Here is a 72,089-nt window from a genome sequence, read left to right as displayed (position 1 = left end):
CCACTGTGTCGATCTCACATTTTTTATGTCAAAGAATTTAAATAACTCCTTCAACACACTAATCATCATACTCTCCTGACCAACAATCAGCATATCATTCACATAAAACAAGAGGATTATGAAACTAGCATCTAAAAATCTCCAAAAATATATACAAGAACCTGCAATTGTCCTCTAGTAGCCATTACATAATATGACAAAGTCAAATTTCTTTTACCACTGCTTGGGTGCTTGCTTTAAACTATAGAGGCTCATTCACCAACCGCCTCATAATGAACACATTGTTCCCTGCGAACTTCTACTTATATAGATCCTCAAGATTCTTCCATAAAGACTTCACGTTAATCTCGCACAACATATGTTGAAACACACTAACATTGATTCACATTCGAATATAATCGATTGTCATTCTGTGTTGTTTCTCCCATTCTTTGCCAGACATCATTTTGGGCTTGGCTTCATCTCCCTCAATAAAATTATGTAAATCATTGCAAGAAAGAATATACTCCATCTTAGACTTTCATGCTTTCCAATTGGAACCAGCTAATTTTATCATTGTGCTGAAACTCTCTATCTTATCCACCTGAAGAAACACCCTCAAATCAGGACTCTGATACCACTTGTTAGGAATTTAATGAAGTTTAATATGTTGAATTAAACACATAAAATAAATAACGGCACCAACGAAAATATCACGGGCAAACAAATACCAAGATTTAATGTGGTTCAGCAAATCGTGTCTATATCCACATAGCAATCCAGAGAAAAATACTCCACTAAGAATCAAGAGTGCAAGTGCTCAAAGCTGTTGGGACAAACTCGGGACCCAATAGAGCAGGGTCGCAGCAATAGTAGAACAAAAGTAGAGATAAAAAGTTGGACACACAGATTTACGTGGTTCGGCACTTGATTGTCTACGTCCACGGGCAAGGATAGAAGAATCCACTATGAGGAGAAAAACTCTGGAGTTATAAACTTTCTCTCTTTACAAGGAGAAACTCTCTTTATTTTTTCTCTCTCACTCTTCTATATAAGAAGTTATTTTTGGGATGAATTTTTTCCTTAAGGATTTGGAGCCTATTTATAGGATTTGGAAAAATACTATGCATAATAAAATAATAATAAATTACTATACTATAGGGCCCACTCTTTTGTTTTCTTTTTCAATTGTCAAAAGGTGGGTACTCTTGTCAAAAATGTGTGGCTGTGCTTTCGGTGATGGTAGGCGCCTGACAATCTCCCACTTGAAGATTTGATTGAGCATCAATCATATCTTCACATCATTGTTTCTATCTTACCATCTTCATATTGCTTACGTCTCCGACAGACTACAGGAGGGTCGACACCAAATAAATTTGTCAGTATTAACTGTTTTTGTCAAAAAAATCAGCTAGGTTGTCTTTGGTGTGAATTTTCTGCATATCCACTGTTCCTTCTTCCACTTTCTCACGAACGAAGTGATACTAAACTCGAATGTGTTTGGTCTTTGAATGAAAGGCTGGATTTCTTGCCAAATGCAAAGCACTCTGACTATCACAAAATAGAGAAAAGGCTGGATTTCTTGCCAAATGCAAAGCACTCTGACTATCACAAAATAGAGAAATCTTCTTTTGTTCATGGTCGAGTTCTTCCAGCACCATCTTCAACCACATCGCCTCTTTAATAGCTTGTGTAGCTTCTACATACTCTGCTTCTGTTGTTGAAGTAGCCACAGTTGACTGCAATTTTGAAACCCAGCTTACAGCTCCGCCAGCAAGTGCAAACACATAGCCTGTGGTGGATTTGCTATTATCACGATCACCTGCATAATCAGAATCAACATATCCACTGACAATAAAATCAGATCCCTCATAACATAATGCAATATTTGAGGTTCCCTTAATGTATCTTAGGACCCTCTTTACAGCATTCTAATGCTCTTTACCAGGATTCGTCATGTATTGACTAACAACTCCCACTGCTTGTGTAATGTCTGATCTTGTACAAATCATCGTGAACATTAAGCTTCCCACTGCTGATTCATACGGTACTCGAGACATCTCCATTCTCTCTTCTTCACTGCTAGGACTCATACTGGAGGATAACTTAAAATTAATAGGAAGTGGGGTAGAAATTAACTTACAATCTTGCATGTTAAAGCGTCGCACGATTTTGTTCAAGTAATTCTTTTGAGAAAGCCAAATCTTCTTATTAATTCTGTCTCGGTAAATTTGCATCCCTAGAATCTTGTTTGCAGATCCTAAATCCTTCATTTCAAATTCCCCAGCTAACTGAGCCTTTAATTCTTGGATACGATATTTGTTGGGGCCTGCAACCAACATGTCGTCAACATACAATAATAAGATAACAAAATTATTTTTATCAAATCTCTTGAAATATGCACAAGGGTCTGAATTAAGTCTGTTGTATCTAAGGCTCAAGATGAATGAATCAATTCTCTTATACCTATACCTCGGCGCCTGCTTTAGACCGTACAGAGATTTGTTCAATCTGCAAACCAAGTTCTCTTTTCCTTTTTCTTCAAAACCTTCTGGTTGGAGCATGTAAATTTTTTCTTCAAGATCTCCATGAAGAAATGCTGTTTTCACATCTAGTTGCTCTAGATGTAAGTCAAATATAGCGCTCATAGCCAGGACTATTCGGACTGTTGTAAGTCGAACTACAGAAAAAAAATATTTTATTAAAATATTTCATTAAAATCAATACCTTCCAATCTAGCACGATATCGCTCCACCTGATCATCGCCATTTCGCTTGATCTTGTAGACCCATTTGTTTCCAATGGTCTTTCTTCCTTGTGGTAGTGACACAAGTTTCCAAGTCTTGTTCTTATGGAGAGCTTCAATTTCTTCTTGCATTGCTACCATCCACAAAGGTGCATCTGTACCATTTATAGCTTCATGAAAAATTGATGGCTCTCCATCTTCTGTTAGAAGACAGTATGCAACATTACTATCCGTAATATACTCCAAGTGCCAAGTCGGTGGTCTTCTCTCACGAGTTGACCTTCGAGCTTCTGGAGCCTTGGACTCGACTGATTCTTGTACATCATGCTCCGGTGTTGCTTCAGAAGCTCGACTGGTTCTTGTACATCATTCTTACCAACTGTATACCCCAACGTTGTGAGTTGGGAGAACAGTGTGTTTAGGGTGTTGATGTGGTCGGTCATCGATGTAGATTCCGCCATCCTAAGAGTGTAAAGTTTCCTTTTTAAGAAGATTTTATTGTGCATGGATTTCGCCTCATATAGCTTTGTTAGAGTATCCCAGATCTCCTTTGCTGTCTTCTTCTCCTCTATGCTTGACAGCACACCGTCTTCTAAATGCTAGATGGAGATTTGCAATAGCATTTTCGTCCATCTCGTTCCACTTCTTATCATCTATGATGTCGTCCGGCCTTGCACTAATGGCCGCCAGGCAATTATTTTTTCTCAAGATAGCCTTTATCTTCAACTTCCACAGTGAGAAATTACTCCCGTCGAATTTCTCGATCTTAAACTTTGCCGCCATTGCTTCTACCATGAACAGTAACTTCTTACTATCTCACGTAAACAGTAACTGTATTTATGAATAGTAACCGTATTCGTGAATAGTACCGTACTTGTGAATAATACCGTATTTATGAACAGTACCATACTCGTGAATAGTACCCGTCTCCTTCAAAGGGTAAATGATAACCTAACTTATTTTCTGATATGGAGGATCCACCCTTGATGGCAGCCACAGAGCATATGATAAGTAGATATATACAAGCACCCTAAGTTGGCTCTGATACCATTTGTTGGGATAAACCCGGGGCCCAATAGAGCAGGGTCGCAGCAATAGTAGAGCAAAAGTAGAGATAAAAAGTTGGACACACAAATTTACGTGGTTCGGCATTTGATTGCCTACGTTCACGGGCAAGGATAGAAGAATCCACTATGAGGAGAAAAACTCTGGAGTTACAAACTTTCTCTCTTTACAAGGAGAAACCCTCTCTATTTTCTCTCTCTCACTCTTCTATATAAGAAGTTATTTCTGGGATGAATTTTTTCCTTAGGGGGGGTTAGTCACCTAGAACTTTTTAAGTAGAACTGGGATAATTGGTAAAGTGAGATAATTTTTTGACACTGGGATAATTTAGTGGAACAATGATGGGTAATTCTTAAAGTGAGATAATTTGGTAGGATAATTTGATGGGATAATGATAGATAATATTATGAAGTTGCATAATTTGGTAGGATAATTTGGTGGGGGTAATGGTGGGTATAAATTACTATTGTTAATAATTGTATATTAAAAATAATATAATATTGATAAGCAAATTCTAGTGATAACTATAAAATATAATATAATAAAGCATTACTATTCATCTCAAATAATAAAATAATTTACAAATAAATAAAAATCTAAATCCCTAGAGTGACTCGACTTCCATCATCCCACATGGCATCTGTCATAGAATTTCTCCAAACTCCTACAGCTGCTCGTTGAGTCCGTAACTCATCTTCTTTATCGGAGTCATCGTCTGCATCAGCAACATTTTGTGGAGCTTCTAGTGGGGGATCATAAATGTCGAAGTTCAAATCTCATAACATCATAAAGAAAGAAACTTAAGCATTTTCAGCCATTAACCCTTTGGACCAATCTCATCATGATCGCTGAAACAAAATCAGCAAATAAATGAAATGTACACAGGAATCATCTGTGGCCGCTAAATAGATGATCGACAGATGAACTATAAATATCCCAATCAATTTACTAAGCCGATTTAATAATAATAGATATCACCATTAACCATTCAACATCTAATTATCAATGTGATCGCAAAGTTGCTTTCTAACTTATAAAAAAAACATAAATAGCCCGCATATCTTTAGCACTAACCCACCAACACTATATTCTTAACCTAAACCACGGTTGTGGAGAGAAAACTTAGATCAAACAAATAATAATAAAGTAATTTAACGTCAAAAAACTATCAATAAAGTAATACATCTTGAAGATAATAATAAAAGATCTAATCATCACAAAAACAAAGTAAATACAGAAAAATGAACGGATGATTGACTTCATGGCAGAGAAATTTTAACCAAGAGGGAGGGAGGCGACGTTTCACTTTTTTTTCCCAATTGTATTCTTTCCAATGTGTAGGATAATTTGAGAGAGGAGAACTTATGGTTATATATATAGGTAGTATAATTTGTGGGATAATTATGACCAATTATCCCAATTCTAATTCTAGTAGAATTCTACTTGACTAACGCACAAAAAAAATAATACAGTTCTAGTTCTACAAAAGTTCTACTTGACTAACACTATAAAAAAATATCTCATTTCCTAGTTTTATGTGACTAACACCTTAAAAATTTATCCCACAAATTATCTCAGTTCCAGTTTTAAGTTCTAGATGACTAACCCCCCTTAAGGATTTGGAGCATATTTATAGGATTTGAAAAAATACTATGCATAATAAAATAATAATAAATTACTATACTGTGGGGCCCACTCTTTTGTTTTCTTTTTCAATTGTCAAAAGGTGGGTGCGCGCTCTTGTCAAAAATGTGCGGCTGTGCTTTCGGTGATGGTAGACGCCTGACAAAAGCTGCATTAAAACTTGAGGATTAAATCACAAGAGGAAATACAATATTACTTCTAGGTCATCAAAACTCTAAATCCCATATCAACACAAATCCTCAATACTTGCGAAGAAATTAACATCGTACCATTGACAACGTCATCGTTCTGAAGAAGTTGATATTTGAGTCACTGCAATTGGACAATGCAATTGGACAATCAAGCAATCCAAAAATTAACTTTTATTTACTCTTCATCTCTTTTCCTTCCCCTCTCCTCAATATGCGTGCAAGAACAATTCTTGCTCTCGGCTTTTTAGCTATACCAGGTTTCTTCCCGAACCAAGTCCCTTTTAATAAGGAACAATTTTTCAAAACAGTCCCTTTTAAATTTTTATTTTTCAAAATCGACCCTGTTTTATTTTATTTACCAAAACCGACCCGTTTTTTTGATTAGCAGCCTAATCACATTCCTAAATAGTCGGGGTTGCCAACCCCGACTATTTAGGACTTAAATTTGTATGGTTTAAGGCTTCTAATTAGGGTTTAATACCCTCCTAAATAGTCGGGGTTGGCAACCCCCACTATTTAGGAATGTGATTAGGGTGCTAATAAAAAAAACGGGTCGGTTTTGGTAAATAAAAAAAAACAGGGTCGATTTTGAAAAATAAAAATTTAAAAGGGACTGTTTTAAAAAATTGTTCTTTAATAAGGGATAATTTTCCTTAGGTTCCTCAAGTCTATTTCTATTACAAATAGATCCCTCAAATCTCTCTTTCAGTAGGATTTGATCAATCTGACCTAATGCATATAGGCCCAACTTGAGCTCCCGTAACAATTGAAAATAAAGTATTCACTAGAACAAGAGTTAAAATGATAAACAAGTCGAGAACTCCGACATGCAACATTTCACGTGATTAGTCCAAAAGTTTATTTATAAATTTTGGTTAGTATATCATATTTTCCAACATAGAATATCTGCTTAAGCTTATCCCGGATAATCTGAATAGTGGGGAGGATTCAATATGGCTCCGATGATTTTGGGTTTGATTCCGGGCCTTATTATATTTTTCTTTTTTTTTTCAGAAAAAACCTGATTAGTTTTGTTACTTATTCAATCAGCCTGCTATTAAAGTTGGCCCTTGTGCTATTATGGGCTTAATCGATCTGCTAAAAAATGTCCTCGAACTCTCTTGTTGTCTCTAGATACAACCATCTGGAACTTTTACAGGTCTCCCTCGAACTTTACTTCACTTTTTTTTTAAGTGGGTGGAAGCAGATAGATAGATATCTCCAGATCCTTCCAACTTGATAAATAAATAAGTTTGTCTGCCGCGCTCTCTCTTCATTATATTGCAGAGAAGCAGCGCTCTGATTCCACCAAATTGAGAGGAAAGAAAATTTTCGTCATCCGGTAAGGCTTTGGGACTTTTCTGCAGAGAGATGGCTCTCATCCCGCAAATCTTCGGTCAGAGGAGCAATGTCTTCGACCCCTTCTCCCTCGACATCTGGGATCCGTTTCAAGGCTGGCCTTTCGACTCTTCTCGCTCTCTGTTTGATTCTTCTCGTCTCGGTGGTGCGCTCAGCGAGACCTCTGCCTTCACCAACACTCGCATTGACTGGAAAGAGACGCCCGAGGCCCACGTTTTCAAGGCCGATCTCCCCGGGATGAAGAAGGAAGAGGTCAAGGTGGAGGTCGAGGAAGGAAGGGTTCTGCAGATCAGCGGAGAGCGGAGCAAGGAGCACGAGGAGAAGAATGACAGGTGGCACAGGGTCGAGAGGAGCAGCGGCAGGTTCTTGAGGAGGTTCAGGCTGCCTGAGAATGCCAAGGTGGATCAGGTGAGGGCCGCGATGGAGGACGGCGTGCTGACTGTGACCGTGCCCAAGGAGGAAGTTAAGAAGCCTGAGGTGAAGGCTATTGAAATCTCTGGCTGAAAGCCCAGTGCGTTTTCTGTTCGCGTGTTGAAATATTGTGAGTCCGGGTGTGAGGTTTGTGCGGGTGTGGACTGTTCGTTTTTGTGTTGATCATGGTCTATATGGCTGTTGTGTGATGAATGTGTGTGATTGTTGGGAGTATGAACAAACCTAAGTTCTGGTGCTGGATGAGCTAATAAGAGATGATTTCGTAAGATATTTGCAGAAGTTTTTGTTGTGCGTTCATATGTTCCTCGGCTTGAGCCCTGTTTTGGAGTGATTAGATTATCGCACTGGCGTAAATTTTCTCTTTGTTTCTTTAAACAAGAAGATGTATCTCCATTGTTTCATTTGAATTGTGAAGCCCGGACCATACAGAACTAATTCCACATGCCGACGCCCAAACGCAGATCACCTGCCAGGAGTCTGTACTGCTAGCGGACGAAGTGGGCGTTGTGTGAAATGTGGATGTGTTAAAAATGGAGGGGGAATGGTGGTTGACAAATTATGTTGATTTTTTCTTTTGGGTGGTTCTTTTGATCCTGGCAAGACTCCTCCTGTTGCTTAAAATACAGTTTGTGAGAACCAGAGGAATGGTAAGAGGTATCGATTATAAGACAGAGATGCGTGTTATATTTGAAATGATAAATGACTTAACATATCTCTTTAAAAAAAAGAAGATCGATTAAACGCTAGGCAAAATTTGCAATTTGGTTTAGGAATGCGGATACGTAATATTATTCTGTTTCATTGAGAATCTTAACTCTTGCGTTTACTATTGTGTGCATTCTTATAGGAGTGTGGATGAGTGTGGATGGTTGAATTCTGAAGGATAAGTTGTCGTTGTTAGAGCATAAAAATATAATTCTTAATCTTTATTGTAACTCAGAGTTTTGGTGTAATGCTTAGAGAAATTAACATTAAGATAGTATCACAGTAGTCTAAGTATAAATATCACCATAAAATTGACACTGCTACTTGTTCAGATTTCTACCCATCAAAAGGATTTCTAATTTGTGGGGCCCACATTGTGAGAATAGAAAAATATAATCATCTATCCAATTCAAAATTTTGGTGTAATGATTAGAATGATTAAGTTTAAAGAGTTGTTGCCTTACTACGTCAAGAAATAAAAATAATATGTGATCTATTCTTGGACAATAAACTTGCACGCACTGAGGGCCTTGAGAGAAGTTCTTTTTAATCTTGAAAGTTTGATTTTATTTTCTTTAGTAATAAACCGTTATATTTTCACAAATTGAGAAACCCCATTCCCTCTTAAACATAAAAGGCAAAATATTATTTAGAATATTTTTTCCAAATAGAAAATATATCTTATCATTTGAAAGGCATGCAAAAAGAAAAAAAAAGTCCTATCTAACAACCAATATTCATTAATCTTTACACATTTGTTAGCTATTGTTTATTTGTCAACCATTTTAACGCAATATTGTGCAAGTTTATGGGACTGTTTGGTTGGATGAAAATAAAGTTGTAAATGTAAATAGAACAATCGAATTTGTAAATATATTACTTCATTCACAACTTTACAATTAGGAACAGTAAATGGACTTATATTTTGTAGAAAAATTGTAGCAAATGCTATAGTCAATTTGACCGGAGGAGACTTTATAGAATTCAAAAAAAAAAAAAAAAATTCTACCTAATCAAAGAAATCTTTTTAAATGCAAACAGTAAAACCATCTACATCTAAGTTTTCTTATACCACAAAAATTTATAGCCTTTGACTAATTGTTTATAATCAAACACTAAACTTGTATATAAAAATACATTTTTTATAATATAATTGTAGATATCTAAACATTAAAATTTAGATTTGATTTCTGTAAAAAATGATGCATGCAACATTTGCTGTAATTTATTTTCACATCAACCAGTGGCCCAACATGTGAAACTACGGTAATTCTCCTAACTTACTGCTTATGTTTTTTAATAATGCTGCTCCCTTATATTAAACTTCTAATTATTACTTTTTAGTGAAAACATAATTACCATATTTTACTAATAATCCTTTTCATGTGAATCTAAGGTAACCAAGCATATCCCAGTATGTAAAACTACGGTAGTTCTCCTACATTATTGCTTATGTGTTTAATAATGTCGCTCCCTTATATTGAACTTCTAAATATTTTCTTTTCAGTGAAAACATAATTGCGATATTTTAATAATAATTTTTCCATGTAAATCTAAGGTATATTCTTCTACATTATTGCTTATGTGTTTAAATCATGAACTTCCCTTTTCTTAGGATAACATGAAGTTCCCTTTTATTAGGATAAAATGATCATTTTCTTTTAAAGTATTGATGAACTCTCAAGTTGCCTCATAAAGTATCAATTTATCTATTTTGCCTCTCAAACTATGTTTATGATTTCGATGTGATCATTTTACGAGTCTACAGCTAAATATTTAATAGATTAATGATGTAGTACTGTTGTTTTATTTCTTCATGGGTTTTTATCCGTTTATCTCCTTTTTCTCCAAACTAAAAAAAATATTTTTTTTAACTGCTTCCCCAGTCTTTTTATCCTTGAAACGCTTTTCATGAATGAAAAACTCATTTTTTAGATAGTAAAAAAATAAAAAAATTGTTAAAATTTTTATCACGTCATTAATTTGTCAACTATCTGACTATATGTTCAAAACATGATCAGATTGGGTACATATACATAGTTTAAGGAGGAAATAGGTAAATTGACACTTTAGGGGGAAATTTAAAAATTCACCAATACTTTAAAGGGAAATAATCATTTTATTAAATATTAAACTTATAGTTAAAATACTTTTTTAGTGTACCGAAGTCGTTGGCTTTCCGTAATATTCTGCGATTAAATTGTTTTTTTTTCCCGAAATTTGATGTCGTCTTGGTACATTAATTTCAATAATATTCTGCGATTCACTTGTTTTTTAGAATTTCGAATTGTCCCGTTAAAACGTTAATTTAAGTCCATATTGTAATTTTTTTTTTAAATCAGGGCAAGGACATTCTTGTAATTTGATTTAAAATGCTCCTACCGCTTCGAGAAATCGCCAGAGCCTGCTATCAATTCTCGACCTTTCTGGAAGTATCGAACTCCACACCTCTCTCGAACTTCGCAAGGAGCCCAAAACCAGCGCCTCCTCCACCTATAAATTCCTCACAATTCCCCGCATCTCCATCTCAATCCGGACCCCAACATTTTCAATCTCATCAAAAATCTGCAACGGATGTTCGAATGTTTGACTTAGAGAACCCCCTCCTCTCAACCCTCCACCACCTAATCGCCGACGTCCCCGACGAAACCGAGAGGTCCGTCCCCACCCCGACTGGCACCTACGTGCGCGACGCCCGTGCAATGGCATCAACCCCTCTCGACGTCAAGGAGCTCCCGGCCGCCTACTCCTTCGTGGTCGACATGCCCGGCGTCAAATCGGGGGAGATCAAGGTGCAGATTGAGGACGACAATGTGCTGGTCATAAGCGGAGAGAGGAAGAGAGAAGGGGAGGAGAAGGAGGGAGAGGGGAAGTATTTGAGGATGGAGAGGAGGATGGGGAAGTTTATGAGGAAGTTCAGGTTGCCGGAGGACGCGGACCTGGAGAGGGTCACGGCGGAGTCTAAGGATGGGGTGTTGACCGTGACGGTGATGAAGAAGCCGCCGCCGGAGCCTAAGAAGTCAAGGACTGTGCAAGTCAGGGTCGCTTGAAGCCGAAGTTTGGTTTGATTTTGGATAAGGATTTTGTTATGCTTCTGGGTTTCTTGAATAATGCTTGTTTTGAGCAGTTAATTAGTGTGACCTGTTATTGCTGTTGGTACCTATGTTTTGTATTTGGTAACTAGCATTTTAATGTAAGTGATCTGATAGTTTTCTTTGCATTATCTTTTCTAAATGTTCTCGTTTTTATAATACAATGATCAAATTGTGGAAGATGTTGGAAGTAATTCCTAATTTTAGAAATTTCTAGAAGTAACTAGAAGGGGTTCATAACTCAGACATATTTTAAGGAGGAAAAAAAAATTGTGCAGATTCTTGCTAAAGTTTGTCACGTTAAAGCAATTGAATAAGAAGTTTCTTTCAGTTCTATAAGATGTTTGCGACTATGTTTTGCACATTTTACTATAGCACATTTTTACCATAGTTTCTAAACTTCAAGCAAATCTCAACACGTCAATTATTTTTGGTATTGATAATGGAGTTTCTTTTAGTATTATAAGATGTTTGCGACAATGTAATTTCTGAACTACAAACAAATCTCAGTCTCTGAATTTTTTTTTTAGGTGTAATGATAATGGAGGACAAGAAGAGATTCAAATTCTTTTATGGATATGAGGAGGGGTCTCTTCCCATTAGGTGTCTTTGTCTCTTAGGGCTTGTTTGGTTCGCTTAAAAGGACCGAAGAAATACGTTTCTACACCTGACACCACCTTCACGTCGTCATTTTTGTTTCTGTCCCTTTCATTTCCTTGTTTTGGTTCGCTCGGAAAGAAGGGAGAAAACCCTGCTGAAAACGCCGCCACTTAGGAAAATTTTCCCTCCCTGATTTTCCTCCCCAATCGAGAAAAATCGAGGAAAACCTTAGCCGTTCTGACAACTGCCTTCTTGATTCTCCCTGATTTCCTTTCCCAACCGATTAGCTGCGCTGGGGTTAACTCCTCGCCTCTCGCCTCCTGTAAAAAATCTCCCGCGATTTCTTCGTCGCTGTCTTCGCCATCTTCGTCTTTTTCCTGGATTTCTGTCGTGGGTTTCTTCGTCGCTGAAATTAAGATATAAATATTAAACCCTAGATCTGAAATATCATTCAAAGTTACTATTTTTGTTCTAAAATTGCTTCGTCTTCGAGCTCTCGTGGCTGTTTGTTGTTAATAGGCTGATTCGGGAGCTTGTTTAGCTCTATGTTGTTGTGTTTTTGGCTTCTATTTGTGCTCGTCATCGAGCTCTCGTGGCTGATTTTTTATTAATAGGTTGATTTGAGCTTGTTTAGCTCTATGTTGTTGGGCTTTTGGCTGCTATTTGTGCTCGTCGTCGAGCTCTCGTGGTTGTTTTTTGTTAATAGGCTGATTCGAGCTCATTTAACTCTATGTTGTTGGGTTTTTTAGTTGCTATATGTGCTCGTCGTCGAGCTACCGTACGTGGCTGTTTTTTTAATAGGCTGACTCGATCTTGTTTAGCTCTATGTTGTTGGGTCTTTTGGTTGCTATTTGTGCTCATCGTCGAGCTCCCTTAGATGTTGAGATCTAAAATTCGTCAAATTTATGCTCAATTACTATGTGTCGTACGTACATGCTTAAAATTTCTAGTGTTCAGGAATAAATACCTCTCATTGGGTCTTTAATTTGCAATTTTAGATAATCAATAATGGTATAAGGCTAGTTAATTTACTATTTTTCTTCAATAATCATTAATCAACACTCAATTTCATGCTCATTTTGTATCTTGTGATTTTTAAATACGTGTTATTGCAATATAACCTTATTTATTGCCTAAAAGTTAATTATTATGTTTTAGTTAATAATCAAGATTTTTGATATTTATTTTGTTTTAGTCTGCAAGAGTGTAGGTAGTGTTTTTGTTTATTGTAATTGTTGACCTCTTTGTTTTGATGATATTTAATAAATAATTTATCACTAATGTTGTTCGTCTAATATTCGTGTTTTCTTATTTATTATAGACAAAAAATATGTTGGAGGTTGGATAGATTGCATCATAACGATCATATCAAATGGAGGTTGGCGGAATAGTAGGTGAAGCTATGTACAATTCAAGTTGAAGATTCAAGTTCAAGCTTCATCCGTAAGATTACCAAGTCAAGCTATTGAAGATCAAGATCAAGCTTGGGTAATTTAGTTTAGGAGTTTATATTATGTGTGTTAATACCTTAAGCTCAATATAATATACACACACATATTTATTGGTTTCTATGTATATATATAATTATATATATACATATATGTTTTAGTTTGATAGTTTTCAAGTTTTACTATGAAACAATTAAATATAATTAGAAAACATATTTTTGTTTCATACTTACATGCATATATATGATTTCATCAATATCAATTTTATTTAGTTCAATGAAATCATGTTTTAGTGCATTATATGTGTATTTTGATAAAATACTATATTCATTATTTATAAACTTCAGAACAATAGTTTATATCTTTTATCAAGTCTATACAATCAGTTCATAAGGTTTTAAAATATTGTTTAAGTCAAAATATCAAAATATCAATTTTCAGGTTTTCATGTTTTTTAACATATTTTGCAAAATGATGATATTTTACAAATAGGAAATACAATTTGGAAAATTCCTCTTGTAACATGTTCATTTACATGTTTATATACATTTCCCAAAGTTTCATTACTCTTGGACATCATTTGTTATTTTTAACAATTTTTCAAAAGTCAGAAAAACACTTTCAAAACCTATATTTTCATATACCAGTTTGTGGTCGACCGCCATGATCAACCGCGTCTATGTTTTTCCCTGAGGAGCCAGCAAAGACTTTCGCGATCGACCGTAACGGTCGACCGTCAGCCTGTAAGTTCCCACGGTCGACCGTCACGGTCGACCGTAGCTTTCTCTGGAAGTTTTCTCAGGTTTGGATATGCCTCGCGGTCGACCGCGAGAATTTCACGGTCGACCGCCTCACCGTCTTTTCATTCACCAACGGCTATTTCCTACAGCTGTTGTTTGGGTCTTTTTGGTCTTTTGTTTGGAGTTTTTGGCTGAGGTTTTGGAAGGCTATAAATACCCCATTGATCTCAGTTCTCATATAACCAAGAGAATGTTTTTAAAACATGTTTAAAGAGTTTTAAACAAGGGTTTAAGTTTGGTTTAAGTTTGTTTAAGAAGATTTTAAGCATTTGGAAGTTTGAGTTTGTGAAATTAATTTCACAAGAGCTTGAGGAGATCATCTATTGGTGTTTGGGCATCCAACTATTCTCCCTCTACCTCTTGATCTATTGAGAAGTTTTCTAAACTCTATTTCTAGCTTTACATCTATTTGTTTGATTATCATTTTATTAAAGCTAGTTTTATATTGAGTTTAGTTGATTTGATTTCACTCATTGTTTACACCCACCCACTTGAGCTTATTGTATTTGTATACATCGTATATTTGGGTTGGTGAGAGTTGTAACAATTGAGTGTAAGCTTTTATTGTGTTCTCATCCATATTAGAGAACAATCATTTATTGTAATTATGTTTATTGTGAGATTTAATTTGTAATACACTTGTACATCGAGAGAAGTGGAGAAGTGTGTGGCGAGAGTCGGGGATCGTCCCAAGAGGAGTGACGTCGATTGACGAACCTAGGGAGAGGTTGTATCCGAGCACTTGAGGGAGACACGTCTAGAGTCCAATACTTGAGAGGGTGTAGAGTGGGATTGCAAGAGTGTTAATTGTAAAGTTTTCGGTTAGCTAGAAAATCGAGTGTGAGGTGTAAACGTTGTTAGGGTAAGCGTAGAAAACCTGGTTGTGATAGTAGATTTTTCCCTGGGAGTGGGGAGCGGAGACGTAGGAAGAAAGATCCGAACTCCGTAATCATATTGTGTGTTTGCATTGCTTATATTGCCCTATCACAATTGAATCATTAGTTTAGATTGTTTACCCTTGTGTTAATTTATATATCCTTGCATATATTTCATCATATACCTCTTTTCTAGGATATATCTCTTTTTTATATTGTATATTCTTGCTCATATCATATTGTATATTTATCTTGCAAGAATAATTTATTAATTAATTTTAATTAGCATAAAATCGGATTAGATTAGCATAAGACCCTAATCACCCCTCCCCTCTAAGGTCTAATAATTGGTATCAGAGCTTGGTGCTCTTTGATTTAAGGTCTAATCACCTTGAGTTAAAGATCCAAGTTATCTTATTTGTGCTAATCTAGTTATGATTGCATTTGTCTTGCTTGCTGTGCTAATCTAGTTATGATTGCATTTGTCTTGCTTGCATATATTCACATATATATCATGAATATGAATATATTTCATTTAGCCTATGATCCAAATATTGCTCTAAAATATAAAAATATAAAAATTTTCCTTATGCTCAATGGTGTTCTAAATTTAAAATATTTGTTGAATCTAGAAATATCAACTTATGGGAAGTTATTGATGTGCTTATATTGTGCCCACTTCGAAAAAATCCAAGTGGAGCAAACATGATCATAAAATATTTACAATGAACAAGCTTTTGTTAGAATTTTTGCTTAATGCTTCTGACTCTTCCTTTTCTAACAAATTTATTTATTTTGATAGTGCTTACAAACTTTGGAAATTTATTGAAGCACATCAAGGGGACTTGGAAGCAATCCGACAAGCTTTGGAGGATTCTTCTTTAAGTTCATGTGGAACATCGTGCACATGGCCACAAGAGGATAACTATTGTGTAGTAAGCGATTCCGATTCCGATAATGATTTATCCATTGATGAACTTGCTTGTGCATATGAAAGATTAATGCATGCCTACACCAAGTTGCAAAATAATTTTATAGATCCAAAAGCAAGCATGTAGATTTAAAATCCGATAATTAGATACTAGTATCCAAATTTGATGTCATTGCAAAAGAAAATACTGTGCTTAAAGAAAACAATGACGTGTTAAATTTGGAAAATAAAAAATTAACCTTATCCATGTCTAGTTTATATCATGCCAAAGATAATGCCATGTTAGAAGTAGAATGCATTAGAAATAAATTTGTTTCTTTTAAGAATAACCACCCATGCTCTACTTCTATTTCCAATACATGTATGTAAAATGATGAGTTGAGTCAAGTTAAACATCGCATATCTTGTTTAGATTCAATCTTAAAAACATGTATGGTAAATAACAAAAAGCTTATGGACTTGTGTGCAAAGTCCCGTGTTAACACTTCTAAATCAAACACACACTATACACACTTGTATAGCAAAGTTTACAAATGCTCAATTTGTGATCGTAAAGGCCACATTGCTAAATTTTACTATGATGCACACAAACCTAAGATTGCTAATACTCCTAGTGCATCCCATCTAGCTTCATCATCTTATACACATACACTTTCACATGCTCATTCTCACAAAGTTCATCATAAGCATGCTAATGTGTATCATTGTGATTTTTGTGGTAGAGTTGGTCACTTAGCTAAGTTTTGTTTTGATTTGCGAAAAGTTTCTAAATCATAAAATATTTCAAGTAGACCAACATTATTTTAAAATATTTCACATTTGCAAAATAATCTTAAAAGACCATCTATGTTTGCAAATATTACTCGTGCACAAGCTAATGATCCACAAAAACAAATGGATCTCTTTCATTGCACAAATTGCAATCAGAATGGTCATTTGAGTGATTATTGCTTTGACCGTGTAAATGCACCACATGTGCCCAAACATGTTCATAACCCTAGGGCTTTGAGCTTAAATGATAGGGGTTATGTCCCTAAACCTTTTGGTACCAAGAATACTTGGGTACCAAAACAAATTTGATTTTAAACCAAGAATTTTAGTGTTTTTATTTTTCTTTTTTCTTGGTTTTGAAAAATTATACTTTAAACTTTTTTTATTTTTCTTTTTTCTTGGTTTTGAAAAATTATACTTTAAACTTTTGAACATGAAAACAATTTTTTTTTCATTGATCAAATTCTTTTGTTTTCATGATTATCGGTTTTGTTTTGATGAGAGGTTTGTGTTTATATAACCCTCCGTGTTTATTGGGTATTTATTCCCAAATCTTGTTTACCAGGTGCTAAAAATATTTATATGGGTTGATACTAGCTCAAGAGCTAGATATAGTTGCCTCTCTTGATTTTTGAAAATCAATGATGATTTGGTTTTATACTTTTAAAGATGATTTCCTCCATAGTTCATGATTCTTGTATGTTTTGTAATATCGTTTTTGAACTTTGAAAATTTTGTTTTGATTTGTTCTTTTGAATTCATTATATAGCACAAAAAAAAATTCAAATATGTTTTATAATGTATTCTATGAGTGGTTTGATCAAGTCCTACAAAGAAAGTTTTCTTTATTGATCAAACATTGTTTTTGGATTTACACTTTGATTTATGATTTTATTTGGTTGATTTGAAAACTTATTGCGTGATTCTCATGTTCTATCTTTTGATTTCATAAATCTATTTTATACACTATGTTTTTAAAATTGTGTAATGAGACAGTTCTTTCATATTAACATATTTATATGTGTTTTCATTATCTTTTTGTATGTGAGTTATGTTTAGCATGTCTTTAATCTATGCTTTCTCACATATGTATGCTTTAGCATTCATTTCATATATTCATGAGGCATTTTGATAGGGGGAGCAATCCCTATATCTTTCTATGTGTTATACTCACCCATGCTTATAGGTAGGGGGAGCTTTCGCTCTCTTTCATCTATATGGTTTTCCCCTTTTTTATGTTATCAAAGGAGGAGAAATATTGTGAGTATATTCTTTCCTTGTTATGCATGATAATTGTAATATTGTATATTCATTTTTCTTCATGCATATATCCTTTTTGTAAATTGTTTGTCATCATAGAAAAGGGGGAGATTGTTGGCCTCTTTGTTTTGATGATGTTTAACAAATAATTTACCACTAATGTTGTTTGTCTAGTATTCGTGTTTTCTTATTTATTATAGACAAACAATATGTTGGAGGTTGGATGGATTGCGCCATAACGATCATATCAAATAGAGGTTGGCGGAATAGTAGGTGAAGCTATGTACAATTCACGTTAAAGATCCAAGTTCAAGTTTCATCCGCAAGATTACCAAGTCAAGCTATTGAATATCAAGATCAAGCTTGGGTAATTTAGTTTAGGAGTTTATATTATGTATGTTAGTACCTTAAGCTCAATATAATATACACACACATATTTATTGGTTTCCATGTATATATATAATTATATATATACATATATGTTTTGGTTTGATAGTTTTTAAGTTTTACGCTATGAAACAATTAAATATAATTAGAAAACATATTTTTGTTGCATACTTACATGCATATATATGATTTCATCAATATCAGTTTTATTTAGTTCAATGAAATCATGTTTTAGTGCATTATATGTGTATTTTGATAAAATACTATATTCATTGTTTATAGACTTCATAACAATAGTTTATATCTTTTATCAAGTCTATACAATTAGTTCATAAGGTTTCAAAATGTTGTTTAAGTCAAAATATCAAAATATCAATTTTCAGGTTTTCATGTTTTATAACATATTTTGCAAAATGATGATATTTTACAAATAGGAAATGCAATTTGGAAAATTCCTCTTGTAACATGTTCATTTACATGTTTATATACATTTCCTAAAGTTTTATTACTTTTGGACATCATTTGTTATTTGTAACAATTTTCCAAAAGTCAGAAAAATACTTTCAAAACCAATATTTTCATATATCAGTTTGCGGTCGACCGCCACGGTTGACCGCGCCTATGTTTTTCCCTGAGGAGCCACCAGAGACTTTCGCAGTCGATCGTGACGGTCGACCATCAGCCTGTAAGTTCCTACGGTCGACCGCCACGGTCGACCGTAGCTTTCTCTGGAAGTTTTCTCAGGTTTGGATATGCCTCGTGGTCGACCGCAAGAATTTCACGATCGACCGCCGCACTGTCTTTTTATTCACCAACGGCTATTTCCTGCAGCTATTGGTTGAGGCTTTTTGATCTTTTGTTTGGGGTTTTTGACTGAGGTTTTGGAAGGCTATAAATACCCCATTGATCTCAGTTCTCATATAACTAAGAGAATGTTTTAAAACAAATTTAAAGAGTTTTAAACAAGGGTTTAAGTTTGGTTTAAGTTTGTTTAAGAAGCTTTTAAGCATTTGGAAGTTTGAGTTTGTGAAATCAATTTCACAAGAACTTGGGGAGATCATCTATTGGTGTTTGGGCATCCAACTATTCTTCCTCTACCTCTTGATCTATTGAGAAGTTTTCTAAACTCTATTTCTAGCTTTACATCTGTTTGTTTGATTATCATTTTATTAAAGCTATTTTTATATTGAGTTTAGTTGATTTGATTTCACTCATTGTTTACACACACCCACTTGAGCTTATTGTATTTGCATACATTGTATATTTGGATTGGTGAGAGTTGTAATAATTGAGTGTGAGCTTTCATTATGTTCTCATCCATATTAGAGAACAATCATTTATTGTAATTGTGCTTATTGTGAAATTCACTTTGTAATACACTTGTACACCGAGAGAAGTGTGTGGCGAGAGTCGGGGATCGTCCCAAGAGGAGTGGCGTCGGTTGACGAACCTAGGGAGAGGTTGTATCCGAGCACTTGAGGGAGACACGTCTAGAGTCCAACACTTGAGAGGGTGTAGAGTGGGATTGCAAGAGTGTTAATTGTAAAGTTTTCGATTAGCTAGAAAACCGAGTGTGAAGAGTAAACGTTGTTCGGGTAAGCGTAAAAAACCCGGTTGTGATAGTGGATTTCTCTCCAGGTGTGGGGAGCGGAGACGTAGGACGGAAGGTCCGAACTCCGTAATCATATTGTGTGTTTGCATTGCTTATATTGCCCTATCACAATTGAAGCATTAGTTTAGATTGTTTACCCTTGTGTTAATTTATATATACTTGCATATATTTCGTCATATACCTCTTTGCTAAGATATATCTCTTTTTCATATTGCATATTCTTGCTCATATCATATTGTATATCTATCTTACAAGAATAATTTATTAATTAATTTTAATTGGCATAAAATCGGATTAGATTAGCATAATACCCTAATCACCCCCCTCTAGGGTCTAACAGTAATGTGAGTTAATTATTCTACGCACAATCATTATTTACTATATTTGGTATGATGACTTTCTCATTTGTGCGTCATTTATGTCGGTTATCTTAATTGATGGTAGTTTTTAGTATTGATATTGTATATATATGCTTGCTAGATATATTAATTATTTCAATTTTATGTTTTTATCGTAGATAGATGAGGATGGGGATTGTTCCGATGAACAAAGTGTTGTTAATATGGTTCAAGGTGCTGCACTATCCGTTTTTATTATAATAATTACAGTCATTAGGAGAATGCAAGCAAGACGTAAATCAATTTGTAGTGGTCCAAGTGAGGAAAAAAGACAAGAGAGGGCTATAATTGAACACACAGAGCGAATGGTTTTAGCGATAGTTGCGTAAATTATATTAGAATGCGTAGTGGTGCTTTTGTTAAACTAGCGAGAATAATAAGGAACAATAGTCTGCTAAAAGACTCATGGAATATAACAGTGGAAGAACAATTTATCATGACACTGAATATTTTGGGTCATAAATCTAAAAATCGCATTATCAGATCTCATTTTATAAGATCAGGAGAGACTGTTAGTAGACATTTCAACATGGTATTACAAGCAATTATTTGTCTGCGTGCACGATACCTGAGACAAACCCCCAATGACATTCCCCAAGAGATCGTTAACAACTCGCTGTACTACCCTTATTTCAAGGTATATCTACACTTTAATCATATTTACATATATAATCAATGAAAGTAAATTTTAATTTAGTTGTGTAATACCCGTATTATAGGATTGTATTGGTATGATAGATGAGACTCATGTTGATGCAATGCTTCCGATTAATCTTGTTCCATGCTTTCAAGGTCGCAAAGGTGTTACACAGAATGTGCTTGCAGCTTGCACCCCAAACAAGTTATTCATATATGTTTTAGCAGGTTAGGAGGGTTCTGCAAATGATTATAGGATTCTCCAAGATGTATTATCTAGACCACAACCACATAGATTAAAAGTCTATGATAGTAATTAAATAAAGACTTAACTTAAAATGATTTTTAGGTTTAATATTCAAACTTGACTTATCTAACAATTTTCTCAATAAAATTGTAGGCAAATACTATCTGTGTGATGCCGGGTACCCAACCATTCTAGGTTTCATCTCCCCATACCGAGGTGTTCGATATCATTTAAAAGAACATTCGGGTAAAACATCTAAAAATAGAAAAGAATTATTATATCTAAGACATTCTTCCTTGAGGTCTAAGATTGAATCTGCATTTGGCACATTAAAAAATCGTTTCAAGATTTTGTGTGCTAAGCCGCATTACCCTTTTCCTATGCAAATAGATATCGTATTGGCATGCACGGTACTCCATAATTTCGTTGTAACTATGGATCCAAGTGATGAACAATTCAACGATGATGATTTTAATGAAGACATTGATGGTGAGGTGGCAAATGAGAATGACAATAGTTTAATTGATTTTACTCAAAATCAAACCCAAAGAGAGCAAACTGAATCAAGAAATAAATGGAAGACTCTTAGGGATGACATTGCTTGGGCGATGTGGGTGGACTACTATGATAAGTATAATCATAGTGTAACCACAGAGACTTGATTTGATATTTGTTCTTCTATTTATACTCATATGTGTACTCTTTAACTCTATTTCTAGTTATTATGTTATGCTTTTAATTCATGTATGAATGTTTTACTTCTTTAAGTTATCTAACTTTCTCTATTTAATTAGTAATGACTGATAATACATCATTGAGTGGAAGAGATAATCAAAAGGGCAAGCGTGTAGTTCCATCAACACCTCCACCACCTTAACCCCCTCAGTCAATGCATCACGACGATAGTAGGTATTTTCTATTTCAGTAGTCGTACTTTGGACAACCACCTCATGCATACCCGAACATGACATTCTATGATGGCAGCTACTTTCCGATGCACCAACATTTGGGATCATATACGAACATGTTGAGTGCTCCTACTTTGCATCCATAATTTCATAGTCCTAATTTTAGTAGGGTACAATTTTCTCCAACTAGTAGGGTGTAACTTTCTCCCACTAGTGGTTATGGCTCAACTCATGAATCAGGTTCCAAACGGGACCCGATAGAAGAAGGGGTAGAAACATCACCAAATCCAAAGAAGAAGAGGAAAAAACTCAACAAAGAAAAAAAAATAGTGAGACTAACGGTTCTCAAGGTAAAAAAACATATGTTTTGGGATTCCCGTTACGATGATGAGCTTATTCCATTTCTTGCCGACTTGGTAAGAAAGAGTTACAAACCCGACTAGAGCTTTAAGAGAACCGTTTTTCATATGGCTTCTCAACATATTAACGAGTTAACACAATATTTAAGTGGGAAAACGTCACGAACCGCATCAAAACTTTACGTACAAGATTCCGTGATATGAAAACTTGTCGTAATCTGAGTGGTGCCGGTTGGGATGATAGCATCAAAACTGTCATCATGGATCCTGGATATTTGGATAGGTGGATTGAGGTAAATAAAATATTTTTGCACTTTCATTGACTAATTATCTTATGTTCTTGTTTTCATTGAATTAATTCAAGTATACTTTCCAGGACAAGACCTTTAAGAATGTTAAGCTTAGACAATGCGTCAACAAACCCTTGAGGCATTATGATGATCTTTGTAGGCATCGAAAATTGCCTATGGGTCTCCACAAACAGCTCAACGTTAAGGAAAGATGATGAACGTCACCATCTGGTTCACAGAAGCTTGATTGACGTCAACGAACGCTTGAAGTGAATCGGCAAACTATGTGAAGCAACGGAGTTTCAGAATAATAAAGATACGAACTGATCGGGAGCCCCGTGTCACTTACAAAAGACGAAATGTCCTTTGTGTCTCATTTATTCCACAGATGATCTAATCATTGGAGCTTATAGAACTCCTCGCCGGCTTTCCAACGCACTTTGAATCGTTCAAATCCGAGTTCAGACAAAAAAATTACAGCGAAAACAGTCAAACGGGCATTGAAAACGTCTCAAGGCTGAACTGAGGCACCTACGGTGTCTCGGCAAAGTCAAGACACCCCAAGGGTGTCTCGGCGAAGCCAAGACACCCCAAGGGTGTCTCGGTTTAGCCGAGACACCCCAAGGGTGTCTCGGCGCAGATTTGACCCCTTTAAGTGGTTTTAACCGCTCCGCAACCCCTCATGCCTATAAATACAAGCCTTATGCCTCATTTTTTCAGGGCTGGAATTATCGTGCCTCGGCGAAGCCCTGCCGGATTGAAGACTTAAAGTGCACAGATTTCAAGAGAGGAGGAGGAGAGATCGGATCTAGTTCTTCAACGCAAGAGAGTTCTTCGTCAGATAGATCTACATCACCTGTACCCGATCCTTAGTATTATCCCGTTGTGGTAATACTAAGAAGAGCAAATATCTCGCTTTTATCAAGATAAGCGCTACAATTTTCTCGATTCCTTCGCGGATAGACGAAGCTCTGCCCAATTTTTTCAGCAATCAGATCTGATCGACGGTGGTCCACGGATAAACCCCGGCACAGGCAAAGACACCCACGCAAGCAGAAGACCGATAAACGATCTCTGCGTTTGTTTGATAAAGTTGTAAACTTTTTATTTTCATTGTGTAAGGAGATCTTATAAAAAGATTGACTTTTTTATTTTATTCGAGTTTATTATAACGACTAAAGTTGTAATAGATTCGATAACAATGAAAACATCAACTTTCACCGCAAACAAACTGGCGACCATAGTGGGAGCCAACAGCTTCGCTGCCGGAGCTGTCGTGCCGCAGCCGACGATCAAGATCCCGGTGCTCGAAGAGGTCGAATATGAATTCGACCAGCAAAAGTTCGAGGAGTACGTCTCCGCCTCCTCCTCCAGATCCGCCTCTCCTGGCAAGTGCAGGAGTGCCTCCTCCTCCAGAAAGATCTGCTGGTCTTCAGATCTGAAGATCCAAGAAGACGATCTCTCCGCTGCTGTTTCTGTTGCACCTTGCAATGATCCACCGGCGTTCAATGAAGCCAAATTTGCAGATCTGAACTCCTTCACGATTAAGGAGTCGACTGCTGAAGGCGCGCCAACTCTATCAAAGAGAGCACGTCAAAGGAAACGACAACGCCTCGCGCGCCAATTCGCCAAGGCTTTAGATCAGATGGATGGACTCCATTACCAAGCAGATCTGGAGCTCAGAAAGCGCCAAGTGGCTAATCTGTCGCCACGACCAGCATCGGAATCCTCCTCTCGATCTCCAATTAACGAATGGGTTCGTGTCCAAAGAACCCGCTCTACTCTCGAGGAGCGAATCCAGAAGCGCGCACTTCCGGTGAAGCCCTATGACAGCGTGGGTCTCTCCAAATCTATAATCCCATTGAGGGATCGTGTCGGTACCCTACCTGAGAATCGAGGAAAAGCGCTTGTTAAGGAAAGCTGGAGATCGTTGAAGGAGCTTCGAGCCAACATCCGGACTGGGGGTCGTACGCGACCTCCTAACAAATTGATTTCTGCAACGGCCCGCTTGGCGGTGCGTGCAGAAAATCAGGAGCCCGTTAAGGTTTCACCCTCACAAAGGTGTAATTCCAAACGTGCGACTCTTGCAGACGCCAACAAGGCAATGTTTACTCAGAGGAAAACACGTCAGACAGACGAACGCGTTATACCTGAGAATCCATGTGAGCAGCCGATAGGTTACTCCGACCGCAACGTCGATGAGTTGTACTATCAGGCTGGGGGTACGAATAAATCTCGAAAGAGAAGTACCCGGGAAGCGGACTCTCACTGTCTGTGTATCAAAATTATCAGGACAGTATTATCAGCGTGTAGCTGCCCCAAGACCGCTTCACGGAGGGTCTCGATATTTGAGAGGATCTCCACTGAAGCATCAAAGTCCAAATCGAGGCGTTTCCACCAAAGAGGATCGGTTGCTCGAGATGATGAATTCCCAGAAGTTACCATCAACATGGTCAATAAGGGAAAATCTCCGATTGTTTCAAGTGGTTCCAACCCTAATTTCTCTCCAGGAAGAAGAGTTGGTTCGGGAATAACCCAACAAATATCTCAGCTTCAGCTAGAAACCGTTGGACATAATGATTACCAAGGTGTCCATGAAGGAATACATTCCGATGACGAACTCTCGGATTCTTATTCCGTAATCGCCTCTGACGATACAACGTCTAGCATAGGACAAGCTCGGGAAGTGTTCATGGTCAACACCGAGCAAATAGCCAAAATCATTAAGGATGCTCTAGCCAAGCAGAAAGAAGCATTCAAAATCGAAATGGAAATGGCCATTCAGGAGATGAGACAAATACACGACCAACAAATTCGAGCTTTGTCGAATCAGCTAGGTGAGTCCAGTCGTCGTAGCACTGCTAACCAAGCAGGTAGCGATTCAGATGTGGATGAACACAACGTTGGGGGTGGTCCCATTAAGGACAATAATACTGGGGGTGGTCCCACCAAAGATGACAATGCTAGGGGTGGCCCCGTTATTCCTCTCAAGAATTGTCCAAAATAGGATATAGACGAGGACGAAAAGATGAAGGATCTCGAGAGCAAAATTAATGCTTTAATGTCTGCTCAAAAGGTAAATAAGACCGACATTCTGTGTCCTTACCCGAAAGAATGGTAATCGATTCCGTATCCGGCGAAGTTCAACCTGATCAACTTCACGTCGTTCGACGGGAAGGGTTCCCCCACTCAGCACTTGATCTATTTTAAGTCCCATTTGGGAGCGATCTCTGGCAATAAGCCTCTGATGGTCCGGTCATTTGTTGGCACCCTTTGCGGGCCCGCCTTCGATTGGTACCGCCGTCTCAAGCCCGGAAGCATCAACAGCTGGGAGCACCTGGAAAGCATGTTCCTCGCTCATTTCTTCGATGATGACGCCGAAGTGTCGATCAGGACACTCTTCGATGAGAAACAAAAAGATGGAGAGTCGGTGGATACCTTCATCAAACGCTTTCGCAATCAGGCAATGAACTGCAAGGATCCCGTCACGGAGGAATTTGTCTTGCAAACCTGTCATAATAACTTGTCCGTTAACATCTTGGACGTTATGGGAGTAGAGCCGCTCAATACCTGGAAAGAGTTGAAGGTGCGCGGAGAACAGGCCGAACGCTTCCTCAGAAGGAGGAAGGTCGAAAGAAACCAACCGATGACTAACCCTCTGAATCCGGGTCTCGTTTCCCATAATGAAGGGAGGGCGCCTACAACAGTTGTTGACGTTAATCAGACGTCGCAACAGCAGTCCCGAAGATAGCAGAATAGTTCGGATCCGAGGCTCCAAAAAGAGTACTCATTCAAGGACGAAGACGTTCCAGCCATCTTCGAGACCCTTCTTGAAAACAACAAGATCAAGCTGCCGCCCATCACAAATCAGGAGGAAGCTGACAATACTACAGATCCGAAGTACTGTGCGTACCACAGGAGGATCTTTCATCCCACCAAGGCTTGCTTTACTTTAAAGAATAGCATCCAAACCTTGGTTGAAGCCGGCGTCATAACGCTAGGATAAGCCAAATAAGAACGGCAACACTCCGAAGAGTACACGAGTATAAACTGCTTCTCAACACTCCGAAGAGTATACGAGTATAAACTGCTTCTCAATACTCCGAAGAGTATACAAGTATAAACTGCTCCCTGATACTCCAATAGGTATAAGAGTCTAAACTGTTTCCTACCGTTGATGGGAAGTTCCTGGAGAATGTTACGCTAATATTCTTAAGGATAACCCGGACATGTAACGGAGTACAAAGTCAGACCCAGTTCCAAGAAAGAAGCTGGGGGTGGATGATTCATGTAATGGGAAGTTCCCAGAAGAACGCTATATGTAATTTTCTTAGGGATAACCCAATAATTACGAACAAAGTGATAAACACTAAAAGGGCCAAAGCTAAATTCCTCTCTCGATTCCTTCCATGAACGAGAGGTCCACTTTCAATTCGAACAATCAAACCTATAAAAGTTAGGATTGTTCCCGATCTCACTTAGTCAAATCTACAAATAGTTAGGACTAAGACCGAGTCATTCCTTTTCGATAAACGAAAATCTGCTTTTGTTCTTTTTCCACCAAACCTATAAAAGTTAGGGTCGAAATTGGGCTTTCTCCTCAATAAATGAGGGACTCTTTTTGGATCGAATGACCAATCCTATAAAAGTTAGGGTCGTTTGAATCTTTCCGATTCTCGGAGTGGAGATCCCACTCTTAGTTTCATCTCTTCGGATTCTGGGGGTGGAGATCCTACCTTGAGTTTCCTTTCCAACTGGAGATAGAATATAAAATTCTTCCTCTTCAGTGCCGGGAGATAGAATATAAAATTCTTCCTCTTTCATTTTCCAGTCCGTCTTTACCCTGAGAAAAGACACAATTCCCAACTTCCAATCCGTGCACTTTGTGCACGGGGAATTTTATCTCAACTCCTAAATAGAGATAAGCCTACGCCTAACACGCGTTGCCGGTTTAGTCTTTCACCGATTAAAAAAGACACCAGAATCCAGTCTGGGAAATTTTATCCCGAAGCCTAAGCAGGGATAAGCCAACGCCTAACACACGTTGCCGGTTTAGTCTTTCACCGATTGAAAAAGACACCAGAGTATAATTCTGGGGACTTTCATCCCGAATCCTAAGTAGGGATGAGTCAACGCCTAATACGCATTGCCGGATGCCATATTCCCGTAAGAAATGGCGAAGTCTATGTATTCAAAATCATAGCATTAAGTCTAAGAGAAGCAATTCTCTTAGCACAACGTTACATGTGAAACGGGTTTTAATAATTCACATGCTAGCCCGATTCAAACGGTAATCGGTAAAGGCACGTCAAACCCGTTGATGGCTGGGGGTTTGCCAAAAATCCCAAAGCCTATGTCTAACACACATGGCCGGTTAGTCTTTGACCGTAAAAAGGACAAAAGACCACATATTCAACATTGTGGCAGGTTGTTATTAATAACACCATAATCCGTGCCTCACACGCACGGGGAATTTTATCCCGAAGCCTAAGCAGGGATAAGTCAACGCCTAACACGCGTTGCCGGTTTAGTCTTTTACCGATTGAAGAAGACACTAGAATCCGAGTCTGGAGATTTTTATCCTGAATCCTAAGTAAGGATAAGTCAGCGCCTAACACGCATTACCGGGTAGTCTATTCCCGTAACAATGGTGAAGTCTACGTATTCGAAGTCGTAGCATCAAGTCTAAGGGAGTTCATTCCTTTAGCACAACGTCACATGCGGAACGGGCTTAAAACAATCCGCATGTAAGCCCGATTCAAACGGTAATCGGTAAGAGCACGTCAAATCCGTTGAGGGCTGAGGATTTGCCAAAAATCCTAAGTCAACGTCTGATACACGTTGCTGTTTAGTCTTTTCACAGGAGAAAGACGAAGTCTACGTATTCAATATCGTAGCACTAAAAGGGTTAACTCTTTTAGCTTAACGTCACATGTGGAACGGACTTAAACAATCTGCATGCTAGCCCGACTCAAACGGTAGTCGGTAAAGGCTCATCAAACCCGTTAATGGCTGAGGGTTTGCCAAAAATCCTATAAATACAAGTCATTGACGTACCAGCTTCATTAGTTGGTCTCGTGACTGAGCATCCAACAACTTCAGGATAAGATCTATACATGCAGATGAATCAGCTTTAACAGTTGGTCCTGCAGCTCCGACATTTGGGATCACCATGCTCCAATACCTTAAGAGCTTAAACTGTGTATGCTCCAGCAAATGCACGAGTATAAACTATGTTAATGGCGATCCGAAACCCTAGGTCAACGCCGGTCAACGCGTAACCCTAGGTCAACGCCACTCAACGCGTTACGATAAAAAAAGTCAACATACGGTGATCTGAAACCCTAAGTTAGCGCAATGTGACAGAGATAGTCAGTTCAAAGTCAACTCAATGACACGAGCCAAACTCAACTCACTGGTGGTAGACTCGAGACTCCGACGACGGCCAGGCGATAAACGCAGCGCCGGAAGGACTTCGGCTATTCGTCAAAGCATTGAATAGACCGAAAATCGAAGGAGTCGAGAGATGAAGCCAACTACAGGTCCTTTGTGCTGACTGAAGGCTAGACCAATCACATCCAAAGTATTCCAGCCTCTTCTATAAAAGAAACGAGTCCGGAACGCTTTGGAGGGGGTATCTGTAGGCATCGAAAATTGCCTATGGGTCTCCACAAACAGCTCAACGTTAAGGAAAGACGATGAACGTCACCATCTGGTTCACAGAAGCTTGATTGACGTCGATGAACGCTTGAAATGAATCAGCAAACTATGTGAAGCAACGGAGTTTCAGAATAATAAAGATACGAACTGATCGGGAGCCCCATGTCACTTACAAAAGACGAAATGTCCTTCGTGTCTCATTTACTCCACAGATGATCTAATCATTGGAGCTTATAGAACTCCTCGCCGGCTTTCCAACGCACTTTGAATCGTTCAAATCCGAGTTCAGACAAAGAAATTGCAGCGAAAACAGTCAAACGGGCATTGAAAACGTCTCAAGGCTGAACTGAGGCACCTACGGTGTCTCGGCCAAGTCAAGACACCCCAAGGGTGTCTCGGCGAAGCCAAGACACCCCTAGGGTGTCTCAGCGCAGATTTGACCCCTTTAAGTGGTTTTAACCGCTCCGCAACCCCTCATGCCTATAAATACAAGTCTTAGGCCTCATTTTTTTTGGGCTGGAATTCTCGTGCCTCGGCGAAGCCCTGCCGGATTGAAGACTTAAAGTGCACAGATTTCAAGAGAGGAGGAGGAGAGATCGGATCTAGTTCTTCAACGCAAGAGAGTTCTTCGTCAGATCTACATCACCCGCACCTAATCCTTAGTATTATCCCGTTGTGGTAATACTAAGAAGAGCAAATATCTCGCTTTTATCGAGATAGGCGCTACAGTTTTCTCGATCCCTTCGCGGATAGACGAAGCTCTGCCCAATTTTTCAGCAATCAGATCTGATTGACGGTGGTCCACGGATAAACCCCGGCACAGGCAAAGACACCCACGCAAGCAGAAGACCGATAAACGATCTCTGCGTTTGTTTGATAAAGTTGTAAACTTTTTATTTTCATTGTGTAAAGAGATCTTATAAAAAGATCGACTTTTTTATTTTATTCGAGTTTATTGTAACGACTAAAGTTGTAATAGATTCGATAACAATGGAAACATCAACTTTCACCGCAAACAATCTTGCCCTTATCATCAGGGATGATCAAGCTAGATGGGATTTTTCTAGTGATGCTTGAAAAAAGTTTAGTTGTAGCGAGTCCATAAATCTTGGAGACGATGCTGACTCTCCTTTGCCTACCTCACAATCCCCTCAAGTACACATTTTAGAAGATGAGGACACTCCTCCATCTAAGGAAGCACCTGTCACATCAAGTTCTAAGGTAAATGCATGTGTTGGTAAGGGTAAGGCTCGTAGGATCAACCTAGATAATGAGCTCATACTAAAAATAATGGAAAAGATAGATGTATTCAGCGCTAGGATGAAATGTGTAAATATGCATTGGACCGAGAAGTTATCCACGGTCCTAAATGCTCATTTACAAGACTTTGTAATGCTAAGCTAGATACATTCTACCATCACCTCTTTTTGAATGAGCACGAAGCAATACTATTTATGGGTATATTTTCGGTTGGTCAAAAAGAGATGATTGATGCCTTTTTCAACAAAGAGGGTTGAAGTCTGATAGAATATGTGTGTACGTGGTATTTTGTGATTCTCACTTCTAACATACTTGTGAAATCCTCAGGTGGTGAAAGGCTATTATTGTTTAATTTAGGCAACTACTCGTAGGAATGTTATTTTTATAATATTGTAGTAAGTAGTTATTTTCTTTTATTTTGTAGTAAGTAGTTATTTGCTTTCATTTTGTAGTAAGGAGTTATTTGCTTCCAAATTATAATATTTATCTTCTATGGTTAATATCTTATTGTGTAATTCTAACTTTTAAATTGAAATTGTGATTGCAGGATATTTCCTAAGATGCAAGCAACCTACAACGTACACATATTGTATTGGATGACTATTGCTATGGGTTATTTAGATATTCGGTTCTTATTGATGATTTTTTACGTTTAGGCTATGATGATTGTTAAAATTTCTAAGATTAGCAACCTTGCAATATTTATTGATATTGTACTGGATGACTAACAATGATGATATTGACTAAGTTCTGAGCCCTAAGTCGTAATTTTAATATATGCTCATGTTAGTTCTCAACTGGTGGTATGTTAGTTCTAGTTGAGCCCCTGTTAGTTCTAGTGGCTCTCGTGTTAGTTCTAGGTGATGTCATGTTAGTTCTAACTTCCAGTTAGTGTTATTTCTAATATAAGCGTTAGTTCTAGTGGTATGTTAGTTCTAGTTGAGCCTATGTTAGTTCTAGTGGCTCTCGTGTTAGTTCTAGCTGATGTCATATTAGTTCTAACTTCCAGCTAGTGTTATTTCTAATATAAGTGTTAGTTCTAGTTGAGCCCCTGTTAGTTCTAATGGCTCTTGTGTTAGTTCTAGTTGATGTCGTGTTAGTTCTAACTTCTAGCTAGTGTTATTTCTAACTTCTCGTGTTTGTCTACAATGGGGGTAATCTTACCATGATAGCCATAAACACTTTTTCCTATCCACTTCAACACCAACCAGACACAAGAAAAGTAGAAAATGTCAAATCAACAAAAGTTTTTCCTTTTATTTCATGCAAACCAAACACAAAAAAAGTAAATATATTGGTTTCCCACCATATTTTACATGCGAACCAAACCGAAACAATTAATTTCTTGGAAAAGTTTGAAAAACTCAAAACTTGAGTTTGTTTACATGGAATTGCATTTCCCTATATCTAGAAAACGAACCAAACAACCCCTTATGTGAAATTGTGCTGCTGTGGTGATGAAAATTACAAAAACAATTTTAGGATGACAAGTTAGAAATCTTTACTTGTGAAGTGTGTTTTGATGGGGTACATCCATATTATGTAACAACTATGCTTTGCTAAACGAAGTTCTTATGCAGGTTGATACCTCGAGAAGGAGATTTAAAGAAACATGGCGGTTTGTGAGTCTTCTCCGCTATTTTTTGGGGTCAATTTGTTGCAGTTTAAATCATAGGGACTACCAATTCCAAGAAAGACATGCTTTTGACCAAGTTTTATCTACAGTGTGTGCTAAAATTCTTATAGTTTTCGGGAAGTATATTTTGAAATAGATTTTGACGCATCAAGATTCTTGGCTGCGAAATGGATTTTGAAAAGAAGGGATAAAAGCAATATTCATAATTGAGGTTCCATTTAAGCTACTTTGAACATAAGGAGTAGCCGGTTTCTAAATGGGGCACTCGTCCTGCTCAACGATCATCTCGATCTTGTGCGAAACGCCATGTAGTTAGAGTTGAAACTTGCCTGGGATAGTCTCTCTTCCCGGTAGTTGTGCTTAATTTTTTTGATTGATGGTTTGCAAAAGACTCCACGATCAAGATATATTAACCATGCAAAATGAGGGTCGTGAATTCTAATTCTCTTGCGTTGTGTCCACAAGCTGAAGTGTAGACCCAGTGTGTGAACAGCGACTGCGAGACACCTTTTGGTGTCTCGCCAACGCGATACACATGAGACACAATTGGTGTCTCGCGCGGTGGGTACTTGGGCCGCGCCGGGTTTTGTTTTGGCCCTGTTTTCTTGGTATAAATAGGAATTTCGTGCTTAGGGTTTTGTGCGGCGGTTTTTCAAAGAAAAGGAGAGTTTTTTAGATCTGAAAGGTGAGATCTTGAGGAGAGAAAAAGAAAGAACTTGGAGGGATTGTACAAGAAAAGAGATCATATTTCTTGGGTAAAATCAAAGCATCATCTCTTTGGGACGAGCTTGTGGGTTGTACAAGTCATTGGTGTTCTCCATCATTGTGGAATCTCCATTCACCCCTCCCCATGGACGTAAGCAAGTTTACCGAATCACGTAAATCTTGCGTCTCACTTATTGTATTAGCTATTGATTGTGTTGGTTGGTTATCTCAATATTCAGACCTAGATCTGATATTGGGAAGAGTGTATATCTCACATTGCTGAGATATCTCACTTCTTTTCTTGTTTTCGTTATCGAAATTGGAACATTGAGATTTGCTTGTGTTTTGTAAAAACAAAAGCAATGGTTTTCTCTTGAGGCGATTCACTTCCGCGGCGAGGTGTGCGTATCGGCCCCTAACACGACGACTTCCGTATCGGCCCCTAACACGACGACTTCCTAGATGGTGGTCCCCTCTTTTACATATATCTTCCCACCCACGCTATTGTCCTAGGCAACTATTGGCAATGGATAGATTCTTTTCAAGCTGTGTCTAATGTATAAGTCGTGTCTAATGTATATAATGGGTCTGCTAGAGTTAAGGACTCCCTTATTTTTTTTCTTTCAAAGGCCAGAGACCTTTTCTTCTTTCAGGTTACTGATGACTTAAGATCCAAGTGTTAAAGGAATGACGAGAGAGCGAAAGCTCACAGCATGTGTATATATAAGCGTGTGTATATACAACCATGTTTCCAGACAAACATCTTTTTTAACTTCTCACAATTGTAACACGAGTCTGGCCTAAATTCAAAATTCTAATACGAAATTAAAAAAACCTTTTGTCTGAAAAAGGCAAAAATTTCACATTCAAACAATTAGCCAAACCGAGGAACTTTACTACTTCAAACTTCAAACATACGCATACGGGGCACAATAGACCTCATAAACCGATCACACAGGGCACAATAGACCTCATAAACCAACCACACACAAGAACGCGCACAATAACACCAGACTCTCACACAAACCTCGGACCAGACTCAAAACACCCAGCCTAGCTAGACCAAAACACTTTGCTGACGCTCGGAAATACAAACCAAAAAGCACGGATTTCAACATTCCTTTAGCCGGAGATTTCAATAGCCTTCACCTCAGGCTTCTTAACTTCCTCCTTAGGCACAGTCACCGTGAGCACACCGTTCTCCATCGTCGCCTTCACCTGATCCACCTTGGCATTCTCCGGCAGCCTGAACCTCCTCAAGAACTTGCCGCTGCTCCTCTCGACCCTATGCCACTTGTCATTCTTCTCCTCCTGCTCCTTCCTGCGCTCTCCGCTGATCTGAAGCACTCTTCCCTCCTCGACTTCCACCTTCACCTCTTCCTTCTTCAACCCCGGAAGATCGGCCTTGAAGACGTGCGCCTCGGGCGTCTCCTTCCAGTCGATGCGGGTGTTCGCAAAGGCAGAGGCCTCGCTGAGAGCGCCGCTAGCGCCAGAGGTGTCGAAAGGCCAGCCCTGAAAGGGATCCCACACGTCGAGGGAGAAGGGGTCGAAGACGTTGCTCCTCTGACCAAAGATTCTAGGGATCAAAGCCATCTCTCTGCAGAATGATCTCAAGATGAAAAATTCTTCAACTTCTTCTGACTTCGGTAATTAGAGCGCCGCTTTCTCACAGTGTGACCATGAGAAAGAGGGAGGGGCAACCTTATATAGATGTTGAGATGGAAGGATCTTGAAATGTCCATCCGCTTCCACCGGGACTGTTTCAGATGGTCGCATCTGGAAGCGACGAGAGAACTCGAGCATCCAAAAGTAATTAGGACGCCAATTATTAGCAGATGGGCTAACTTAGTTAGCAGGCTAACTGACTGGGCCAACTTAATTAGAAGGCTATTTGGACGGGGGATGGATGTGGAGTAATTTCATTTACACCAGACCTTGTTTGTTTTAGCAAAACTGTTTACGTAAAACCAAGTCAATGGATCAATGATTGTTGTCAACATGATAGCCTGGTGCTGAAGCGGGTCTCCATATCTTTTATCCGTGTGAACTCGTATTGTTCTGATGACCCTTTGGTCTAAATCTAACTCAAGTTTAAGCTTCTTTACACTTCAATCCATTTCATAGTTTATAAGAATAGCTAAAATATTTTTCGATTATGTATAATAATCTATTCCAAGATCAACTGAAAGAACTTCCTCTCCAACTAAATTCCATTCCATCCATCGCTAAAGAGGAGCAATACTGAGAGATAGATTCTTAATTTTCTATTTTTATCTTTCATATTTTTTATCTTATCTTCAGAAGATTTTCTGTGTCTACATAAGGCCACATATGAGTCCTATTTATAGGAATAGACTAGCCTTCTAGCTAACAAGTTATAATGGTTTAGAATTATATATATTCAAAAACTCAATCCATAACGGTTAAGGATAGAATAGAACTGTATTGCATTTATACCTCTTCTAATGATATAAATGAGACCAATTGGATATCGAGAAATAATTATTAATCAAATTAATAATATTAATTTGACAATCAAATCCCTATTCGACCAAATATTCATAAAATTTTTTTCATAATATGAGATTAAATATTCATGAATAATGTTGTCTTATATCCAGTCCTCTCAAATATCATTTATTTTAGACAACTTTATCGAGTAGACCCGTTTACCTAATTTCTCATGCCTAAATTGCAATGAAGATGAAGATGAATAAAAAAATATTTCCAAACATCAAAATATTTTATTTTTATAGGAAAATAAATTTTAAAAAATATTTTCCCAAAAAATCAATTGATGGAAATTAAATAATTTTATGGGATATTTACAATAAATTAATTCATCATAATGAGCATATTGAATTTTATTTAGATATTTATCATTTACCTAAATAAAAATTAATAACATAACATTTCAGGTTGTGTAGCGTTTGCTAAACAAGATTAACCATCACATCAAAATATACTAATTGTCAAATTAGAAATGATATTGTCATCATGTCAAAAGAAAAATGTAACAATTCGAATTCTCTATCTCTTAGGTGACTCGTCCTAGAAAATCTAAATATGTTCTAGTGCTACACATATCACAATATGTGCTTATGACATGCACCCGAAGAATCACTATTCTCGATGATTGAGACCCACCACATCTCACGCATAATAACATGCTATAACTAAGTTATCATTTAATTTTAAAAATCTTTAAGATAGATTATATCTCTAAGCAAGTGATCATCACGGTGTATGATCTCACAAAAATAATTTCTAAAGATACTATAAGAATTATAAAAATAATATCCAAATTATATGTGTAACAATTAAATCTATCAATATTTTAAAAATATTACATAATTTCTGTTGGCTCTTCAAGGGTATAATTTTACTACTCCAACATGAACTTCAGCTGATGTTAGCTTGCCTAGCTTACACACGTACATTTTTATTTTCATATTACTAAGCTCTAGCATTTACATGTTAATTTGGGACGCTCTAGGTTTCCCGCAGTTTCTTTTAAGAATATTTAAATCGTGATCCTTAGTTTTTGCATGTTAATTTGGATCTCTTAGTTGCCCATAGTTTCTTTTCAAGAGCAATAAAATCGCGATTTGCAACTCATTTCTAATCCACCTCTAGATGTTCCTTAATTTCTCTTATGCCTATGCACCGTACCATCAGCTATCTTTGCGCACAAGTGTTCATTATGTCTTTCGACTGTTGTAACGAATTATTCATTCTCAATAAATATCAATTCACCTTTCCATCATTATTCTTGGTTCATTTTTCAAGTTAGATAAAGTTAAGGTCTATGACTATTGAGTAACTTCACAGGTTCCTCCTTTAAATGTTTAAAGTTGTTAAATTCATAGTTTAAATTTTTAATGCCATGGTGCAATATAATAGGATATGAATACTAGGTTTCTTATCTTCATGTAATATATTATGTGAAATAAATAAAGAACGTTGCTATATGGACCCAAAATATAAGACTATTGGAGGAAATATATGAAGTGTCCCCCTCCTATTGCATAATGAGCTGGCAATCATCTGTCCTCTCAAACGGTCCCACATTTTAGGTCCTTAAGGCATTTTACATAGATAAATGTTATATATATAGATAAATGTTAAGAGAATCAATTTTGAACTTCGACAATAAGCTTCATAATCCTTGGAAAACAAAAATACAGCGACCTGAATTCTAGACTACATTTTAGGTACCAATTTTAAAATTGGCTGAAATAATCAGCACTATTGCACAACAAGCCACTAATTTATAATCCAATAAAATATAGTTAAACAATTTCACATTCAGGCGTAAGATTTTAGATACCTTACTTCAAACTTTCAAACACAGACATACATGACATAATAAACCTCATCAATCCACACACACAAACACTAGAGACACTCGCATGCAGAAAGCTCAAGAGGAGGACTCGCAACACGACAACGAAAGCTCGGAATTAACACAACCAACCGATTTCTGATCTGTTCTTCTAACTAGAGATTTCAATGGCCTTCACCTCGGGCTTCTTGACTTCCTCCTTGGGCACGATCACAGTGAGCACGCCGTTCTCCATAGCCGCCTTTACCTGATCCATCTTTGCGTTCTCCGGCAGCCTGAACCTCCTCAGGAACTTGCCGCTGCTCCTCTCGACCCTATGCCACTTTTCATTCTTCTCCTCCTGCTCCTTGCTCCGCTCTCCGCTGATCTGCAGAACTCTTCCTTCCTCCACCTCAACCTTCACCTCTTCCTTCTTCATCCCCGGAAGATCGGCCTTGAAGACGTGAGCCTCGGGCGTCTCTTTCCAGTCGATGCGGGTGCTCGCAAAGGCAGAGGCCTCGCTGAGAGCGCCGCCGGCACCAGAACGATCAGCGAGAGAGCGAGATGAGTCGAAAGGCCAGCCCTGAAAGGGATCCCAGACATCGAGGGAGAACGGGTCGAAAACGTTGCTCCTCTGACCGAAGATTTGAGGAATTAGAGCCATCTCTCTACAGAAACTATCTAAAGCTAAAAGCTGAGGATGCCAACTTTTGCCGTGCCTTCGAATGTGATGAACAGAAAGAGGGAAGGACTAATTTATGTAGGTTGAGACGGAAGGATCTCGAAAATTCTGTCTGCTTCCACTACACAAAATGTTCCCTGGGGCACCTCAAAAGTTTTCCAGATGGTTATCTCTAGAAAGAACGGGAGAATTCCATAACTATCACGATTCTTGTCGACAACTCAAATAATTAAGCCCGCAATTATTAGCAAATGGACCAACTTAGTTAGCAGGCTAATAGAACAATAGGCCGACTGGAATTTATTTCATAGCATTCTTCTTTAAATCAATTTTATAGTTTTGTACTTATACAATATGAAGAGTTCTTGAATTGCCAATTGATTTAACTCTCTTCTTCTAGTGAATCGTTTGTTTTCGGTCCGAGCATCATTCGAACTAATTAAAATTTTGGAATTTCTATCTTGAGAGGGGTGTATTAGATTCATGTGAGCAGTTAGATCACTAGAAAACCAAATACGGAATCTCAATTGAATATTTGACCATGTCAAGAAGAAAAGATCATATCTTCTAATCCCAGAAGTAATTGTGAGACGTTTAAAATATATTTTTGATAGCTCGATTAGATAGTCCTATCTATATCGGCTCATGACACACAATCTCGTAAGTCTAACCTCCCTTAATGAACCATTTTACATTATCGATAAAATATGAGTTTTTTTTTTAACTCACACCGAATGACTCAACTAGTTTATCAATTAGTCACACATATCTGCACACATATTACATGAAACTCTTTTGAGTGGATTAAAGGACTTACGAGATTGTAATTCTAACTTTTAAATTGAAATTGTGATTGTAGGATATTTCCTAAGATGCAGGCAACCTACAATGTACACACATTGTACTGGATGGCTATTGCTCTGGGTTATTTAGGTATTCAGTTTTCATTGTTGATTTTTTACTTTTAGGCTATGATGATTGTCAAATTTCTGAGATTAACAACCTGCAATACCTATTGATATTGCACTAGATGGCTAACAATGATGATATTGACTAAGTTCTGAGCCCTAAGCCGTAATTTTCATACATGCTCAGGTAAGTTCTCAACTAGTGGTATGTTAGTTCTAGTTGAGCCCCTGTTAGTTCTAGTGGCTCTCGTGTTAGTTCTAACTTCCAGCTAGTGTTATTTCTAATATAAGCGTGAGTTCTAGTGGTATGTTAGTTCTAGGCTATAATGATTGTCAAAATTTCTGAGATTAATAACCTGTAATATCTATTGATATTGCACTGGATGGCTAACAATAATGATATTGACTAAGTTCTGAGCCCTAAGCCGTAATTTTCATACACCTTGTATAATGCTTACAAGCTCAACTCACACACACGTTTTTGAGAAAATATCATATTTATGTATTATGGACATAATGACAATATTTTATACCTTTATTGACTCCTTTAATCCACTCAAAAGTATTTTTAAATATGTTTACAATTATCGAGTTAAAATCAAGTAGTTATGAACTCGTATTTTTAACATTTTTCACAAAACATGATCTTTCATAAATATGAGGTGCTATTTGAAAAATTCTCTTTCAAACAAGTTTGTGTTCATATTTAAAAACTTTACCCAAACTTTTACCTTTTTTAGAGCTCATTTGCTATTTTTTTAATTGATTTCTAAAAGTCTAGTTTTTCAAATATATTGTTGATATAATTCTGAGCCTGGCTCATGGATGGCTGGTGGGTGTTTGGTTGGTTGGTTGGTTGGTTGGTGTTCATGGATGGCTGGTGGGTGTTTCCTGGTTCATTGGTTGGTGGGTGTTTCCTGGTTCATTAGCTGGTTGGTGTTTCTTTGCATATTGTTTCCTGGTTTTTGTTGGTTTTCAGTTTTGTTTTTGTGCTGGCTTCGTGGCTGTTTGTGATGATGATGATCTCATGTTGTTGTTTGAGTTCTTGGAAAACAGGTTTTGTGTGCACACATTGTTCAGGTGTTGTTTTGTGTTGTTGGTTGGTGTTGTTGGTGCTGTTTTATTCAGGTTTGTTCTCAGCCAGGTTTTGTGCACATATGACCAGTTTTGTAAGAGGTGTTGTTCGTTCATATATGCTTAGGTTTATTCTCAACTAGTGGTATGTTAGTTCTAGTTGAGCCCCTGTTAGTTCTAGTGGTTCTTGTGTTAGTTCTAGCTAATGTCATGTTAGTTCTAACTTCCAACTAGTGTTATTTCTAATATAATTATTTTCTTCTAGTGGTATGTTAGTTCTAGTTGAGCCCCTATTAGTTCCAGTGGCTCTCGTGTTAGTTCTAGCTGATGTCGTGTTAGTTCTAACTTCCAACTAGTGTTATTTCTAATATAATTGTTCTCTTCTAATGGTATGTTAGTTCTAGTTGAGCCCCTGTTAATTCTAGTGGTTCTCGTGTTAGTTCTAGCTGATGTCATATTAGTTCTAATTTCTAGCTAGTGTTATTTCTAATATAAGCGTTAGTTCTAGTGGTCTGTTAGTTCTAATTGAGCCCCTGTTAGTTCTAGTTGCTCTTGTGTTAGTTCAAGCTGATGTCGTGTTAGTTCTAACTTGTAGCTAGTGTTATTTCTAATATAAGCGTTTGTTCTAGTGGTATGTTAGTTCTAGTTGAGCCCATGTTAGTTCCGGTGACTCTCGTGTTAGTTCTAGCTGATGTCGTGTTAGTTCTAACTTTCAGCTAGTGTTATTTTTAATATAAGAGTTAGTTCTAGTTGAGCCCCTGTTAGTTCTAGTGGTTCTCTTGTTAGTTCTAGCTGATGCCGTGTTAGTTCTAACTTTCAGCTAGTGTTATTCCTAACTTCTCGTGTTTGTCTACAATGGGGGTAATCTTACCATAATAACCATAAAAACTTTTCTCTACCCACTTCAACACCAACCAAACACAAGAAAAGTGAAAAATGTCAAATCAACAAAAATTTTCCTTTATTTTCCATCCAAACCAAACATAAGAAAAGTAAATACATTGATTTCCCACCATATTTTACATGCGAAACCAAACCAAAACAATCAATTTCTTCGAAAAGTTCGAAAAACTCAAAGCTTGAGTTTGTTTACATGGAATTGCATTTCCCTATATCTAGAAAACGAACCAAACAGCCCTTTATGTGAAATTGTGTTGCTGTGGTAATGAAAATTACAAAAACAATTTTAGGATGACAAGTTAGAAATCTTTACTTGTGAAGTGTGTTTTGATGGGGGTACATCCATATTATATAACAACTATGCTTTGCTAAACGAAGTTCTCAACCAGGTTGATACCTCGAGAAGAAGATTTAAATAAACATGACGGTTTGGGAGTCTTCTCCGCTATTTTTTACGGTCAATCTGCTGCAGTTTAAATAATAGGGACTACCACTTCTAAGAAAGACATGCTTTTGACCAAGTTTTATCTACAGTGTGTGCTAAAATTCTCATAGTTTTCGAGAAGTAGATTTTGACGCCTCAAGATTCTTGGCTGCGAAATGGATTTTGAAAAGAAGGGATAAAAGTAATATTTATAATTGAGGTTCCATTAAAGCTACTTTGAACATAAGGAGTAGCCGGTTTCTAAATGGGGCTCTCATCTTGTTCAACGATCATCTCGATCTTGTGCGAAATGCCATGTAGTTAGAGTTGAAACTTGCTTGGGATAATCTCTCAACCCGTAGTTGTTCTTAATTTTTTTGATTGATGGTTTGATGGTTTGCAAAAGACTCCACGATCAAGATATATTAACCATGCAAAATGAGGGTCATGAATTCTAATTCTCCTGCGCTGTGTCCTCAAGCAGAAGTGTAGACCCGGCGTGTGAACAGCGGCCGCGAGACACCTTTTGGTGTCTCGCCAGCGGAGACACAATTGGTTTAATGTACAAGTCGTGTCTAATGTAATATAATGGGTCTGCTAGAGTTAAATACTCCCTTATTTTTTTTCTTTCAAAGGCTAGAGGTCATTTTTTCTTTCAGGTTACTGACTTGAGATCCAAGTACGTGTATTAAAGGAATGACAAGAGAAGGAAAGCTCACAGCATGTATATATATAACCATGTTTCCGGAAAAACTATCTTTTTTAACTTCTCACAATTGTAACATGACTCTGGCCTAAATTCAAAATTCTAATACGGAATTAAAAAAACAAAAAAGGCAAAAATTTCACATTCAAACAAAAAAAAAATTCCTCAAGGACCCAACATATGAGACCAATAGAGGGGACAAGTGATGTGTCCTCCTTCTATTGGATAATGAGTTGACCATCATTAATGATGAGCAACTCATTATTCAATAGGAGGGTGACACATCACTTGTCCCCCTTATTGGTCCCATGTTTTGGATCCCTGTAGCAAAACTTAAAACAATTAGCCAAACCGAGGAACTTTACTACTTCAAACTTCAAACATACGCATACGGGGCACAATAGACCTCATAAACCGAGCACACAGGGCACAATAGACCTCATAAACCAACCACACACACAAGAACGCGTACAATAACACCAGACTCTCACACAAACCTCGGACCAGACTCAAAACACCCAGCCTAGACCAAAACACTTTGCTGACGCTCGGAAATACAAACAAAAAGCACGGATTCCAACATTCTTTTAGCCGGAGATTTCAATAGCCTTCACCTCAGGCTTCTTAACTTCCTCCTTAGGCACAGTCACCGTGAGCACACCGCTCTCCATCGTCGCCTTCACCTGATCCACCTTGGCATTCTCCGGCAGCCTGAACCTTCTCAAGAACTTGCCGCTGCTCCTCTCGATCCTATGCCACTTGTCATTCTTCTCCTCCTGCTCCTTCCTGCGCTCTCCGCTGATCTGAAGCACTCTTCCCTCCTCGACTTCCACCTTCACCTCTTCCTTCTTCAACCCCGGAAGATCGGCCTTGAAGACGTGCGCCTCGGGCGTCTCCTTCCAGTCGATGCGGGTGTTCGCAAAGGCAGAGGCCTCGCTGAGAGCGCCGCTGGCGCCAGAGGTGTCGAAAGGCCAGCCCTGAAAGGGATCCCACACGTCGAGGGAGAAGGGGTCGCAAACATTGCTCCTCTGACCAAAGATTCGAGGGATCAAAGCCATCTCTCTGCAGAATGATCTCAAGATGAAAAATTCTTCTACTTCTTCTGACTTCGGTAATTAGAGCGCCGCTTGCTTACAGTGTGACCATGAGAAAGAGGGAGGGGCAACCTTATATAGATGTTGAGATGGAAGGATCTTGAAATGTCCATCCGCTTCCACCGGGACTGTTTCAGATGGTCGCATCCAGAAGCGATGAGAGAACTCGAGCAGCCAAAAGTAATTAGGACGCCAATTATTAGCAGATGGGCTAACTTAGTTCGCAGGCTAAGTGACTGGGCCAACTTAATTAGAAGGCTATTTGGACAGGGGACGGATGTGGAGTAATTTCATTTACACCAGACCTTGTTTGTTTTAGCAAAACTATTTTCGTAAAACCAAGTCAATGGATCAATGATTGTTGTCAACATGATAGCATGGTGCTGAATCGGGTCTCCATATCTTTTATCCGTGTGAACTCGTGTTGTTCTGATGACCCTTTGGTCTAAATCTAACTCAAGTTTAAGCTTCTTTACACTTCAATCCATTTCATAGTTTATAAGAATAGCTAAAATATTTTTCGATTATGTATAATAATCTATTCCAAGATCAATTGAAAGAACTTCCTCTCCAACTAAATTCCATTCCATCCATCGCTAAAGATGAGCAATACTGAGAGATAGATTCTTAATTTTCTATGTTTATCTTTCATATTTTTTTATCTTATCTTCAGAAGATTTTCTGTGTCTACATAAGGCCACATATGAGTCCTATTTATAGGAATAGACTAGCCTTCTAGCTAACAAGTTATAATGATTTAGAATCATATTCAAAAACTCAATCCATAACGGTTAAGGATAGAATAGAACTGTATTGCATTTATACCTCTTCTAATGATATAAATGAGACCAATTGGATATCGAGAAATAATTATTAATCAAATTAATAATATTAATTTGACAATCAAATCCCTATTCGGCCAAATATTCATAAAAACTTTTTCATAATATGAGATTAAATATTCATGAATAATGTTGTCTTATATTCAGTCCTCTCAAATATCATTTATTTTAGACAACTTTATCGAGTAGACCCGTTAACCTAATTTCTCATGCCTAAATTGCAATGAAGATGAAGATGAATAAAAAAATATTTCCAAACATCAAAATATTTTATTTTTTTAGGAAAATAAATTTTAAAAAATATTTTCCTAAAAAATCAATTGATGGAAATTAAATAATTTTATGGGATATTTACAATAAATTAACTCATCATAATGAGCATATTGAATTTTATTTAGATATTTATCATTTACCTAAATAAAAATTAATAACATAACATTTCAGGTTGTGTAGCGTTTGCTAAACAAGATTAACCATCACATCAAAATATACTAATTGTCAAATTAGAAATGATATTGTTATCAGGTCAAAAGAAAATTGTAACAATTCGAATTCTCTATCTCTTAGATGACTCGTCCTAGAAAATCTAAATATGATCTAGTGCTACACGTATCACAATATGTGCTTATGACATGCACCCGAAGAATCACTATTCTCGATGATTGAGACCCACCACATCTCACGCATAATAACATGCTATAGCTAAGTTATCATTTAATTTTAAAAATCTTTAAGATAGATTATATCTCTAAGCAAGTGACCATCACGGTGTATGATCTCACAAAATTAATTTCTAAAGATACTATAAGAATTATAAAAATAATATCCAAATTATATGTGTAACAATTAAATCTATCAATATTTTAAAAATATTACATAATTTATGTTGGCTCTTCAAGGGTATATTTTTACTACTCCAACAGGAACTTCAGCTGATGTTAGCTTGCCTAGCTTACACACATACATTTTTATTTTCATATTACTAAGCTCTAGCTTTTACATGTTAATTTGGGACGCTCTAGGTTGCCCGCAGTTTCTTTTAAGAATATTTAAATCGTGATCCTTAGTTTTTGCATGTTAATTTGGATCTCTCAGTTGCCCATAGTTTCTTTTCAAGAGCAATAAAATCGCGATTTGCAACTCATTTCTAATCCGCCTCTAGATGTTCTTTAATTTCTCTTATGCCTATGCACCGTACCATCAGCTATCTTTGCGCACAAGTGTTCATTATGTCTTCCGACTGTTGTAACAAATTATTCATTCTCAATAAATATCAATTCACCTTTCCATCATTATTCTTGGTTCATTTTTCAAGTTAGATAAAGTTAAGGTCTATGACTATTGAGTAACTTCACAGGTTCCTCCTTTAAATGTTTAAAGTTATTAAATTCATAGTTTAAACTTTTAATGCCATGGTGCAATATAATAGGATATAAATAATAGGTTTCTTAACTTCATGTAATATATTATGTGAAATAAATAAAAAACGCTGCTATATGGACCCAAAATATAAGACTATTAGAGGAAATATATAAAGTATCCCCTTCTATTGCATAATGAGCTGACTATCATCTGTCCCCTCAAACGGTCCCACATTTTAGGTCCTTAAGGGATTTTACATAGATAAATGTTATATATAAATAAATGTTAAGAGAATCAATTTGAACTACGACAATAAGTTTCATAATCCTTGAAAATCCAGCGACCTGAATTATAGACAACATTTTAGGTACCAATTTTAAAATTGGCTGAAATAATCAGCACTATTGCACAACAAGCCACTAATTTATAATCCAATAAAATATAGTTAAACAATTTCACATTCAGGCGCAAGATTTTAGATACCTTACTTCAAACTTTCAAACACAGACATACATGACATAATAAACCTCATCAACCCACACATACAAACACTAGAGACACTCGCAGAAAGCTCAAGAGGAGGACTCGCAACACGACAACGAAAGCTCGGAATTAACACAACCAACCGATTTCTGATCTGTTCTTCTAACTAGAGATTTCAATGGCCTTCACCTCGGGCTTCTTGACTTCCTCCTTGGGCACGATCACAGTGAGCACGCCGTTCTCCATAGCCGCCTTTACCTGATCCATCTTTGCGTTCTCCGGCAGCCTGAACCTCCTCAGGAACTTGCCGCTGCTCCTCTCGACCCTATGCCACTTTTCATTCTTCTCCTCCTGCTCCTTGCTCCGCTCTCCGCTGATCTGCAGAACTCTTCCTTCCTCCACCTCAACCTTCACCTCTTCCTTCTTCATCCCCGGAAGATCGGCCTTGAAGACGTGAGCCTCGGGCGTCTCTTTCCAGTCGATGCGGGTGCTCGCAAAGGCAGAGGCCTCGCTGAGAGCGCCGCCGGCACCAGAACGATCAGCGAGAGAGCGAGATGAGTCGAAAGGCCAGCCCTGAAAGGGATCCCAGACATCGAGGGAGAACGGGTCGAAAACGTTGCTCCTCTGACCGAAGATTTGAGGAATTAGAGCCATCTCTCTACAGAAACTATCTAAAGCTAAAAGCTGAGGATGCCAACTTTTGCCGTGCCTTCGAATGTGATGAACAGAAAGAGGGAAGGACTAATTTATGTAGGTTGAGACGGAAGGATCTCGAAAATTCTGTCTGCTTCCACTACACAAAATGTTCCCTGGGGCACCTCAAAAGTTTTCCAGATGGTTATCTCTAGAAAGAACGGGAGAATTCCATAACTATCACGATTCTTGTCGACAACTCAAATAATTAAGCCCGCAATTATTAGCAAATGGACCAACTTAGTTAGCAGGCTAATAGAACAATAGGCCGACTGGAATTTATTTCATAGCATTCTTCTTTAAATCAATTTTATAGTTTTGTACTTATACAATATGAAGAGTTCTTGAATTGCCAATTGATTTAACTCTCTTCTTCTAGTGAATCGTTTGTTTTCGGTCCGAGCATCATTCGAACTAATTAAAATTTTGGAATTTCTATCTTGAGAGGGGTGTATTAGATTCATGTGAGCAGTTAGATTACTAGAAAACCAAATACGGAATCTCAATTGAATATTTGACCATGTCAAGAAGAAAATATCATATCTTCTAATCCCGGAAGTAATTGTGAGACGTTTAAAATATATTTTTGATAGCTCGATTAGATGGTCCTATGTCGGCTCATGACACACAATCTCGTAAGTCTAAGCTCTCTTAATGAACCATTTTACATTATCGATAAAATATGAGTTTTTTTTTAACTCACACCGAATGACTCAACTAGTTTATCCCTAAGTCACACATATCTGCACACATATTACATGAAACTCTCCTCTTATTCACACCTCAAATCAGGACTCTGATACCACTTATTAGGAATTTTATAAAGTTTAATATGCCAAATAAGATACATAAAATATATAACGACACCAACAAAAATATCACATGCAAGCAAATACCTTACGGGGACGTTGTCTTTGTAAGGTGGGTGATTGTGACATCCCCAAACTTTAGTCCCACATAGACTAGTGTGAAGAAATATTAGTGGTTCAAATAGAAAAAAAAACCCAAGGCTCAAGAGAACTAGTGCTAGCATTTTAGTAGTGGATTTTAGCCAACATTTAAGTTACTATAGGTGGGTCTCATGGCTTGCTCCTGTGACCCTGGGGCGTGACAGCCAGTGTATGGCCATTTCCCCCATGCCTCCATAAAACTATTCACTGGCTATAAGGTGATTATAACATTTGTTCACAATGAATAGCTTTACATATCACTCTTCTAGGCTCATTTTTGAAGTAGAGAAAGTTAAAGCCCAGCACAGTTGAGTAATTTTCATATTACAGTTGCACAATTCCTTAGACCCCCTCAAACCGTGGTACAATTTCTACGAACTGATTCCCAATAAATTAGTGAGTTGATTATCTTCAATGTACGAATTGGTTTGGTACAATTTCTACGAACTGATTCCCAATAAATTAGTGAGTTGATTATCTTCAATGTACGAATTGGTTCTCCAAATTAACATATTGCTTATAACTATGCGGCATAGGAACAAGACGCCATGCAAAAGGACGACACACTGTAGAATATATATATGAGCCAATAAATTTATTGTAACTAAATACATGTGACAATAAAACATGAACTGAATCCATAATCTTAACACAAACAATATGAAAAAGTAGATAAAAAACAAACTCCATAAAAAAATTTTAAGTGTTCTGTAGAAAAATATATTAAAATAAATAATTAACTTTGGATTCGGATCCTCTCCACTACAAAAAAAAACAGTAGAGGGACCACTACATAATCACGGCCATTGATTATCTAGTTAATGGTTGTGATTTTATCTTTTAGTGCAAATTAGGAATGAGTGCAATACACGGGGTATGGTAAGTGTTAGATTTAGATTGTATCATAACCGCCTACTAAATAATCAACGATTGAGATTAAAAGCAGTGGTCTCTCCACTACTTTTTTGTAGTGGAGAGGATCCAAATCCATTAACTTTTTAGGTTTTTAGAGTACACTTTAGAAAACTGGCCAAACTTGCATACTGTACCCCGTTGTATAACTATGCTTCCTATAATGCACCCCGTTGTACAACTATGCTTCCTATAATGTATTTTGTGAAATTGTTGAAGTCTACATGAAGGAAATATCTTTTTCAAAATTACCTGCTTTTGAAATAACAGTGCCTTTAGTAGAATCAATTTTAATGAAGGAAATATCTTTTTCAAAATTACCTGCTTTTGAAATAACAGTGCCTTTAGTAGAATCAATTTTAATGTTACTTCTAATCCTGATGAAAGAAAGAGTAAAAATAATCATAGAAAAGAAATGGAAATTTTTAATGATGTGATCAATGAATTGGATTGATTGATAGCCCTCTTCATGAGAGAAAATTCACTTGGTCAAATAAGAGAAAATCTCCTTCTATGGCTAGGCTTGACAGAGTTTTTTTCAACTCTGATTGGGAAGACAATTTTCCCTTTTCCAAACAATAGGATATTAGTAGTCAATTATCAGATCATGCTCCTATAAGTTTTGATTGTTGGGATAATCAACATCATATTAAAAATTTCAGATTTGAAATTTTTTGGTTGCAATCTGAAGAGTTTACAAAAAGTGTACCTTTGTGGTGAAGTTGTGCTCCTTCGAGTGATTTTGCTACTAAGAATATTGTTGGTAAGCTAAGATTTATGAGGAAATGTATAAAACATTAGGTTCATTCCAATTTTCATAGTGTCAAACAAAAAAAGAAAGATTTATTTGATGATCTTTTAAATTGGGAAGTTATAGAGGAGAGTAGAGATTTGGCAGATGATGAGTTGATTAAAAAAATGATATTGCTATCTAGTTGAATGAAATTTTATTTTAAGAAGAACAAATGTGGAAGCAAAGAGCTAAAGCACATTGGCTCAAAGAGGGAGACCACATGTTATGGTGTTCACTCACCCAAGATACAGATATTTGCAAAATGATACAATGAGAGCCCTAGTCAACTTTCAAAAGTTCTAGGCATTTGACTCCTTAGTCGAATTATAAGCCCAAGTCACGACAGATGGTCGAATCCTCTAATACAACTCGATCATCATGGCTAATTACAAGACTTTGGTAACTTATCAGGGACAAACCCAAGGCACGACCACAGAGGACTCGGCCCTCACCGACTTATCAAGTCGACTCTCTGGTGTCGTCACTAAAAGCAATATTGGTCGGCACAGGAGATCCTGGCCTCCCATACAAGTCAACATCTTTATATCGACTCAAGAGATGATTATTAGTTGAGATGATACAACATTCCAACCAGTCGGACATGCCGACATTCTTGAGTCGACGTGGAAGGCGGTGTCAATCGAGACGCGAAAGGTGGTGTCAATCGACCCTATCATAAAGGACGACCCTACTTAGGACACTCAACCACTCACTGGGCAATTCTCAAAAGCAACTGGAGGGACATCCCCTGCTACCAATTAAATTAAGAATTCGACCCCAGCTCCAAGCCTCTATCCCAGAGCACATGTCGACATCTTCGTCCACCTCGGACAAGCCTTATCTGGATTTTGGCCTGATAAGTCTCTATGACTTGTCAACTCAATCACTTCCTAGAGCATACGGAGACACACTCTCCCATGTCGAAGTGACTTCCCCTCCAGTCACCAGCCGGCACCTGAAAAGCGAGGAATAATTCAGTATGCCCACGTGACTTCTGTCACGCTATCAATCACTTCCCAGAGAATGCGGAGGCACCCTCTCCCGTGACGAAATTACTTCCCCTCCAGTCGCTAGTCGATACCTGTGAAACGAAGGATGACTCAAATTCCAGCTCACACTTTGTCACTGCCATTTGTATGGCCGAAGTGACCAGTCTGCAAAGGATCATCCTCTATATATACAAATGCTATTGGCCATCGCCAGAGAGAAGGAGGGAAGGTGAGCAATCTAAACCCCCCTAAAACATAGATGACACAAAAATAAGAACACATAATTTTTCGTCCATACAGAGGAGCTCACGTAGATCCTCTAGGCACGCACCTTGCCACCTTAAAAACCATATCAGTTCTTGACCTTCCCCTTCCCCACTCAAGTTTCACTAACTTGACAATCGGAGGAACCACGGGGGAACCGGTCCCCGTCCTCTCACGGGTTCTTGTGCAGCATGAATATCAAGCCATCGTTTGAGAATCAGGTATAAAGTCGAAGAAGGGAGCAGGCCCTCCATCATCATTCATCAACCTGCGACCATCCTCTTCTGGATTAATCGGCTGTTTGATATTGAGCATCAACACCACAACACTGTATATTTTCATAAAATTGCCAATGGGAGAAAGAGAAGTAATTTGATTTCTTCAATTACTTATAATGATGTTGAAATAAGCTCTTAGGATGATATAGCTCAGGTTTTTTTTAAACTGATATAACAAGATTTATGGGTACAATGTTCTTCACAGATGCCAGCTTGATTGGAATAGATTGTTCCCTTTGGCAGATTGGGGTTCCAGTGATATTGAACAATCATTTTCGGTGTAAGAAGTTCATAAAGCTATTTTTGATATGAATAGGGATAAATCCTCTGGCCCTAATGGCTTCTCTGCTTCATTCTTTCAAGTGTTTTGGGACACTATGAGAGGTGATGTTATGAAATTGTTTGAGGAGTTTTATGAGGGAAAATTAGAAATCAATAGACTTAATTATGCTCATATTGTTCTTATTCCAAAAAAATGAGTCTACTACTGTTAATGATTACAGGCCCATCAGTCTCCTTAATGTGATTTATAAGGTGATCACTAAAGTGCTTACTAATAGGCTGAATTCTATGCTTGAGTTGCTTATTGATCCTATGCTTGATGGTGTGATTGCAGCCCAAGAGAATATTAATGATTGTTTTTAAAACAATAAAAAGGGAGAGATTTTATTAAAGTTAGACTTTGTGAAAGCTTATGATATGCTTGACTGGAATTTTATTTTAGATGTTCTTAAAGCTAAAAGGTTTGGTGATAAATGGATAAATTAGGTGAAGTTATGTTTAAATGGAGGTATGTCTGCCATTAATATAAATGGTAAAGTAGGAAGTTGGATTATGTCTAAAATGGGTGTTCGTCAAGGAGATCCTTTATCACCCATTCTCTTTATTTTGGCAACAAATTCGGTTACTAGAATGTTAAATCTTGCAGTAGATTCTCATCTTATTGAAGGTTTAGGACCTGATAATATGAACCACAAAGTTCATTGTTTACAATATACAGATGATACTTTGATTTTTTGCAAAAATAATAGAGATCAGCTAACAGTTTTGAAACTGATTCTATATTGTTTTGAACTAGCCTTTGGTTTGAAGATTAGTTTTAATAAGAGTGTTCTTATTGCTCTTGAGAATAATAATTCTTTACAACAAGGCTTGGCTACTATGAATAATTGTAAAAGTGATAATTTTCACATTACCTATCTTGGGGTGCCTTTAAGGCCTGGAAGGTTAAAGAAAGATGATTGGTATCCTTTGATTGAAAAAATAAAGAAAATATTAGCCTTATGGAAAGGGAAATCTTTATCAAGAGGGGGTAGACTAGTGTTAGTCAACTCTGTCATATCCTCTATGCCAATTTTCTGGTTATCTTTCTTTTTATTTCTTTCATGTGTTATTGAAAAAAATGATAAGATGAGAAGAATATTTTTGTAGATTGTATCTTTGGATCACCAAGGAAATTTGGTTAAATGGGAAGAAGTTTGCAAACCAAAAAATTGTGGTGGTTTGGGAGTTAAAATTTTAAAGATTATAAATAAAGCTCTTTTGGGAAAATGGCTTTGAAAATGGTTTGATGAAAAACCTGGCCTTTGGAAACAAATTAGTTTTTATAAATATTATGAAAGAAAATCTTGGACAGAATATTTATATCCTGAAAGAGTGCATCTTTCTCATTTTTAGAGAAACCATTTAGCTAATACTGACAGTTTTTTTATGCGCTACTCAAGTGGAGGTGGGAAATGAAAATCATGCTTTATTCTGACTTGATAAATGGTTAGATTCATTTACTCTTGCATCTTTATTTTCATCTTTGCTCTCTCTCACATCATTCCCTTTTGCATCTATTAGTAGTCTGAGAAAGAATGAAAACAATTTGTGGAGATGAGAGGTGCATTTTAGAAGACAGTTGACTGGTAATTTGGTTTTACAATACTTTAATATGACGAGTCTTATCAATTCAGTTAATTTTGAGCAACAAAATGATAAAAGAAAATAAAAATGCGATACAGAAAATGCTTTTACTGTTAAATCTTATTATCAATTTCTCATTAATAGAGGTTTAAGATATGAATGTGCAGATTTATGGATTCTCCCTGTCCCTTTAAAAGTTAAATTCTTAGTCTGGTTGGCTCTAAGAAATGGCTTGAATACAAAAGATGTGCTGGAAAAAAAAAGATGTACATTTAGAAAAGGCCTGTTGTTTATGCTCAAAGATGGATGAAAATCATACACATTTGTTTCTTAAATGTGAGTTTGTATACTCAATCTGGAGATCAGTTCAATTCATGTTGAAAACTGATAATGAATTTAGATTGAATTTTTTGAACGATGTATGGTTGAATTGGAGCATTAGTAATGATGGGGATTCTAAACTGAAGAATAATGTTTTCATTTGCTTTCTTATTTGGTGTGTATGGTAGGAACGCAATGACATATTATTCTCTAATAAGCAAAAGAGATCTTTTTGAACAAAATAGTGACTTATTCAACCTTTTGCTTAGGTTCCAAAGTGATATATGCTCGAGCTGCTAGATTACAGTAAACAAGAAGAAAGAGAGCTACCGTAAGGAGTCAAATTGCTGAAGTTACTAAAGCCGAGAACATGACTTTTGTGGTCAATGTGATTCAATTAGAATGAAGATTTTACACAAAGTTTTATGTGCTTTGTGTTTGATTGGAGGAAAAACATCTTTAGTCTTAAAGTTTTTTTTATTTTATTTTGGGGTATATGTAGTATTAGCATATAACATTTTTACTATTTTTAAGAGTTTGTATCCGGTGGTAGATACAGGGGTGTTGTTACAATTGTTTTGTAGTCTTTTGTTCTGAACTTTAGTGCATACTCTTGGTTGGGTGCGTGTACTATATTTGTAACAACTAGTTTATTTTAATTTAACTGGCTGAAATATCTTTGTGATATTCCATCTTTTTTCTCAAAAAAAAAAAAACACGTTCTGCTGTCCTTCAAAACCAAAGGGAACTTGAATGAAGGCAACAAAGTACAAACTTTTTTTCTTCAAAGGCGATGATGTACCAACTGCAAACAAATATGATTTTATAGTAAAATACCCAAAATCGTATCTGGAATATCCATATTCGTCATATTGTTATAATAGTTTTAGCATTTAGATTATGGGTATAATGTTAATTTTAACGATCAAGATATCTAGTCTTATCTTTTTATATATAATGAATATATTAATGCACACTTTGATATCACATAAACTATATTTTTATCAACAGTATCTAATTTTCTTTTATCCGTTTTATATCAACATACATATTCACTTATATATCCTCATTTATATATCTTCATGTATAACCGTATCCGATTTTAACGAATATGGTTGAGTTTTGTTTTACTAAGTTATATTTGTATCCGAATCCATAATCAAAATGAGTAAACGAATATGAATATGACATATATCATATCCAAGCCGTATCCGTCCCAAATGCACCCCTATCCCTCACACACCAATTATCTAGCAAAAAACAGCAAAGTATTTAGCATTCAAGCTCCATACCTTTAGATACCTCAATTTAAACTCATAATCAACATACAATTATTACATGATATATGTAGACCTCAACTCACACAGACTCAAATAACTAGACACTCACACAAACCTTCGACCTGACTCACAACATTCCAACGGATCATGCTCAGAAATAAAACCGACTATACGAATCCTAGTATCATATTACCCAGAGACTTCAATGGCCTTCACCTCGGGCTTCTTGACTTCCTCCTTGGGCACGGTCACAGTGAGCACACCGTTCTCCATCGTCGCCTTCACCCGATCCATCTTCGCGCTCTCCGGCAGCCTGAACCTCCTCAGGAACTTGCCGCTGCTCCTCTCCACCCTGTGCCACTTGTCATTCTTCTCCTCGTGCTCCTTGCTCCGCTCTCCGCTGATCTGCAGAACTCTTCCTTCCTCGACCTCCACCTTCACCTCTTCCTTCTTCATCCCGGGGAGATCGGCCTTGAAGACGTGGGCCTCGGGCGTCTCTTTCCAGTCGATGCGGGTGTTGGCGAAGGCTGAGGTCTCGCTGAGAGCGCCGCTGGTACCGGAACGATCAGCAAGGGAGCGAGGAGAGTTGAAAGGCCAGCCCTGAAAAGGATCCCAGACGTCGAGGGAGAAGGGGTCGAAGACGTTGCTCCTCTGACCAAAGATTTGAGGAATTAGAGCCATCTCTCTTCGAATTGACAAAAAATTAGACAGACGACAGAAGTTTTCCTTTAGGTTTGGGAATTCGAATAGCTTGTTTCTTTGATTTGATAAAAAGGCCAGGGGCGGGAAAAATTATATAGGTGGGGATGGAAGGATCTCGAAGTGCCTGGGCCCATCCAGACTTTAGAGGATCACCTCTCCCAGGCAATGACGGAAAAGACTCGAAGATGTTCCCAGTGCATCTAGAAAGAACACGAGAACTCGCGAATCCTCTTATCCGCCTCATAGCCTTACAACTGTCACGGTCCGAGCAATTCTCTTGACCGAAAAAAGGAAAAATAAGCCCAATAAACTAACTTATGGTTAGCGGCCTATTTAATTAACAAAATCATTTCTTGTGCAAATATTTTTTCTCACCTTTCCATCTGTTATGGTCAGTCACCACATCAAAATAGAAGTATCGAAAGAATACCTGCATAAGCCCAAGCGAGCTACGGTCCGATTCAGCTTAAAGGCTCAAAAGCCCAGTCAGAGCCAAGTCTCTCGGCTAGACGAGCAGTCAAGCCTTATTCTGATCGACAGGTTATCATGGCCGACTCGAAGAACGGGATCAGTCGACCCCTCGCAATTAAGATGACTCCTTAAGCAAACGACTCGACTACCGAGTCGCCAAATCATAATGACGACTCACAGATCAACCCGCCTCGACCAAAGGGATAAGAGCCGACTAAGATCATTTCAGAGGTCAATCGACACAACAGTACTGATTAGTCCCATCAAGATCTCAATTCTGACAACCCTCGTGCACCAATCGCTTATTCGGCTTACAAGTCATTTCCCAAAGAATTATCATGATGCTTCTCTGTGCACGAATGACTTCTCCTCCAATTTCCAGCCGCCACCCGGAGAGAGAAGGACGGCCACGCAGCCGACCTACCCTACACCCTGCCTATTCTGACAAACCCAGAGCACTGGGAAGACATTTCTCCCCTGACACTGAATGACTTCCCTCCTAGTCGTCTGTCGACACCTGGAGGAAGAAAGATGACTCAGCAGCCTGCCTGTTCACCTTTCAAACCGCCTCCTGTGCGTAGTCAACAAAAACCGAAGGTCAAACTCCCAGAGGCAAGGGGGCTATAAAAAGAGATAAGGAAGGTAAAGAGCAGGAGAGTTTTTTTTTGGATCTCTGCTTCTTCTTACACCTTAGCTTTACTCCCCTTTGGGATCTTTTTCATCCAGAGCATTTTAATAATTCTAGAGGAAAAACCCCGTGCAAGGACCTCAATGGCTCAGGGGCCTCTCAACAAATGTTTCCCCAAGTTCATCAACTGACTTGACCGTCGGAGGTACCACGGGGGAAACTTGCCTCATTTTCCTGTGATTCTTGCATGTGCAGGCTATAAGTCCACCTCGCGCGCTCAAAATCAGACATAAATTTGGAAGAGGAGTCGGCCCCAACATTCATCCTCTCCCTTCTTCCCCACCGTCATCAGGATCGAAACTGCATCCGACAACGGGAAACCCCCATCGACTGTTTGTTTACGAGCATCAACACTATCCATTACTCTTATAAGGCCGATTTGTTTGCTTGCTTGCTTGTTTTAAATAATGATAGTATTTTAAAATAGACTGGACCCACTATCCCAGTCCATGTTTATTTTTTTATCCTGTAGAAACTAATTTTAAATAGAGTATCCAACAAGGGACTAAAATAATCTCTTTTTATCACCATCTTTACAATTCAAATACTAATCATCTAAGAAGATATTAAGATTTTGGAACAAATTTGCCTTTTTTCGTTTATTAATTATACTGAGAGTATAATTCTGGAAAAATATATCTTCCCCTTGCTTTTTTCTTGCCTCTTTCTTTTTTCCCTCACAAGAAGCTAAGAAATACAGCTAAACTATTTTTTTCACCTGAGCTTTTACTAATATTCTTTTCTCCTAAATAAGCAGAATAAAAGCTTAAAATAATTCTATATTTGACACTATGTTGAGATGTTCTAGACATTATTTTAAATAATATCTGATATGCTCAAGAATGATTATGTGCAAACACTTTACTTTTTCCTAAGTGCACAAAACTGTGAGGGAATCTTTGACTTAACTCAAGGTGCAGTACTTGAAGAGTCGTGATGCATGAATGGTATAGAATTGAAAATTTTACAATATAAATGTCTATTCTGCATTCAAAGAAGAAGTCGAAATGAAACCAAGGGGAGGCCTACTAGGGCAGTAGATAGGAGGGTAAATGGTCTAATCGAATACTAAGATGTTTGTATTTGTATTTGTTTAAAATTATTGAATTCGAATGTGAACTCTAATATTCATATCTATAGTTTTTTGAATTCGAACTCGAATACTTGGTATTTAATAAATATTAATGAATATATATGAATACTTATCGAATATCAAAGTATATTTATTCCGTTAAAGAATTTGATTTTATAATATTTTTATTCGTAAATAAAAATTGTTCTTTTATAATATATAATGTATATATATTTAAATAAAAATTTTAATTAGAAAACATATTTAAGCTTATTTAAGTCTTAAAATTAGCACATAAATTTTAAATAGAAATGGGAAGGGGGTTAAAATATGGTATCATATGTGCAATTATAAAATGATAACATTTGAAACAAATATTTGATAGACAAACAAATTAAATATACATTTAGTTAAAATTTATTCGTTAGTAAACTGGAACACTAAGAAATATTTGTTTAGTGATAAATAAATTATCAAACTATTTATTAACTATTTGGTTCATTTTCACCCCTAGCCGTAGAACCCCCATGCTTATTATCAAACTATTTATTAACTATTTGGTTCATTTTCACCCCTAGCCGTAGAACCCCCATGCTTTTTTTATTTGAAGTATCCTTGGTCAAAATAAGAGGTCCACAAACTAATTACTATTGATATATTAGTCTAGGGGGTTGTGCTCTGATACCACTTGTTGCGCGCCGTGCGGAAGTGTGCTCGACAACCAAACGAGTCGGTGAGCGATGAGAGAAGAAAACCAAAAACCAAATACGAGTGCAATTCACAAAATAATGACCAAAATCACACACAAACACAAGAATTTACGTGGTTCGGCAATTGCCTACGTCCATGGGGAGAGGATGAGGAGATTTCACTATATGGAGGAGAAATACAACGGGTTATAACTTACAAAATCACTCAAATATAACCCTAACCAAAGCTCTCAACTCCCTCACAATATCTCCCTCTCAAAGTGCTCAAAACAATACTAATTCTCTACTTTAAAAAGCCTAAAAAACGTGGTTCTATTTATAACAAAACACAATCACAAATAGATTAGGATTTTAAAAACGAGTCAGCCACACCCTAGTGTGGCACACACCACACCCATGACAAACAGAGCAGATTCTGCCACACTAGGGTGTGGCAGACACCACACCCATGGCAAACAGGGCAGATTCTACCACCGGTGTGACAGACACAATACCAGGGTATGGTGGAGTCTATTTTGCTTATTCTTCACGTTTTTCTCAATTCCTTCACCGTTTTCATAATTCTCCACCTCGGCGAAGTGCTCCCAACACTAAGCCAACACCAACATGAGCACCAATGTGTCGTCTCTCCAAACTCGGCTGCACTAATGTGGTTGCCTACGTACGCCCTCTCCCAAGGGATCAAGCTGCCGGTAGTTCATCCAAATGGCCATCAACGGCCTCAACAATCACGAATATGTAACAAATTTCGATAATGATCAAACTTGTTACTCAGAACCACCTTAGTGAGCATATCCGCTGGATTATCCTTCGTGTGGACCTTCATAATTTCCACATTGCCATCTTCAAGAACATCTCGAACGAAGTGATAACGAACATCAATGTGCTTCGTCCTCGAATGAAAAACCTAATTCTTCGCCAAATAGATAGCACTCATGCTATCACAATGAATAGTGATGGACCGTTGCGATATACCAAGTTCCTCTAAAAATCCTTGAAGCCAAATAGCCTCCTTCATAGCCTTTGTAATCGCCATATATTCTGCCTCCGTTGTAGACAAAGCCTCCGTCGACTGTAAGGTACATCTCCAACACACCGGCGTACGGGTCAAAGTGAACACATACCCCGTCTTAGACCGACGCTTATCCAAATCCCCGGCATAATCCGAATCAACATAGCCAATGCATAGCTGTCCACCTATAGTGTCCCGCTCATAAACCAAACCAACATTGAGCGTACCTCTAATGTACCTTAAAATCTATCTCACGGCGTCCTAATGACCCACTCTTAGATCATGCATGTATCTTGAAACCATGCTCACTGCCTGTGACAAATCCGGCCTCGTACATATCATCGCGTACATCAAGCTCCCAACCGCGCTCGTATATGGAGTCTTCGATATCAACTCTCGATCTTCAGCTGACTTTGGTGAAAGACCAGCTGAAAGCTTCAAATAGCCCCTGCTTGCACAAAGCCTGCTGTGACTTCTCTCATGTATGCCCTAATCTGTAGTGCCAAAGCCTGCTAATGTCCTCCTCTGAAATAGCTGAAGAAACCTGGCCAACCTCGGTGCTCCCCTTTAGATAATATAAGTTCCAACTGCGGACTCCCTTCATTATCACTAAAGATCCCTTAGTAACCTTTGCTACAGCGTCCTTAAAGGTCACCTTGAATCCCTTCGCCTCCAAAGCTCCAACTGAGATAAGATTCTTCTTCAGCTGAGGAACGAATCTCACCTCCTTCAATTCGATGACTACTCTATCGTGCATCCGAATCCACACGGTACCTATCCCACAAATACCACATGATTGATCATTTTTCATGACAACAACATCCCCATCGAGTCTCTCAAACGATGCAAACCAATCTCGCTTAGGGGTCACATGATAAGTAGCGTCAAAATCAAGCATATAATCCGATACATCCAAATGGTTCACCTCCGGAGTAATCAAAAGAGAAAAGCTCGAATCATCGGTTCTTTTTCTTGCCATTCTCCTTCTCTTTTCAAAAGAGAAAAGCTTGAATCACCTCCGGAGTAATCCAAATGGTTCATCTCATTGGCCTTCGGGACCTTTTTCTTGCCATTCTCCTTCTCTTTGACCTTTGGACAATCTCTTTTCCAATGCCATTGTTCCTTACAAAAAGTACATTGGTTCTTTCCTAGCTGGTGACAACCTCTTAACTTTGACCTTCCTCTATTTTTACCTTTCGGATATGGGCTTCTATCTCTCGTCGACAAGGCCTCTCCTAAAGTACTAGCGCGGGAAGTCTCCTTATCCTTCATCCTCAAATTATAGTTCGTCAATGCGTTAGTCACTTCACTATAAGTGATAGAAGATCTCCTGTTCAACAAAGTAAGCACGAAGGTATCATACTCCTCATCCGGTAAGGAGCCCAAAAGAATAATAGCCTTATACTCATCCGTGATCTTCTCATTCACGTTTGCTAAGTCCGACAATAACTTAGTGTAGTTGTTCACATGAGCCGCAAGCGAGGTGCCTCTGGACATCTGAAATCTGAATAATCTTCGTAGCAAGTGCAAACGGTTCTCAACACTCTTTGTAAGGTACTTATTGTTGAGAATTTCCCACATCTTCATTGCAGACGTCACCCCAATCATATTATATTTCAGCTCCTGTTCCAAACAAGACCTGATCACCCCATAAGCGTTCCTATTCATCTTTCCCCATATTGCCTCTTCATATTTAGGTGGCCTCTCATCGACCATGATGGTCTCCTCTAAATTTTGAGCATTGAGCGCATCCTGTACGTCGCTCATTCACAAACCAAAATTGATTTTGCCGTCATATTTCACTACATTAATCTTAGTGTTCTAAAAACCAACTTGAATTGTAGCCACCATCTTGCTGCTTTTACCAACTTCTTCACCCATAATCATAAACTCTAAATTGCAAAGAAAGATTCAAACTTTATAGAATTTAGAAGTTACCCAACTGAACCCTAAATTGGATTCCAAATAGAACTCCTAACCACACGAGAAAAGCGAGATCTTCAACGGCAACTTCAAACCCTAACTCCACCGAAGCCTAGAACTCCAAGAGCCAAGCTTCCAACTGAATCTTCCTCTACCTAATCCAAAATCCTAGATCTAAAATCTGAGATCTGATACAAATTGTTGAGCTCTGATACCACTTGTTGCGCGCCGTGCGGAAGCGTGCTCGACAACCAAACGAGTCGGTGAGCGATGAGAGAAGAAAACTAAAAACCAAAAACGCATGCAATTCACAAAATAACAACCAAAATCACGCACAAACACAGGAATTTACATGGTTCGGCAATTGTCTACATCCACAGGGAGAGGATGGGGAGATTTCACTATATGGAGGAGAAATACAATGGGTTATAACTCACAAAATCACTCAGATATAACCCTAACCAAAGCTCTCAACTCCCTCATAATATCTCCCTCTCAAAGTGCTCAAAACAATGCTAATTTTCTCCTTTAGAAACCCTAAAAACGTTGTTCTATTTATAACAAAACACAATCCTAAATAGATTAAGATTCTAAAAATAAGTCTGCCACACCCTGGTGTGGCACACACCACACCCATGGAAAACATGACAGATTCTGCCACATCGGGTATGACAGACACCACACCCATGGCAAACAGGACAGATTCTACCACCGGTGTGGCAGACACCACACCAGAGTGTGGTGAAGTCTGTTTTGCTTATTCTTTATGTTTTTTCTCAATTTCTTCGCCGTTCTCACATAGGGAATAGATAATCAAGTGAGGTCCCCATCTAATTCTCATCTCTCGTCGCTCGGAAATCTTTCTGGTCTTGTGGGGACGACAACCTAATATTAAATTATATTAATTACACTGATTATGCTGAGAATAGAAATCTCATTCACGGAAATTTTAATTTTTTATCCTCCTCCTTTACGATTAATTCTCCTTTGTGCTTACTTTAAAAAAAATGATCAACTCCTTTTGATTTTGAGATCCGAGAAAAAGAGGAGAGAGACAATAACGATCGATTTGTCAGTTCTTTGTCCCTGGTAAGTATTGTTCAATTATTATTAGTATTAGGGTTCCCTCTATTCTTCCTCAGCTTAATTATTATTCGGACCTAAAATTCCAAAAGATACGACCCCTATTTATAGGAATATGTAAGGGCTATTTGGTAACTTGAATAGATTGGTGCGAGCGGTTTGATCAAATGGCGCTTTACAAATGTCGATCACAAAATAGGCGAGTCATCCTTGCATTTAATGTAACAATGACAGAGAAGCTGAAGTGCTGACGTTATTCAAGGAGTCATTAGGACTCCGGTAAGGAAGTCATAATGACCCTAGCCACACATTAACTTCAATGGTGACTAAGTTACGTAGATAGGATTGATGAAGCTAATAGGTCAACTCGTCTTTTAAAACCTTCCACAATGAAATAAAGGGAGAGACGTCATTCATCTCGGAATATTTGACTCCTTTAGTAGATCCCTGCCCAGAAGCGCTACTCTTCTTAGGTTTGAGTCGAAAGACCAACCTTAAGATGTCATTTGTCTCAGTTCTTTCTTTGAAAACAGGTGGGCTATGTGCTTCTCCGTGTCAGGTTCCTTAATTAGAGGAAGGTAGACCAATTAAGCATGACACGTCTACCTTAAGGGGTTCATTATATATACTTAGTAATTTTCAGGGTACAACATGTTTGATACTAGTAATAAAATGTATGTTTTTGATATTTTGAATGATTCAAGTGTATTTGCCTTTTCGACAATGTCATTTCCTAATATAAAAAAAATTCCAAGCAGATGCCCTAATACAATATTAGGTGACTTGAAAGTAAAAATATCATTCTGATTCTGATACTAATCCTAATGGTCATTATTTCCCAAAAACAAAGACTAATACGGACTATTTTAAATTAGTCTCAATGTCATGAAAACAAATATTAAATTAGAATTAAATAGTACCAGGATACTATAGTCCCGATACTATAGTCCAGAGCATATGATACCCTCTAATTCGGGGATAAAAAACAAACGTGACCAAAATTTTATAGAATCATTATATTTTATACTTATTACGTATTTAATTAATAATTATGTTAAATAACATATAACTATGTTATTTTTACCTAGATTTCTTGCATTCATACTACAGTTATACTACAACCTTGCTATGATCTTGTTGCAATTATGTTTACAAATCATTATATATATTTTTATGTACAATTGGCTACAATATAACAATATAAACACACACACACACACACACACACACACACACACACACATTATACTGATATATATATATATATATATATATATATATATATAATATACATTAGGAATAACTATTATATAGGAAGGTTCAAAATACAAACATCCTACATCCTAAAAACTAAAAACCATCCTCTCCATTGGATCTGAGATTTCATGCAATGGCTAAGATTAAAGCCCCTGATCAAGGGTAATTACGGTAAAATAAACAGCCCACTAAAGAGCGGTAATTAATGCTTCTCTATTTGAGTCTCCATTTTCCCATGCAACCTCCTCTCACGTTTCTCCTCTCTCTCTCTCCTTTCATTTCTCCAAAGCTTGACACGCAGCCCCGTACTCCTCTTGGCTAGGTGTTATTTTCTGTTGGTAGGTGTTATATTTTCTTGTCTAGGTTTTATTTCTAAGTTTTGATTTGCATTCTTGTAAGCGTGTTTATTTTCTTCTTGGATCTGATCAATGGTTTTGTTACTCGTCAATGTATTGGGATGATAAAGGATGGGATCCATGGCCAAGAGTTCCTTCATGCTCGAGCACCCCTCAGTTCGTCACGTTTTCTTTAATTTTCAATTTGATTTTTTTTCTTTGTTAGAGGTAATTGTGAAGTTCGATCTGGTACAGGTTTGTTTTAGCTTGGTGTTTCTTCTCTATACTCGAATCTGTGGTTGTTTGTTTTTGTTGGATTATCTTTCAAAATTTGCAATCTTTTTTGAGGGTTCTATTAAAATATTTTAGAAATGCAATCTGTTAGGTTTTTTGTTAAAATTGCGTTTACAGTTCAGATATTTTAAGTTGTGGAGTTTTTTTAGTTGCCTGTCCTACATAATTGCAATCGACTGCAGTGTAAATCGAGATTCACTGCAGTGAAGTCCCCGATTTTGATGTCCTAAATTGAAATTCACTGCCAGTGAATCCAAGATTCATTATGTGAGCGTGTTTGTTTTATCCATAAAATTGTAACTATCTTTGCTTAAAATCATCAAAAACACGTTCTATAAGACGGATGACGTCATGCAGTGATCTCGCATTCACTGCAGTGAACTCGTTCGATTCACTGCCAGTGATCGATCATGCGTATAGTTTCTTTTACTTCAATAAACTGCATGAGTGACAATCTCGATTCACTTCAGCGAATCATCGATTCCTGTGCAGTGTAATCCAGATTCCAATTATGCGAGGTGTTTGTTTTACCATAAAAATCGATAACTTTTTGCGCCTTGTAAAAGCGTGAAATTCGTTCATGTTATACAAATTTATAGCTTGTTTATTTACCATAATTTTATGTCTGCTTTGGTGATTAGAAGTGATTCAACAAATCCAGTGGAACAGCAATCGATTTGGAAGTGAATCCGATATTCAATTTCGTTGGGAAGTGAATCTGGATTGAAGATACTTCAGTTGAATCGCAGATTACATGCGTTAGTTGTGTTCTTCTGTGAGAGTTTAAGAGATGCGGAAGTGAGTTAGAGAGAGAGTATTAAGAATGTTAGCACTATTTAATGTAAGAGAGAGTATTGAATAGACGTGTATTAAATTTGTATCATGTTCCAACATGTCAATCATGGTCACCATTTAATGCAATGAATTGTTCCATATCTTACCCTTTTCCACACTTAATGCGGTGTTTAAATTGTCTATATTTAGCAATTCTGCCATCGAAATCTAGGCCATTGGATGACCAATAGAATGTTTAGGGTTAGGATTGGTTTTTAGTATCTCTAGATTTTTATTAGAACCTCTCGCCTATACTAATATATTATATATTATCATAATATATATACTTATATATATTATATATATATATATATATATAAACTAAAATAACCTCCTCGTCTATAGAAAGAAAAACAAACATAAGGGTTTTTTTTATAATAGCCTCTTAAATCTTTTAAACCCGTATTGTTTGCCCCACCGACACAAGCACACAGCAACAAACACTCACGCATAAGGATTTCCTTTTTCACTTTTAGGATTGTCAATGTAGTCCCTTATATCTTCGATGTCTTAAAGTTAGCCCTTCACTCGCTAAGTGTGCTTTTCGATTCTATATCATGGTAAAATTTATATTTACTGTTAAGCATCAAATACAATTTTGTTCTTCTTAATTTTTGAGAGTACACTCCCTAATATATTTTTTTCTAAAATACAAGATTGATTTTCAAAAAATCTCATATGCTCCAAGATTTTGTCACATGCATTATGATAAAGTTCCTAACGATACCCACAACCTTTCGCCACCCTGTGGTTAAAAAAAAGTTCACTGTGCCTACAAGTCTGAGCTTTATTGCTTGGCAAATTACCTTTGTTTTTAAGTTTTGTCAGATAATTCTCCTAACGTCATTAGATCTAACTTCAGATGTAGAAGTCACATGTATTCAAACAATTAAAATGCCAAAATAGAAGGAAAAAAAAAATCCTTTCCCGTCTTTTTCTATAATCTTATAGAATGATTTTGATTAAAAACGGTTTAAATTGCGGTTAGAAACTTGACTAATTAAGTATTGAATAGTTTAATAATTTAATATCATAATTAGAATGTTAATTTAAAGAAAGAAAAATTTTCTTTCCGTATACCAGTTCATCTAACATCACTAAAGGGGGTTAGTCACCTAGAACTTAAAATTGAAACTAGGATAATAAGTAAAATAAATTTTTAAGGTGTTAGTCACATAGAACTAAAACTAGAACAAAATTTTACAGTGTTAGTCAAGTAGAACTCTATCAAAACTAGAATAGGGATAATAATACAAAATTATCATACAAAATTATCCTACTTTTTTTATTTTTCTATACAAAAATGAGAGTTCTAATCTCTCAAATTATTCCAAGTTTTAGCTTGGAACTTCTTTCAAAAGTAAAAGTTCCCCCAAGTGGTGCAATGACATTTCTAAAACTTAGTTAAGATTACTCCAAAATATGCCAGAGTTAAAGAAGGGATTTGTGACAATTTTTAAAGTTGAGAGTTTATCTCAAAAACGGCCGAGTCACAACCAAAACAAAAATTAAAGGACAATGAGCGCAAAGAGACGTGATCAACCAAAATCTTATAAGCGTGCATGCGGTCTCACGAACGATCATCTAAACGTTTGACGGAACTTAGGTACCTTAGTTCAAAACTAAGTCGGTTGCGTCCTCGCTAACAAAAGATATCTAAACGAGCTACCAAAGACCGACCATCTTACAAATTTAAATGGAACTAATTGACTTCGACTTTGTTATTATTAAAAAATATAAGATCTTTTAAAGAAACAAGGGAATCGCTCAAGTTTTCAACTTTGATTCCCGGACAAAAAAATAAGGGAAAAAAAAAGAAAAAAAGAAAAGAAAAAGCAAATCCTTAATCCCACGTGATCTTCAGAATTACCTGTACATCATATTATAATCCACATTATTTTGAAAATTAAAAGTAATCTTGTATAACACTTCATAGCTATGCTTGATTACAGATTTTAGCCTATTACATTTATGAATTGCTGGATAATTATTATGAATTGCTGGATAATTAGGGGAAAGACGCTAATAGTGGGAAAAGTTAGTTAAAGTTAGCAGTTGATTGACGGCATAAAGTAAAAGAATACAAAATAAATTTCCCAAAAATTGATTACAACAGAGAACAACTTCAGAATGTGAATCAAACAAATTACCGAGAGCTCAGGATGAAGATATAACAGCTAAAATCAGAGACTGAACCAACATCCAATAGACAACCTTGACAGCATTACAATATTCAAGCAGCGCAAAACTCAGACACCTTCTACTTCAAACTCTCAAAACACAACCAAACATGATACGTACCATACACCCTTCACTTAATACACGCACATAATAACCTCGGACTCAGATTCGCTCCTAACACTTCATATCCAGTTGATTCTACTTTTCCTTCAACCAGAGATTTCAATGGCCTTCACCTCGGGCTTCTTGACCTCCTCCTTAGGCACGGTCACGGTGAGCACACCGTCCTCCATGGTCGCCTTAACCTGATCCATCTTTGCATTCTCGGGCAGCCTGAACCTCCTCAAGAACTTGCCGCTGCTCCTCTCGACCCTGTGCCACCTGTCATTCTTCTCCTCCTGCTCCTTGCTCCGCTCTCCGCTGATCTGAAGCACTCTTCCTTCCTCCACCTCAACCTTCACCTCCTCCTTCTTAATCCCCGGGAGATCAGCCTTGAAGACGTGGGCCTCGGGGGTCTCTTTCCAGTCGATGCGGGTGTTGGCAAAGGCAGAGGTCTCGCTGAGATCACCGCTGGCACGAGATCGATCGGCTAGCGAGCGAGAAGAGTCGAAAGGCCAGCCCTGAAAAGGGTCCCAGACGTCAAGGGAGAAAGGGTCGAAGACATTGCTCCTCTGGCCGAAGATTTGCGGAATCAGAGCCATTTCTCAACTGAAGAATGCTAAATGTCAGACAATAACAAGATCGATCTTTCGCCTTTGGGAATTAGCTTGTTTCTGCTATGTGATGAAGGGGGGATGGGGTTGACAACTTATATATAGTTGGAGGTGGAAGGATCTCGAAGTATCTGGGTGCAATTCGAAATTAATGTAGAGGATCGCTTGCAGCGGGGAAAATGGAAGGGACAAGAAGGCGTTCCGGGTAAATGTATCGAGATTCTAGAAATAACACGAGCATTCTAGGAGCCACTCACCCACCGAAGCCTACAACCATCACGTGCCTTGCAGGTACTCTCTCGACGACAAAATAGGGAATAAATAAATAAATAAATAAAATAAAGCCCAACGGAATAGGCCAACTTCGTTGATTTGCAACAGTTACTTTACCCATCTATTGCGCTTCCTCTTGCGCAGCGGTGCGAGAAAATGTATGCATCTTAGAATACCTTTTGTGTTCGTATCGTTGTACATGGATTATCTAATACTATTATAAAAATAGATTGGGAGGTTAAAATATTTTTTTTTCCAAAATGCCTTTCAATATACGCTTACATACGCTGACATATTAGGTGGCCAAAAAGTCCGCCGTCTCGGGGCCTGGCCCAAAAACCCAGGTCAAAACCGGGTTACGTCGCCGAGCCCGGCCGCCTCGTAAAGTTCCCGCCGGCTCGAGCGAGCGAACCGGAATGAGTAAATTTTTGTTTATCTTATTAAGTATATATATATATAATATATATATATATATATATATATATATATATATATATATATATGATATATATTATATATATATATATATATGGAAAGCTGAATCATAGGTGTCACCTTAAAAAGAGCTCCCACCTTAAGGACGCGGCCTAAAATCACATCATTCCTAAAAAAATTTTTGCGATCCGCCTCCGTTAAACTTGATTGTACACGTTTCTTAAACCTTAAACACACTAATTTTGGGGTGACCGTCGTGTTTTGACCCTTCATCACTCGCCGCAATTTTAACGGTTTATCGAATGAAGTTCATGAAAAACTTTATTGGAAACGACTCAACAGTAATGGTCAAAACACGACGGGTTCACCCAAAATGGCTGGTGTTTGAGTTAGAACGTGTAGATAATGGTTTCAACGGATGCGGATCGTAAAAATATTATTAGGGAATTGATGTGATTTTAGCGCCCGGTCCTTAGGTGAGAGCTAGTGGTGCCACCTTAGATTCACTTTTCCACATATATATATATATAAATTATATATAATATATATATATATATATAGAAGGACGAGGATGAGCAGAGAAATAGGGTATAGTTTGGCTACAATACAAAATTTTGTTTTTAGTGAGTGACACAATCCCCTCACTATTCCAAAATGGGCGGATCACATTCACATGGGGTGAGAAGTGTCATGGGATAGCAAAACCATTTGAATGAGTGAGGGGATTATGTCATCCACTACCAAGCAAACTTTTTTATGCTTGTTACCAAGCATACCCCATTTCTCTCTCTCTCCTTCTCTCTTCTCTCTCTCTCTCTCTCTCTCTCGTATATATATATATATATATATTATATATATATATATATATATATATATATATATATTATATTTATATATATATATATATATATATGAGATTGAGATTAATGAGTATCCTTGTCATAGGAGGATATTTCCCTCATTGTCGCATATGTGGCACAATCCCATCATCCTCATAAAGTAGGCACAAATCTCCACCAACTCACACACTCTCTCTTACTTTATGAGGATGGTGGGATTGTGTCACATAGGCTCAAGAAGGAAATCCCCTCCTATGACAAGGATACCCATTAATCTCTTCTCTCTTCTCTCTATATATATATATATATATATATATATATATATATATATATTATATAGTATATGATTATATATATATTGAATGACATGAATACTTTGTGGTACTGTAGTCCTACTGGTAAATTTAGAACAGATTAGTAGTTCAAATCCTAGCCACAATATATATATTTGGAGGTCTTTGATTGGGCCTTGGGCCTCTTGAGCTCTTAAGCTCTTTGAATTCGACATTTTTTTTTAATTTTGTCAGTTTCTACAAATTCTATAATTATTTTATATCATTTTATCATTTTAATTTTTATAATTTTTTATATTTGTAAATTACATAATTATAATTGATTAATAATATAAATTTTAATCAAAATTGTGTTTATTTTTTGCTTTGTATTCTTGAAAAATTAAAAAATTTAAAAAACAAAGAAAATCCGAGCCAGCTCGAAGCCCGGCCCGCTCAAGCCCGGGCCCGGTGTTGGCCCTTTTGTTTTGATGATGTTTAACAAACAATTTACTACTAATATTGTTTGTCTAGTGTTTATATTTTCTTATCTATTGTAGACAAACAATGTATTGGAGGTTGGATGGAATTGCACTTTAACGATCATATCCAATGGAGGTTGGCGGAATAATAGAGTGAAGCCTTGCAATTCAAGTTCAAGATCCAAGTTTAAGCTTCATCCGTAAGTTTACCAAGTCGTGCTTGTAGGCATAAAAAAATACTTATAGACATCCAAATACAGCTCAAGACTAAGAAAAGAACAATGTGCATGCCCGTGACAAAATACATTGACGCGTGTTAACATAGCAACAAATACTGACGAGCTTAGGCGCGTCGGTATATGGTGACGCGCATAGGCACGGCAGCATGTGGTGACGCGCATAGGCACGGTAGCTGATGGTGACGCGCCATGGCGTGGCGGCGTATTGTGACGCGCGTATGCGCGGCAGGGTTTGGTGACGCGCAAACAGCAGGGTAATCTACTATAGGTTTGCTGACGGTTTTTTAGCATCTTTTGAGAGTCCACGTGGCGGCATACAAGAAGGAGAACGTGTGCTAACGTGGAGGGATGGTTATAAGCCGAGAACAGTGGCATTTTGTGGACCTAAAGTTGTGGGAGAACAGTTGTAAAAGTGGCTGAACGTGGCTGAAACTGACTCTTTAGCCGCGCCAGCTTGCACTGACGCGCTAATGACCGTGACAGTGAAGATTGACGCGCCCAAAGAGAGTATGACTGGTCAGTTATTTTGCTTCCATTTCCACAGTTATGGACCCCTATCCCTATAAATACCTACTTATACACGAGACCAAGAACAGAGAGCAGAATTAGAGCATAGAGGCTTGAGCTTTTGGCAATTTTGAGAAAGAGAGATAGTCTTCATCTTTCAAAAACACTTTTAAGAAGTTTTTGGTGATTCCTAGAGATCTAAGCTCAGACTTGATCTTTGGAAGAGTGAACATCTTACATCGATAAGCTCAGACTTGATCTTTGGAAGAGTGAACATCTTACATCGATAAGATATTCGCTTAAGGTTCTTATTTCGATAAACGAAAAAGAACATTCAATCGCTTAAGGTTCTTATTTCGATAAACGAAAAAGAACATTCAAAAGCCTTCACAGTTCAATCAGAATCTTATGAATCGGTGGTCCACGGGCTAACGCACCCCCGGCACAAGCAAAGTTCCCACAAAAACAGGAGTTGATAAACGATTTCTGTGTTATTTTCTAGGAAGTTGTAATTTTTTTCTTATTGTGTAAGAGAGGTCTTATAAAAAGGCTATCTTCTTTTGAATTCATTGTAAACAATCAAAAATATAATGAATTCCACAATGAGACCAACTTTCGACGAAAACATTGCTATATTGAAGACCTTCAAGCTTGGGTATATAGTTTATAGTATATTTAGTATAGGTTTATATTATGTGTGTTTAATACTTCAAACTCAATATCATATATACACACATTTTATTGGTTTATATGTATATATATATAGTTATATATATACACACATTTTAGTTTTTTGTTTCTATATATAGTTATATATATACATACATGTTTTGATTTTTAAGTTTATATAAATATGAAATTATATATTTCATATTTATTGTTTTGATTTGGTTTAGCTTTATAGATATGAAACAAATATACATTCATATACATATTTTATGTTTCATATATATCATTTTGTTAAATGCATATTGTGCAAAACTTCATTTTTTTCATAATATTGAGTTTTTAGTTTATAAACTTAACAACAATAGTTTATATATTTAATCAAGCCTATAAAATTATTTTACAAAGTTTTAAAACTTGGTTTATGTCAAAACATCAAAATTCAAGTATCTCATGTTTTCATGTTTTGGACATATTTGCAAAATGATGATATTTTACAAATGGGAGGTGCTTTTTGAAAACCAGTTTTTGTAACATGTTTACTAACATGTTTATAATTATTTCCTAAAGTTTTATATTTTTCAGATTTGATTTGCTATTTTTAAAAAAGGTTTAAAAATCAGATTTACTATTCAAAACAGGCTGATATCACGTTATCAGTCGACTGATCAGTAGACTGAAGAAAATACCTGAATAAGCAAAAGTTTTTGTTTTATTCTGGGCAACTGACCGGTCGACTGATGAGGACATCAGTCAACTGATCGTGTTCTTCAGTCCACCGATGAGCTGCCAGTTCCTTGTAACGGTCAGCTCATCAGTCGACTGATCAGTTGACCGATGACATAACGACTAGTTTTTCTAGATTTTCATGTTGCCATTATTTTGTCTTTTTGCTGGGATTTCTTTGGTTTTTGGGCT

The 72,089-nt window shown here is 37.3% G+C and overlaps 9 protein-coding genes across 9 annotated transcripts; 3 read left to right on the top strand and 6 right to left on the bottom strand.

Annotated features, from left to right (window-relative positions):
* On the top strand, positions 6,921-7,684 carry LOC109844248 (17.3 kDa class I heat shock protein-like). Its single transcript, XM_020413219.1, has one exon. It carries the CDS (start codon positions 6,997-6,999, stop codon positions 7,486-7,488), a length of 492 nt encoding a protein of 163 aa, XP_020268808.1. The 5' UTR covers positions 6,921-6,996; the 3' UTR covers positions 7,489-7,684.
* On the top strand, positions 10,494-11,341 carry LOC109840539 (17.1 kDa class II heat shock protein-like). Its single transcript, XM_020409220.1, has one exon. The coding sequence runs from the start codon at positions 10,494-10,496 to the stop codon at positions 11,169-11,171; it is 678 nt and encodes a 225-aa protein (XP_020264809.1). The 3' UTR covers positions 11,172-11,341.
* On the top strand, positions 20,825-21,840 carry LOC109840531. The gene is made up of 3 exons (XM_020409209.1): positions 20,825-20,932; positions 21,015-21,159; positions 21,332-21,840. Exons 1-3 carry the CDS (start codon positions 20,825-20,827, stop codon positions 21,838-21,840), a joined length of 762 nt encoding a protein of 253 aa, XP_020264798.1.
* LOC109844239 (17.8 kDa class I heat shock protein-like) lies at positions 33,880-34,653 on the bottom strand. The gene has a single exon (XM_020413208.1). It carries the CDS (start codon positions 34,587-34,589, stop codon positions 34,119-34,121), a length of 471 nt encoding a protein of 156 aa, XP_020268797.1. The 5' UTR covers positions 34,590-34,653; the 3' UTR covers positions 33,880-34,118.
* LOC109829207 (18.1 kDa class I heat shock protein-like) lies at positions 37,264-38,155 on the bottom strand. The gene has a single exon (XM_020396365.1). The coding sequence runs from the start codon at positions 37,982-37,984 to the stop codon at positions 37,493-37,495; it is 492 nt and encodes a 163-aa protein (XP_020251954.1). The 5' UTR covers positions 37,985-38,155; the 3' UTR covers positions 37,264-37,492.
* LOC109829206 (18.1 kDa class I heat shock protein-like) lies at positions 42,602-43,134 on the bottom strand. The gene has a single exon (XM_020396364.1). It carries the CDS (start codon positions 43,070-43,072, stop codon positions 42,602-42,604), a length of 471 nt encoding a protein of 156 aa, XP_020251953.1. The 5' UTR covers positions 43,073-43,134.
* LOC109829205 (18.1 kDa class I heat shock protein-like) lies at positions 45,733-46,621 on the bottom strand. The gene has a single exon (XM_020396363.1). The coding sequence runs from the start codon at positions 46,447-46,449 to the stop codon at positions 45,958-45,960; it is 492 nt and encodes a 163-aa protein (XP_020251952.1). The 5' UTR covers positions 46,450-46,621; the 3' UTR covers positions 45,733-45,957.
* LOC109829204 (18.1 kDa class I heat shock protein-like) lies at positions 54,175-54,967 on the bottom strand. Its single transcript, XM_020396362.1, has one exon. It carries the CDS (start codon positions 54,862-54,864, stop codon positions 54,373-54,375), a length of 492 nt encoding a protein of 163 aa, XP_020251951.1. The 5' UTR covers positions 54,865-54,967; the 3' UTR covers positions 54,175-54,372.
* Positions 66,671-67,743, bottom strand: LOC109829203 (18.1 kDa class I heat shock protein-like). The gene has a single exon (XM_020396360.1). It carries the CDS (start codon positions 67,444-67,446, stop codon positions 66,955-66,957), a length of 492 nt encoding a protein of 163 aa, XP_020251949.1. The 5' UTR covers positions 67,447-67,743; the 3' UTR covers positions 66,671-66,954.

This window comes from Asparagus officinalis, chromosome 1, assembly GCF_001876935.1.
Source record: "Asparagus officinalis chromosome 1, Aspof.V1, whole genome shotgun sequence".
Taxonomy (NCBI): Eukaryota; Viridiplantae; Streptophyta; class Magnoliopsida; order Asparagales; family Asparagaceae; genus Asparagus; species Asparagus officinalis.
This window is presented reverse-complemented; position numbering and strand designations above follow the sequence as displayed.

Coding starts and splice junctions, on each gene's coding strand:
- LOC109844248 (XM_020413219.1), top strand. CDS start 6,997: ATGGCTCTCATCCCGCAAATCTTCGGTCAGAGGAGCAATGTCTTCGAC.
- LOC109840539 (XM_020409220.1), top strand. CDS start 10,494: ATGCTCCTACCGCTTCGAGAAATCGCCAGAGCCTGCTATCAATTCTCG.
- LOC109840531 (XM_020409209.1), top strand. CDS start 20,825: ATGGTATTACAAGCAATTATTTGTCTGCGTGCACGATACCTGAGACAA. Junction 20,933..21,014: donor TGTACTACCCTTATTTCAAG/GTATATCTACAC, acceptor CCCGTATTATAG/GATTGTATTGGTATGATAGA. Junction 21,160..21,331: donor ATTCATATATGTTTTAGCAG/GTTAGGAGGGTT, acceptor ATAAAATTGTAG/GCAAATACTATCTGTGTGAT.
- LOC109844239 (XM_020413208.1), bottom strand. CDS start 34,589: ATGGCTTTGATCCCTAGAATCTTTGGTCAGAGGAGCAACGTCTTCGAC.
- LOC109829207 (XM_020396365.1), bottom strand. CDS start 37,984: ATGGCTCTAATTCCTCAAATCTTCGGTCAGAGGAGCAACGTTTTCGAC.
- LOC109829206 (XM_020396364.1), bottom strand. CDS start 43,072: ATGGCTTTGATCCCTCGAATCTTTGGTCAGAGGAGCAATGTTTGCGAC.
- LOC109829205 (XM_020396363.1), bottom strand. CDS start 46,449: ATGGCTCTAATTCCTCAAATCTTCGGTCAGAGGAGCAACGTTTTCGAC.
- LOC109829204 (XM_020396362.1), bottom strand. CDS start 54,864: ATGGCTCTAATTCCTCAAATCTTTGGTCAGAGGAGCAACGTCTTCGAC.
- LOC109829203 (XM_020396360.1), bottom strand. CDS start 67,446: ATGGCTCTGATTCCGCAAATCTTCGGCCAGAGGAGCAATGTCTTCGAC.